Below are 72,089 nucleotides of genomic sequence, written 5' to 3' on the forward strand. Positions count from 1 at the left end.
TTGTTAATCTGTTAAATTGAAAATGTGCTCCCTCGAAAGATGCTAGGGGATGAATAATAATCCTGCAGTTGTTTTATATGTTTCCCTTCTTTTTTCTTCCTTTTGTTGTTATTCTGGGCAGCAGCACAGTTTGGAATAAGGTACACAGAGTCATTGGTCTTTTGGATGGCTCGCTGACACCTCCTGCCCTACAGTGTAGTCTATTTAGCTCCCACCCTGATCAGCATCTTTATAGTTTATCAGCCTTGGGGTTCAATTTTGGCTTGGATGCTTTTACAAATGAACGCAATCACTGGTGAGCTTTCGCATCCTGATTGCATTGAGGAACCAGAGCTGGGAAACTTTAGTGGATTACCATGCCACTTGAGGATGAAGCACAAACACACGAGCTAACCACAAAGGGCTGCCTGGGCTATTGGCACTTGGCGCTTGTACTCTGTCTTATTTCACTAAAATAATATAATTGTCTCACATCTTATTGCTTGTAAAGCCATCTTCTTTCTGGAGGCTATGTAGGTGATCAATGTACTATCTAACAGAATCAATCCTTTCAGGGGATACTGTTTGTTTCTGAAATGATCCTAGGCAGCAGGCCCGGGATATGATTTGGTGGTGCTTGTATTAGTTTAGCGAGTTGGGTCCTCGTGTTCACACTGAATAATATGGCACTTGTCCCATTTTTCATGTTTGGAGAAGCACTATAGTGTTCCAAGGGAATATACATTTATATACCCGCTTATGTACAGCATCACTCTCATTCCACTGGTGCATTATGGATACTATGTGTTTCTGGTTACACTTTTTGCCTTTTTGACATGAAATTCGAGAATAACCATAGGCGGGGTAGTTGGGTTTAAATGTATTTATTTAGTTAAAATGTAGCGATTTTAAGTAACATTTATGAAGGTTTAGTACAGAAAAGTGTACATATTTTACACCATCTAAATGGGATGTTATTGAACTATCAAGCAAATATAGGCAAAACTGCAAAATGCATAATTTATTAAGCATATGAGCTCATATTTAAATGTCAATATTTATCTGTGATCTATGGGGTGGGGGGTGTCTTATCATTATCAAACTAGAATAAATTAATTAATGTCACGTTGCCAATCCCAATCCCACAGTGCCATCCCATAATTCCACATCATCTAAACAATGATATCAAAAGTGAATTAGAGAGACCTCTGGGGTGGAATAGAGCAACTTATATGTGCCAAAAAACTATTAGAGCCCGCGACCATGGGAACAGGCTCTCAGGAGGCTGGGGGAGAATTGAAGGAGGAAGGAGATCAAGCCGAAGGGAGCTGGGTTTGGCAGGTCAGGTTTTTACCAATTTACTCTGGAGAGCTCGGTGGCAAGCGCCCTGGTTAGCCCGTTGCTTCCCCATGTTCTGAGGGGAGAGAGAGCGCTGGTGCCCAGACCAGAGAGACTGACAATGGTCTTGAAGCAGTGTTCCTCTTGTGAAACGCTAAAAGCAAAGCAATGCCAAAAGTATCTCCCAAACGAAAAGAGGATGATTGACTTAGGGGCCATTTTGTTGTAATATGCCGTAACCTATAGTATACCAGCTTGGCAGGCCCTCAGCGATAGTAGTTCCTACCCTAATAAGTGTGGAGAATTTGTAAGGAAGTACCATAGCATATTGAGTTACATCTCTGTACTGAAAAAATTCTACCCTTTATGCTAATCTAGATATTCTCATGTATTCTACCTTTACTTATTTTGTGCTATGGGCTTTATTGAATTAGGAGGAAACAGAAATGCCAAATTGTGCCTTGATATGATCATAAATTGATTTATCTATGCATTTCCATATTTCAGACTTTGCTTCAGTCCGTTGTTCCTCAGTTGTAGAGGTCTAGCCTCGCCCTATAGCTGAGAAGGAGGGGTTCCACCAGAAAGCGAGCCCAAATCAAAAACTTCTCCGTTTAGCTCAAGGGCACATGCTATGTGCTTTATTCGGGGGTCAGAGATGCATGCGGCTTTTTGCAATTAAACTGTCAAATTTATGACATCTGTAAATATCTCTCTCTCTTGCTCCCTCTCAATCCCTCTTTTTTTTTGTCTTTCGCCTGTGCAATCCCGGGCCTGACCACTATTTGGGTAGCACAGGAAGTGAAACTGTAACACAAAGTTCACTTGTAATTGGTTACGGTCACGATAACCAAACAGGAAGGAATCTGCAACTGATTAGAATTCTTCCTCCTGCAATAATAGTCCCAAAATTAATTACGTTAGGGGCTCTATTCCCACTATTGGTTTTCCTGTTTTGAAGCTGTTTTATAGAGGACAAATCCCCAGACAACAAAGCCCAGTTTTCAATTACAAGGGAGTCATACTGGGCCGCGTTGAGCACGCAGACACACATCCATCTCCGTCCAGACAGGGAGAGCCACTGCTCTCAGTCTCAGTCACACAGCAGACACAGACTGCTGAATAATCCTGCCGTGACTCACCAGCTAGCTGCCCTGCCTGCACTCCCCCATTTTTATTTGTCTGTGGCATGCCAGTTAAAGCATTGTAGTCTATGTTTATCTACTGGACAGTGGCCTGCTCTGTGTGTGTGTGTGTGTGTGTGTGTGTGTGTGTGTGTGTGTGTGTGTGTGTGTGTGTGTGTGTGTGTGTGTGTGTGTGTAAGTGTTTAACTATACTTGTTAGGACCAGAAGTCCCCATAATAATAGTAAACAAACAAAAATGTGACCAACTGGGGATATTTTGTTAGTTCCCCAAAAAATCAAATGCTATTTCTAGAGGGTTTAGGGTTAAGGTTAGAATTAATGTTAGGGTTAGAATTAGGTTTAGGGTTAGTTTTAGGGTTAGGAGCTAGCGTTATGTTTAGGATTAGGTTTCGGTGTCAAGGTTAGGGAAAATAGGATATTGAATGGGACTGAATTGTGTCCCCCCACAAGGTTCGACACAAGACTGTGAGTGTGTGTGTGTGTGTGTGTGTGTGTGTGTGTCTGACTGACTTAAGGTAATGTATGCGTAAAGGTGATGAGAGAAAGTTTAATGTTTGCAACTTGACAGAAGTCATTGCTTTAATATGTTAACTGTATAATTGTGGTGGAAGCACAGCTATTGAATAGGGGATAACATTTAATTTAACATTTAATTTGTGAGTGTGTTTAAACATAAATTAGAATGACAGCAGTACAAATGTTGAAATATTGCGTCGTACAGCACATTTCAAATAAAAAAAGCCTTGAAGCTCAAAAACAGAGATTTCACATCATCTTCACAGAGCTGTGCATGTTCATGTTTTGATGTCCTATATTAAAATTTGTATGGTTACTTACATTACACCTACTTCCCTGGTCTTGGAACTAATCCGATTGATATGGAAATGGGAACTAGATTTATGACAGAGTTGAGAGAGAGAATTTCCAGGTTCTTCTGAAAATGTGCTGAAAACCCAATTTTGGGAATCCTTTGGTTTTGATGGTATTGGTTCTGGGATTATACAAACCCCTTTAAATTCAGACACTGAGTCCCTTTTTTCAGTGAACAAAAGGTTCGACATGCTGGACACATTCTCCACAGTCCAGATGCTAATTAAGAACAAATTCAGAAAATATTTAGAAGATGTGAGACAACACAAACAAGAAAGCCTACAAAGAGAAAATAGTATTATTGTTACCATGTGGGGGGGGGGGGGGGGGGGTTGATTTATTGAGTTGGTTTTGATAAGACCACTTCTAGCTCAAATCAAGAATAAGACAAATAGTTCTACTGAAACTGGCCTGCAATATTTGACTTCACACAGAGAGCTATGGTCAGTCTGCACGGAATAGTTTTTATTATCAACTCTCAGTTTATGGTAATGACATCCAAGACATACACTAAATGAGTGATGATAAGTATAAAAAGTTTGCAAAAATCACTTTTATTTTAGATAGTGCAGTCCAAAAACTATTTGGGCAAGTCAAAAAAGCATTAATTGACTTACAGGGTAATACAAAATGAGACATTGTTAATTCACAAAATAATTCCATTTTGACTTTGTGTAAAAAATTAAAATAAATGAACATACTAATAAACAAATTAGTGAACAGTTCAGATGTAAACATTAACTCTGAATTAATACAGAAGTTAAATGATGATAGGGTTAGAGCATTCTTATTGCTATTGTGCTGTTATTTACATTATATTATGGTACATGTGTACTGTAATGAATAACGACATAAAATCTATAGTGTTCGACATAGTAAATGAGGGTTTGTAGTGACATTCAGACAGCATGCCTAACATCAGCATATTGTTATTTCATCATCTAAAACCAAACAAAATACTTTTAAATCAATAAACACAGTAAAAAAAAAAAATCTATATACAACACAGTTTAACTTAATTTGTTTTCCGTATACTAAACAATATATTTTAAGCCAGTTTCAGAATTACATTAGATAGCTTTGCATCATATTCCTCTTTATAACGTTTATTAAAGAGGTATTACTGTGAGTGGCGATCAGAGTTTCCAGAGTAAGATACAACATACAACATCAAAACAGATGAAATGAGCCACACAAGCTTCCTGCTTTTTACAAAGGCAAATCCTTATCTACCACAAATCGTCCATTTTATCTGAGACAGCATTTAAAATCATCACTTACCAATTCCTTACTTTACCTAAACAGCCATTTCAGCATGTGTTGTCTCTCATTGGAGTTGAAAATTGCGGAATGGCCTGGAAATTGGAAACATCTAGAATGCAGTCCTGGAGAAAGGAAATCAAAGTTAAATGAGATCATGCATGCCAAGAAAATGTTTGACCAAAGGGCAAAAAGGAAGGTGGAGATAACAGAGAGGAGAAACAACTTAACGTTGTGTTACTGGAATCTGTTATGAGTGTGTATATGTATGTGTGTGTGTGTAACCTGTAGTAATAATAATAACAATAATAATAATAATTTCTGAAAAACAATTTCAATAATGACACTGCTTTGTCAATAGTTTTTTGCATTAAGCCAGGCCGTGTTTGTGGCATGGTAGTGTGTGTGTCTGAGGACAGGTGGCGAAGGGCATGAAAGAAGTTAAACCGGTAATGAGGTGTCTTTGAAGTGGTGAACCGCAAACAATTAATCACAGGGCTCTGACTGTATTGGCTTCCAATGACGCAGATCTACCAAAAACCAAGTTCACTTGAAAAGGTTGAACCTTACCCACCCAGCCATGGTATGATGATGGACAGGTAGATGCTGTTCCAGTATGACAAACCAAACATCAAATCTAATGCCAAGGGAATCTCCTCTCTGGTTTTCATGGCTATTGTACATTCTAGGCTTTACAGTATGTATGCATACATTTTCAGCAGAGGCCAGAGATTTTGCTGACAGTTCATCTTATATGAATAGTTCAATGGCTTCCTTCTAGCTAGACATGATGAGGTTCCAAAATGACAGACAGGGGTGTCTGGCTTGTGTTGATTCAGCTTAACCCCGCGTTTACCCGAGCAGGTATTCTCGCCAGCGTACGTCTATTTGAAAGTCAAAAGAGAGTGATCAAGAGAATCATGACAGGCCAAAGTTTCCAGGATATAGGTGAGGAGAGAGTACATGTGAAGAAATGCTGCAGCCGGCACACGTCAAGGCAGAAACATTCGCCCCCCGGGTCGAGAGAGAGAAGACAGGCAGCAGGGAAACCAGGTTTCTCACATATACAGACCATGATCCCTTCTCCCCTACTGTACTACATCAGATAGGACTTGAAGAGAGGGAAGAAATGGACCAGCAAAAGGTTATTAGGATACCTATTTCTTAATCTGAAACCAACATATTTTAGACCCTAGATGTCGTTATTTTTATTGTAAATACAGCTGTTTAGGAGAAATTATTCATTTTTTTAAAGATGTTTTCTTTTGTGTTGGAGAACATTGGCCATTTTAGATGATGTCATGGGAGCAGAATAGGTGTGCCATCTTCTCCAATTAATCATTTAGAATGTCTTATCGCCATGAAACACTTCAGAAAGAATACCATTCCAGCAGCGATATTTCCTGCAAGCAAAAACCTGTTCAAAGACATTTTTCTTGGGTCTTTTTTCCTCCTCATCAACTCACTGTCCTGGCATCAATTCAATTTGCAATGACTTTTACAATATCTTTTACTGGCTTTGTTGCAACCAAAATGTCCCGAGGCCAGTTGGGCAAATAATTATGTATAAAAAAATTATAAGCACGTTTAAAGTGAAAGTGTGGTTTAATTAAGTTGTACTGTAGTTATGCGGGCATTAAAATCACAAAAGTTAAATGCAAGAGCTTACTGCGTAGCTACATTTTGACATGGTTGAGTGAAATTGATTTGTTTGTGAAGATTCAGAGGATTTCCTCTCGTTTTTATTGTCTTTAGCTGGATAAAATTAGTATAGTACCAAGTCCCTATCAACGAACAACTCTAACATGGCACCCTAACTAACCCAAGTCCCCTCCCCTCCCTCTACTTCTGTCAACTACAGCCTGTTACAGCAGAGTTAATAATTAGACTGCCAAAAAAATACAGGAAATATAATTGAATGTGTGAAGTGTCATCGGAGTAACCAAAACAACTTATCATTGTAGCCTGTGTTTTACAGTCAATTTGCAGTGAATTGAGAAAAAAGGCCTTTGTCACTTTGACTAAATCACCGTATTCCTGTCCATGTGTAGGGTTGACATCCCATTTCCTGTATGAAGTAATTTCCTTTCCTGGGGAGAGTTTCTGCATGAGCAGGGGCGCTTGTCCAACAAAATGATATAACATCATTTTGACTTAACTTTGAGTTGTCATTATTGCTATAATTTAGGCCGTTTTCACATAGTCCTCTTTAAAAGAACCGATCTCAGTCCTCTTTAGAGTGAACTCCAGGGTAAACCAAAGCAAAGGACTCAGTTCTCTTTGTGTTCACACTGACCTTGCCTTTGAATGAGGACTCAACTCTTTTGCCAGTTCACTTTACCTATTTTGTGGACCGAGTCCTCTTTGCATTCACATTGCTATGTGTAGAAAGGAACCAAGATCTTTTCCCAACATGCACTCTGGGTTTTTACAAAAGTGCAGAACAAGCCATTCAAATCAGAATGTGTTGTCGGACAGCTAGATATGCCTACTTATATTTTGAAGCTAATAAATTGCATTTAGTTGAAGTATGAGACATAATAACTGTAATCAGAAGATACTATTAACATGTACATTTGATTGGTAACAGAATAAATAGCAATAGAATGACTGCAGAATAAATCAAGCTGCAATTGAACATTGTACACCCAAGGTAGGCTACTGTCCCTTTAAGACCTTGAATAGATTTTGAACCATATGTTGTGATTTTCACCAAATGTATTGTCTTCTCACACTATTCAAACCCCACAATCAATAAACAGCTTATGAAGCTCTCTTAGCCTATAGATCACATATTGCAAACAAATAATCTGAACTAAAAACTCCACACATTTTGGAATTTCTGTGCGTCACTGACAATCGCTAATCAATATCCAAAAACAGCACACATTTTTTTCCTGTGAACCTGCACATCATCATCATATCTCTTTTGTGACACCAATGTCAGGGAATAATGATAAGCGCACCTGGGGAGCTTTGCGTTCACATTGTCCTAAAAAAAAATCAGGCAAACCGAACTCAGACCACCTCTTGAGATGGTCTCAGTTCGGTTAGCTTTGGGGGCTCTTTTCAGGGGTCTGAGTTTCTTTTGGAGTGTTCACACTGCACCAAACAAAAATCACAAAAATTGGCTGAAAAGGAACCAAGTGTGACATCACATCCTAGCTTTGAAGAGAAGCACAGCAACTGTATGACAATAGCGTCGACAGTTTCCACCAATATTTCAATAACAGTTTAATGATAGCGTAGTAATAATAATAATAACAATAATAATAATTCATTACATTTATAAAGTGCTTTTCATTATAGAATCATCTCAAAGTGCATAAAATTAGTAAGAGTAGGCTTATTGTTGTCTGTAGTTGTTGGCAGCAGCATTAGTAGCAGTTCTTGTTATGGGAACAGCAGTAATGACAAATGTGTTGCAAGTAGTTTAAACTGAATCTAAACTGCATTATACATTGTTTTGAATATACCTCCCTGATATGCTTATCCCTAATGTACTATGGAGTGAGGGAGTAGAATTGCTTCCCTCTGAAACTCCACCACGCTGTGGAGAAAGGGGTTTAAAATACTGTCAGAGAAATGCAACATTTATGAATCCCCCTTACATCCCAGCTTGATTTATGTGAAATAATAATACACTATTTAATGCTTAAACATGGCTAGGAGCAATCTTTGCCTATCAAGATGGAGTAATGGCGCTGGAAGACAAATCACCTCCTGGACTTGTGATGCTTGTTTAAAGGTGCTCAGCAGATATATTAAACTATATGTAATTGTACACTAACTCTGGGCTGTAGGCACGACGTGGCGAGCACAGGAGGCAGCCAGCCTGATGCAGATGGAGTACGGTAATCAATTTGGCTCAAGCATCAGACGGAGAGAGAGAGAGAAAGAGAGAGAGGGAGAGAGAGAGACAGAGAGAGAGACATAGAGAGAGACAGAGAGAGAGACAGAGAGAGAGAGAGAGCGCTCTCGGATGTCTCACGATGTTGTCTTGTTTGAGATCTAGCCATCCATCCCTCCAATACTTGTTCTGTCTCAGAGATGAGACGATGAATAAAACTTTAGATAATACATAGCGGTGGAGAGATTTTTCAGGATTGGAAATTAAATAGAAGTGGAGAGATTTTTCAGGATTGGAAATGAAATAGAAGTCATTTTAATAGAGAATGTGATATTATGGCAAACTATATTTCCTTAACATTGCTCTTTATTACTACACCTTGGGTTAATTAAAACAACTCTTGAGAAATCAGTTGTACTTGGATAGGTTACAGTAGCCTGCATTTTGCAGAATGGGCTTTTTCTCACAGCGTTAATCAGCCTTTCCCAGGACCGGGTTCAGACAGGGCTGGTCACGCTGTGTTGAATTTATGGCTCTCTGATTGCCTTGTTTAATTAAACTTAACAGCAAACTTACACTCCATTTCAACTCATCCTGATCTGATTAATCATCATCCACCTTTTACCACCAAATCCAGGTAAAGATAAACAAACACCGTAATTACAATGGTAAATTAAGCTTCTATGATGCATTCCCTGTGTGGGCTGTGGGTGGTTCAAAAGGGGTCTTACAAGAACTAAACGACAGGCGTTCCTGGATCTCTCCTTTCCATCTCTTATCAGTTCTTCTCTTAAACCTGCCCTTGCCAAGACAAACAAGGGCCCTGAAATCTGGTGCATCACGTGCAATTACAGCCACAGTGAGCCACAGGTGTTGAATTCTTCTGGCAAGCCATAAAACATTATATGCATGATTTGTGCACTCAGCCAGGTCTGTAATTTCATTCTCTTCTTTCATTTTCTCCTTCCTGACCACACAATCCATTTTGCTGGTTTATGGGGTGGGGAGAGGAGAAACGCACACAGAGGCTTTCATGATGATTACATGCTTCCCTGTGCAATCAGATGGGGGTCCTGGCACCTGGAATGGGATGCCAGCTAAAAAACTATGCCCATGTGCCCACATGTGCCAGTCCTTTCCAAACTATTAAGTTAGATCCACACTAAAACGAGCCTGACGTCACACACAAAGTTTTGCCTGTTGCCACGGACGCCCTCAGGGCAAACTAAATAAACTTTCTCCGCCACTTTAGCGGCGTTCCTAAATGTGCCAGGCTGAGTGATAATCCCTGGGACACAGTGTCGTTCATCACAGATGTGGGCCGCAGGTGGAGTGGGGCTATGGGAGGCATCAGGGGCCAATTTGGGTGTGAGTAATAACATCCCAATATATCATAAATATATTGTACGACATATATTAAGTTATTAAATATATTTTAAACATTTATTAGGGTTGGAATTCAGGTTAATTGCTCAAACTAAAATTGTAATAGTTAATTCCATAACTATCATAACACATATGAGAGAATAATGGAAAAGGAAAAGCAAATGTAGGCTAAAATCAGAATACCGTGTGGAAGGCCTTTGTCAGAGAGCATAAATGTTACATATCCCTAGGATTGTAAACATATCAGGCCTTGTATCATTCTAAGTCCACGAGTGCACAATGTACAAAAATTGCACTAATCCCCATTTTGATTGACGTTTCATATTTCTGACAATATTCAAAATAATTAGAAAAATAAATCTTGAAAGGTAATAGCTTCTCAAATCCATTAAGTAGTTAAAGGTTATGTGAAAAACAGTATTATTGCTCACAGCAAAACTCTTAATTAAATGACACTACATCATTTGTTTGCCAATCCCTTTACTTCATATACACGGCTCAGGTTAAATGAATGCGCAATGAAACATGCATGTCATTTACCGACTTCTCTGAGAAGACAACAAACACATTGTTTTCTGTCTCTATGTATTAGAAAAAAATGCATATTTACAGATTGGATAAGCAGACACCATTCCTAACAAATTGCTTGTTTAATTACTTTTCTTTTCCTTCTCTTTTGGTCCAACTTGCAAAGAGGTATGCTTCCCCCTCCTGGTTGCACAGAAACAAGAAAACCAAAGCCTCTTTGCCTTCCTGAGTTCGAGTATGTAGTAGTTTACTAGGTTCTCTTCCCTCATTGGTTCACATACACATACACACTCTTCCCATACACTGCTGCTACTCTGTTTATTATCTATCCAGATTGCCTAGTCACTTTTCCCCCTACCTACATGTACATATTACCTCAACTACCTCGTACCCCTGCACATTGATTCCATACCGGTACTCCTTGTATATAGCCTAGTTATTGTTCTTTATAGTGTTACTATTTTCTATTTGTATTGGCTAATTTTCTTACTTTTTAACTCTGCATTGTTGGGTAAGGGCTCACAAGTAAGCGTTTCACGGTCTACCCCTGTCGTTTTCTGTGCGTGTGACAAATGAAATGTTATATTGTTAATACTGTATAACAACTGTGTATTCAATTGTATGTAGTGAGGTAAAGCCTATATGGTAAGGAATTCATGTTACCAACCTGTTGCCTAAGGGGCATGGGAAGCAGTCCCAAGGTATTTCACATAAATCCAAAGAGACATGTTCAAATGGTTTAGCTCTTAGCAAGAAATAGAATCAGTTAATAGGCTACCTTACATCAGTTGTCAAATTCAGATAATTGATATGGATTGCCTGGACTTGCTTTGGTCATACTACAGTGAAAAAGCAACATTTCACTGTTCACGGTAATGCTAAGGGACTAAATGAAAATGGACAAAATAAGTATTTTTACTTGAATACTTAGGAAGACAGTTGAGTTTTGAAAGCCATTTTTAACGGTGAATATCGGTCTTAGGTCTTACTCACAATACAATGCATTCCTTTTACCAAAACAGAACATATGAAGTACATTCTGAGCATCTGTAACACCCCCAATATGGTCACACTTTTCTTAGGTCACTCGCAGAGGGATGGTGAAAAAAAGGAAAAATAAAAAATGTGAGACCAGCAAGCCTAGCAGATCAAAGAAAATAACATGAGAGAGGATATGAGTGCTTTGAGAAGTAATATAGTGGAGATACCATCTGTTTCCGTCGCATGCAGGAGGCTTCAGACTAGCCCAGGAAAGAGACAACAGAGAAGGCACTTTAGCCTGGGATAAAAGCAAACATAAATGGGTTATTAAGAAACCCTCAATGTTATAAAGGATTGGGTGATATTATACCGTTCCGCAATCCTTTTCGAGAGGTCCATTCCCCCGTTGTTGGAAAAAGATAGGGGTTTTTATGACAAAATAAATGTAGGGATTATTTTTTATAAAACGAGCACCAGTGTAATTTTCCTTTGGTATTTCCAATTTTGAAGTTGGCACTTTGGGTTGAAGGGTGAGTGTGTGTGTGTGTGTGTGTGTGTGTGTGTGTGTGTGTGTGTGTGTGTGTGTGTGTGTGTGTGTGTGTGTGTGTGTGTGTGTGTGTGTGTGTGTGTGTGTGTCATTTTCTTTTTAATTTCAGGCAAGTGGGTTAGGGGGAGAAACATATAGGTCATCAGTGGAGGGTACTGTGAAAGACAGCTCTCAGACTGTACTGTGTCCATCCCTTCTGCTAAGGTTAAAAATAAATTTCTATACACAATTTTTGAATACTGTAATACCACCCTATCAATGGATATTTAAGTTTGAGTCATCTTTACAAGGCCACATTTGATTGCTCAAACGTTGCATTACAACAGTTGAGTTCAAAACGATCCAACAGCAGAATGACTAAAACAACCATGTTCACTTTGTTCAGTGGTCTTCAAACAACCTGTCTCAGTTGAAAAGGCAATTCAGCTTGATGCTGTTTCTGCACTTTGTCTTTTAAATAAGAACATGCAAGAAGAACATGCATAGGTCCATGCGAGCCTCCAAAGGATTTAATGTCCTTTGTGATCCAAACTGCAAGGGGCTATATTTAATCCAGATTTGACTGGTTCAGAAGTCATTTCATTCCCTTCATCTCTCTTTCTGGCCTTTATTTATCACAGGTTTGTCCTGTGCGCTGGTGCAAAGCCATTACACGACTATGTACATTTTTTAACAATCAATAAATAATTATTTTATTATTTAAAAGGGTCTTATGGGGAGGAAATGGGTTTTATTACATAAATCCATCATTTTTGATGAATGGGTACACTTGTAAAGTTTGATGGGAAAAGAAAGTGGTCAGCCCCATGCAGACTACCATGCATTGCTGAATAGCTTTTTTTTACAGCCAGGCTGTAAATATGACATTTGTGTCTCTTTGGGACTGTTATTTGGAATGCAGCGTAACAGGTAGGGGACTCGTAAATTCAGAGACATTAATTAACCCCTTGCATTTAGTGTTTGGGCTCCTTTTAGGTATAGGAGGTGACCTGTGAGTAGTGGGGGTTAAGGGATGTGGCCGGACTGGCCAGCCAAGCAGCGCCCAAGTTCCCATTCAAAATGAGTTATTAACAGAATTTTTTTTAAATTGTAGCCTGGCTATTTAGTGTCATATAGCCCCGGCCGTGGCGGCTGGAGGCCTCCTAGGGACAAAAGGCAATACCATTACAATCAAATCTAAGATGGAAGAGGGATTGAGCTGTCCACTCTGAATTTTTATATTGTCAAAGAGCTGGGAGGAAATAATGCCATCCTAGAGTGAATTAACCTCCTGTGTGGACGGAAAAGCCATGTCATCTACTGGGAGAGGGAGAGAATTGGACAGCTCGGAGAAGGAGAGAATTGGACAGCTCGGAGAGGGAGAGAATTGGACAGCTCGGAGAGGGAGGAGGGATGGGGGGGAGGGCAGAGGGATACAGTAAGGGCTGGGGGAGGGGATCAGAGGGAAGAGGGGATCATACCGTGAGCTGTTAAGGCCCTATGGAGAGTCAACATCAAACACAGGACAGGATCGGTCCTTCTCGGTCAGACAAGGGATATGTCAAAGTTTTGCCTCTGGTTTTGCTTCGTTGTCATTTAATCAAAAAATCTAAAATAACAGCACAAAGGGTGCATTTAGTGAGCAATAGTGCCATATAAAATCATGCAATTCATGTTCTATCAGGGATTCTTGTCAATAATGTCCAGTGAGTTCATATTTCACCATTTGCTGAATTGCAAAAAAAAAAGTAAACACAAAGTAAAGTAAACACAAAACAAGAAAGGATTATAATGAATAAGCATTTTACCTTCCAGTTCCTTGAAAAGTAGACTGTCTGGAAGGACTGGTTCTGCTGTTTACAAATGATTTGCAGACACACAAGAAGACCGGTGTGTACATTAAGTAATCCTATGTGTTTAAGAAGTGATAGACCATCCAGCGCTGGACAAGGTAGGTAGGGTGTGGATATATCTATAACACCAAACTTCTCAATGCAAACTAAAATGCACGATGTGATGAGAAATTACTTGTTTCTGTTTTGCACCGACTGAGTAGGCTACAATACGAATGTAGCTAGGTGCATTTCATTTTTCAACTGACCTGGTGTTGTTCCCTCCACCAATGGGAAATGAGGTCATAGTTCGAGACGAGTCACACTCAGCGGAAGTTGTTGGCTGCTGCCAGGAGATAGCAGCAGCGGTTCGCAAGTTATCAAATGTGCTACAGGTCTTTTCGCATCAAAATCATTAAAATGTCAATATAATAGCTTAAAAACATGGATCCGTCACTTCTGGAAACGTTATAATAATCCGAATCGATTGAAGAACAACGCAGCATTCACATTTCAAACCCGGAAGTTTTGTTCAGCTAGCATGCTAGCTTGTAGCAGCTAACCAGGTAGCTAGTTAGAATTTTAAGTAAAAATAAAACGTTATAGTTAAGCTTGTAAAGAAGTTAGCTAAATGTAATTTTGAATTGCAGAAAATAGCTCTGTTGCTAATAAAGTCGAAGTTCGAATGTATGTCAAATGTTGGTGTTTTGAAATGTTCAGTGGTCGTTTTAGGATTTTCCCCACGCTTCAACTCACTGCAGTTGTTATTAACTAGATAGGTAGATTGGCTATCTAAGTAGCTAGCAATTAGTAATTGTTGTATTCAATCAAATAGTTAGCTAGTTTAGTAGTGCTGTATATCTCAAGGAGTAAAATCCCGAAACGCCCACGGGATATCGGATAATTGCGCTGTTGTCCTTGTTTGTTACAGGTACAATTCCCTAGCTTACTATCTAGCTATGCCAGTTTTGAATCGGTCAATGTGTGTCGGTGATAGATACCTGATACAGACAATAACGTGTTGGCTACTATGTATACAAGTACACAGACCAATTTTCTTCCTCATCTTCCCACCCTTAGTATATAGCCTGTCACACCCTTTTGCAACAGAAAGCAAAGTATTGAAACTACCTAAGTACTGTATTTGATCCCCAGACACAATGAGTGCCAAATTCGGCCTGATGAACTACAACAACGCCCGGAAGCACCTGTCTATCTCCATCCCGTCTTCCAGCGAGGTCATGATGTCTCCGCACATTAAGTCTGTGGAGGAGCTGAGAGTGCTAGGCATCAACCTGAGCAGCTTCAACACAGCTACCCAGTTCTGCATCTGCACGGCGGGTGTCTTCCTCTTTTACCTCATCTATGGCTACCTACAAGTAAGCAGGGGTGTAGTTAGCCCTTGATCATGACTCAGTTCCATTAGATTACACAAGAATCTTTGGATGAAGGCGTCTTCTGTTGGGGGGGGGGTTTGTTAATGCATCGCTTGCGGTTTTGGAAGCATAGGACCATATCTTACATATCAGCAAGAAATAATACAAAAAAAGATGAAAGGTTAAATTGATACACACCCTTGTTAGGGCTAGTGTTCCTACACAGCCATATCTCCATGTTACAGTGCTTGTTTCCTGAAAGCAGGCAGTAGACAAGAGACCTGTGTGTGAGCGTAACTCGGGAAGTGAAGCAAAAGTGTAGTATGGATCTGTGCAAAACTGCTACAGTAAGTGTTTGTTTGTTATTTGAAGGATTCTTTCTCACTGGTGCAAGATAAGGACCATATGTTTTTGATAGCCGTATTGCATGCAATGATTTTTTACTTTTCTAAATGTTAAAACACAGCGTCGGGATTGTAGTTCACTTGAGGCAATCGTGGGCGAAGCTAATGGCTGAGAACTGTAGGGAGAAGGCAGAATGATGCCGAGAGTTTTCGAGGGCTAGGGTGTATTCACTAGGAACCAAACAGAAGCAAACAGGGAGGGGCCTGCCAGAATTTGTCCAATAGAAACAGTTGTGAAACGTTTTGCAACTGTTTTCAGCTGTTTACTTCAGTGTTCAGATATTAGGGCATGGGGTAGCTGCTCTTAGCAATGCTAGTATTTACGCTAGTGTTGCTGAAATATAAAATGTGATTTATACTTACTGTGTCTGTAGGCTTGGTCCTTATGCAGGGGGAATTTGAGGGAAAAAACAGCTAATGGAAGGTAGAATTTAACAGAACGTGGGTCTATTGTAGACCCATGCAGTTCCTCAGTGATGTTACCCACAACAACAAAAATACTATAGTGTATGCTATGGTAGGAATACTGTATTATTCACTGTAGTGATTTTAGTGAATACTGTGCCGTTTTTAGTGAATACTGTAGTATTTACTGCAGTATACCGTAGTATTTACAGTTTACTATAGTATTTTGTAGTAAAAAGAAAGAGTATATACTATAGTAATTGCGGACTGTAGTATACTGTAGTATTTACAGTAGTGTTTTTGCAAACTAGTATGGTACACTGTACTATTTACTGTAGTGTTTTTGGGGATATTACTGTAGTATTTACCAATATGTTTTTGTTGTATTATCTTTGACATAGAAGTGGGGAGCTTTCTCCTTGAGGAAATCTACTGGAGAAATACCAAAACAGCAAACTTCTGCTCTTTTCTATACCCATAGTTTACACAATATATGGTCTATACTTGGCATTTAGGTTTTTCACTTACCGGTGACACAAATTGGGACATGGGGGAGGGGAATGGGCAGGGTACAGTGGGGCAAAAAAGTATTTAGTCAGCCACCAATTGTACAAGTTCTCCCACTTAAAAAAATGAGAGAGGCCTGTAATTTTCATCATAGGTACACTTCAACTATGACAGACAAAATGAGAAAAAAAATCCAGAAAATCACATTGTAGGATTTTTAATGAATTTATTTGCAAATTATGGTGGAAAATAAGTATTTGGTCACCTACAAACAAGCAAGATTTCTGACTCTCACAGACCTGTAATTCTTCTTTAAGAGGCTCCTCTGTCCACTCGTTACCTGTATTAATGGCACCTGTTTGAACTTGTTATCAGTATAAAAGACACCTGTCCACAACCTCAAACAGTCCCACTCCAAACTCCACTATGGCCAAGACCAAAGAGCTGTCAAAGGACACCAGAAACAAAATTGTAGACCTGCACCAGGCTGGGAAGACTGAATCTGCAATAGGTAAGGAGCTTGGTTTGAAGAAATCAACTGTGGGAGCAGTTATTAGGAAATGGAAGACATACAAGACCACTGATAATCTCCCTCGATCTGGTGCTCCACGCAAGATCTCACCCCGTGGGGTCAAAATTATCACAAGAACGGTGAGCAAAAATCCCAGAACCACACGGGGGGACCTAGTGAATGACCTGCAGGGAACTGGGACCAAAGTAACAAAGCCTACCATCAGTAACACACTACGCCGCCAGGGACTCAAATCCTGCAGTGCCAGGCGTGTCCCCCTGCTTAAGCCAGTACATGTCCAGGCCCGTCTGAAGTTTGCTAGAGAGCATTTGGATGATCCAGAAGAAGATTGGGAGAATGTCATATGGTCAGATGAAACCAAAATATAACTTTTTGGTAACAAAGAATGCTGAGTTGCATCCAAAGAACACCATACCAACTGTGAAGCATGGGGGTGGAAACATCATGCTTTGGGGCTGTTTTTCTGCAAAGGGACCAGAACGACTGATCCGTATAAAGGAAAGAATGACTGGGGCCATATAGAGTGAGATTTTGAGTGACAACCTCCTTCCATCAGCAAGGGCATTGAAGATGAAATGTGGCTAGGTCTTTCAGCATGACAATGATCCCAAACACACTGCCCGGTCAACGAAGGAGTGGCTTCGTAAGAAGCATTTCAAGGTCCTGTAGTGACCTAGCCAGTCTCCAGATCTCAACCCCATAGAAAATCTTTGGAGGGAGTTGAAAGTCCGTGTTACCCAGCAACAGCCCCAAAACATCACTGCTCTAGAGGAGATCTGCTTGGAGGAATGGGCCAAAATACCAGCAACAGTGTGTGAAAACCTTGTGAAGACTTACAGAAAACATTTGACCTCTGTCATTGCCAACAAAGGGTATATAACAAAGTATTGAGATAAACTTTTGTTATTGACTAAATACTTATTTTCCACCATAATTTGCAAATAAATTCATTAAAAATCCTACAATGTAATTTTCTGGATTTTTTTTCTCATTTTGTCTGTCATAGTTGAAGTGTACCTATGATGAACATTACAGGCCTCTCATCTTTTTAAGTGGGAGAACTTGCACAATTGATGGCTGACTAAATATTTTTTTGCCCCACTGTATATGCAAATTAAATACTGTAGTATATACTCTAGTAAAAAAAATATATATTTTTGCGGACTGTAGTGTATTTGCTGACATTTCTGTAGTATTTACTAGCATTTTTTTGTGGACAATACTGTAGTGTTTTTTTCTTTTTCTATACAAACCGGTTTGGTACTAGAATTTTGTAAAGTTCGGTACTTCTGTCTAATGTGTCTCACCTGACTCAGAGGACCAAGTATGTATATCGGTGTGGCCCCGTTATAGTGCAAAGAGCCTGCTCGACATGCGCATTCATTGCTAGAGCTGTCTGGGCTGCATTGTTAGCTCCCCACTCATGCTGCCCAGCAGTTAACACACTTGAATAATGCAACACGGCATGTAGAAATGTTGAAACCGTGCATTACTGTTCGCAAAACAATGTCCATACAGGCTAAAATTATTTTACAATGTAAGGCGATGCTGGTAACTTCCAGCGTTAATTGTAGTCTAACTTTCCTTGCTAGCTTACAGCTAAAGCAACATCAATTCACTACCCTAGTACTTTGTTTGTGATACCATAATGCAAAATATGCTGATTTCAAAGCTGATTGTTTTTTTAATTAATTCACTCTGTTCCCCTCACCACTAAAAACTCATTCACTTCTTTGTCTCCCTCGCATCCCTTCTGGTTTACACTAGATTCCATAGCCACAAAGTCAGATTCTACAGCTACATTTTGCCTCGCAAATTACTACTTTCTTAAAGAGACAACACACACTTTTCTAAAAGAAGAGATTGCTTCTTCTATGAAAATGCTGTACAATATATTCTCCTAGTAGTTGCCAATCAAGTCCTTAATGGATTGTCTGTCATCTGTAGCGCCATGAAATGAGCTAAAACAGGCTCAACTCAATGCATGCACACACTCCTATTGAATACTATGCATTCACCTGTATTGTGAATAGACCTAGTCTACATCTCGATTTACCCTGTTTATCAGTAGAGATTTACCTATTAAATAAATGATTACCCTTATGTTGTTTTGTAGTTAGATTGGTAAAAACACTTTCAAATTGATTGTATGACTGTATAATTGATAAATTAATGCATACCTGGCTGTCTCCAAAAAATGCACATAAAATGTTTTAAATGTAATCATATTAACCTCCAAAGATACCCAACGATTGGACAGTTGAAGCTGAGTTTATCTGTCTGGATGAAGTGCCATTTTGTTACTTTGGCTAATAAGTCTTATTTTTGTTGTTGTGGTATCGTTTTGGAATCGAGTATAGTGATGGTATCGAGTATTGTCATAAGTGTTGCACGGTATACTAGTACCATGGTAATATGGGTACCAAAATGTCATGATACTTATGATACCAACATTTTAGAATAACTTAGTACCATTTCATATGATACTACCAACCTTTTCAGCCCTACCGATCCAAAGAACCTGCTGGCGCCTGTTACAAAATGTTTATAAAGTCAGTTGAGTTGAAGCAACAGCCACTAACTAGTCTCTTATAATAGATCAGGTCCGACAATATCCACTTTACCATCATGGCATATCACTGTGAGGCAGCTGTAAACAGCCAGCTGCATCCTCTACCTGCCCTCACCTGCTTCTCTCCGTCCGCTCTTCACGCGCATCTATTCCGCTTTCAGACCCTGTTGTTAGATTTGTACATATGTTACATTAGAGCAGAGCGCAAAGCTGGCACGGTTGATACATGGTCATAACAGGCGATGAAATGACAAAGATCAGTCTGAGTAGGCTTTGCAAGTTCAATGTCATGCATCCTCTGAGGGTCAGAGAGGGAAAATGGAGCCGTGCTTGGCAACACGGTGTGCTTGCAGCTTTACAGCAAAGAAGACGTCTTGTCTCTAAACGGTTAAAAACATACCCATATTACCGGAGATGCCTATTTTTATTTCTATTGGGATTCGTGCGCATTTTATATAGTTTCACAAACCATTAAACTAATCCGGGGTCGCTAATTATTGGTTTAATAACAAACAACGTTGTTCAGTCATGTTACCTAGCTAGCTAACAACCTGCCTACTTGACAGTAGGTTTAGGCAAATTTGATTGGCCCAGGAAGAAAGGAAAAGGGTCTGCTACTCATGAGAAGGAGAGTGTGTGTCTGGGTTAACTGAAGAGTAAAGAAGGTTCCATGCAATGTTTTATCCTTACTGACACAATGACATGCAGATCATTATGCATGTATATCACAGGAGGATGGTGGCACCTTAATTGGGGAGGACGGGCTCGTGGTAAGGGCTGGAGTGGTATGATGCCATTCCATTTGCACCGTTCCAGCCATTATTATGAGTCGTCCTCCCTTCAGCAGCCTCCACTGATATATATACTCCTTCCTCCCATTTCTCCAGCCAAATCATAGGTAGGCCTTTGCAAATATAAGCAAATCAGCCATTCTATGCAGTATTCTATTATATATTGTGAAGTTAAATTCAATGTGTTGTTTTGAGTTGAAGTGTAAATTTCAGTGACAGGTTTTTGGGGGACGGGGAGAACAGGATGCTAGGCCACAAATGTTTTGCCACGTGGTATCGCGATGGTACTCACTATCGTCATACTTGGCCTGGTATCGTTTGTAAAATGTTGGTATCGTGACCAGCCTAATTGTCATAATAAACCTGGTATAAAGTCAAAATGAAAAACCTGGTATAAAGTCAAAATTCTGGTATCGTGACAAAATGACATTATGCTACAGTTTACTACAGAATTCTATAGTAAGTACTGTAGTATTCTATAGTAAATTGTAGTATTTCAAGTTAAGTTATGTCACAGTGAAATGCCTTTCTCCAAACCCAACGATGCATTAATGAATATGTTTTTTATTTGAGCAGTTTCTCAGCTTACGTCATGTCAAAATATAAGTCCCCCACAAGTTCTTGCTTTTTTTGTGCAGGTATTGCACACATGCAGGGCTTTTATTTTGATATGAGGTAAGCAGAGAGGAAGTGTGTTTACAACAGACCACGTTTGGAAAGTATTTTTAATTTTTATTTAAAAAAAATTTAAAAATCTATTAGATGTTTTTTTCTCAATTTCCCCCTTCAAAAGGACCAACCCTATGGACAGAGTAAGTATTTAGCTTCCGGTGACTATTCCGTTTTACTGTGAGCTAATTCCTAGCTAAAAGCAGCTAGGCATGGGGCTGCTGTAATGGTCGTTCCTGATGTGGGTGTAGTCGGATAGTATTTTTCAGTTTATGGCAAGACTACTGTATATGACAGTTTTACACGTTCTTCACAATCTGGCCTTAATTAATGGCTAAATGTACTCTCAATATCTACCGTGTACAGGCAGAAGAGGATGGGCCACCCCTCTAAGCCAGGTTCTGCTCTAGAATTCTACCTTTTAGGTAGTTTTTCCTGGCCACTGTGCTTTCGCTTCTGTTCTGCTTGCTCTTTGTGGTCTACGCCTGGTTCCTGTAAAGCAATTTGTGACATCACAGATGTAAAAGGGCGTTATAAAAATACATTTGGTTGATTGACTGACAGATTCACCATAAAATTGGTTGTTGACACATGCTAAGCAGGGACATTTTATCAGCAAGCCTCACTGAGGATACTGTGGAAAGCTACAGGAAAAGTAGTGATTTACCTCACCACAGGCTTGAAAGTAGACTTATCAGACTTTATCTGCTGTTTTCAGGAGCTCATATTTTCCGTGGAGGGTTTCAAGCCCTTCGGATGGTACCTCACCCTGGTACAGTTTGGGTTCTACTCCCTGTTTGGACTGGTGGAATTGCAGCTCACACAGGACAAACGGAGAAGGTAAACAAGGGAATGGAGTTGAATTAGGCCTCTGCGCTTCAGCAAACAAAGAAAAGTAGGAGTGGTGTTCACCAACAAAGACGGGGATCCAGTAGGGCTTTCCTTGAGAATAACATCAATAGACTGACTATTTCATGGTTAATGGTGTTCACCAACAAAGACGGGGATCCAGTAGGGCTTTCCTTGAGAATAACATCAATAGACTGACTATTTCATGGTTAATGGTGTTCACCAACAAAGACGGGGATCCAGTAGGGCTTTCCTTGAGAATAACATCAATAGACTGACTATTTCATGGTTAATGGTGTTCACCAACAAAGACGGGGATCCAGTAGGGCTTTCCTTGAGAATAACATCAATAGACTGACTATTTCATGGTTAATGGTGTTCACCAACAAAGACGGGGATCCAGTAGGGCTTTCCTTGAGAATAACATCAATAGACTGACTATTTCATGGTTAATGGCGTTCAGCACTAATAAATAGATTGAGATTGACTAAATCATAGAATGATCAGTCTCTGTCCCGTTAACTATTAATAGTATGTTAATTGCTACAGTATGTGCCTTGTCACTTCAAACAATATAACCAGTGATCTACCTCAAGACCTATTGATATCAACAACACTTTATCTTGGGGTGGATGAATTCCGCCGAATCTGTTGCAAAACCTTTCTTAAAGGGAAGCAAACAGGGAGGGACCTACCTACATTTGTCCAATAGAAACTCTCGTTTTGCTCTGTTTGGTTCGTAAACGGTTTCTGTAATGAATACACCTCTGTATTTAGGGTTTTTTCTGGATCAAAAGGGGCTTAGGTGGTATGTAATTTATTTAGGGACAGTAAAATATTTGATCAAGTAAATAAAAACCAACATCAGCCAGGATTCAAATGACACTAGCACATTGGTGTTTGCGTGTAGGACCTGCCAAGCGCCAGACGAATATGATAGAGAACACATTAACCAGGTAGCCAATTCAAAACATATCTTGTACCCTTTAGTTATGTTTAGCTATCATTAGCATGTATTAATGTTTTCTGCATGTCTCAAAAAACCTGTGAATACGGCCATACAAAGTTCACATTATTAATTTAAACAAATATTTTTGAAAAATGAATGATTCACTTCGCCATTGTATTAGTTGGGATTCGGTTCAATCGGGGTGAATCGAATCATGTGAATCAAAATAATAATTTGTGAATCGTGAACATTCATTTTAGGGGAAAAAATTTGATTTAGCCTTTATTTTGGGATTATGGGGCTTTAAAACTTATTTTGTAAATACTTGATTTGGGCATCCAATGTATAGGACATTTCAATTTAATACATGCTAGTCAGCATGCAAAGTAAATACTTCTAAGATAAGTATGAATAAACTAAAAAAGGTACATTTCCTGAAAATGTGTGGGTTTGCTTCAGCTGAATAAAAAGATTTGTAGCCTACCATAGCCATTGGATCTTTGATATATAGAATGAGCAAATTATTTCAAAAGGCATTGTATTTGGTTGCAATGTTTTACATCAAGGGTGGTCAATCAGATGGTCAATCATCCTCCAGGAGAGCTAATGGATGTGCAGACTTTTATTGCAGTCCCTCTCTAATAAGTCGGCGTTTCAATTCATCCCAAAGGAGTTTGATGGGGTTGAGGTTAGGGTTCTGTGCAGGCCAGTCATGTTCTTCCACCCCGATCTCAACAAACCATTTCTGTATGGACTTCGCTTTGTGCACGGGGGCATTGTCATGCTGAAACAGGAAAGGGCCTTCCCCAAACTGTTGCCACAAAGTTGGAAGCACAGAATCATCTAAAATGTAATTGTATGCTGTAGCATTAAGATTTCCCTTCGCTGGAACTAAGGGGCCTAGCCCTAATCATGAAAAACAAACCCAAGCCATTATTCCTCCTCCACCAAACTTTACAGTTGGCACTATGCATTGGGGCAGGTAGCTTTCTCCTGGCATCCTCCAAACCAAGATTTGGACTGCCAGGTGGTGAAGCATGATTCATGACTCCAGAGAACACGTTTCCGCTGCTCCAGGGTCCAATGGCGGCGAGCTTTGCACCACTCCAGCTGACGCTTGGCATTGCACATAGTGATCTTAGGCTTTGTGTGCTACTGCTCGGCCACGGAAGCCCATTTCATGAAGCTCCCGACGAACAATTCTTGTGCTGATATTGCTTTCAGAGGCAGTTTGGAACTCGGTAGTGAGTGTTGCAACCGAGGACAGATGATTTTTACACACTCGGCAGTCCTGTTCTGTGAGCTTGTGTGGCTAACCACATCGCTGCTGAGCCGTTTCCACTTCACAATAACAGCAGTTGACAGGGGCAGCTCCAGCAGGGCATACATTTGTTGGAAAGGTGGCATCTTACGACGGTGTCAGGTTGATAGTTACTGAGCTCTTCAGTAAGGTCATTCTACTGCCAGTATTTGTCTATGGAGATTGCATTTGCCCGATTTTATATACCTGTCAGCAACGGGTGTGGCTGAAATGGCCAAATCCACTAATTTGAAGGGGTGTCCACATACTTTTGTATATAAGTATACTTATATATATATAAATACTTTTGTATGTATTTAGCCATGGAGCTGAGATACATTTTTACCATTTTAAAGCGAATTTCCTGCAATTCTATGCATTTTGCCACAGCTAATGCTGTGTTATTTTTGCTCAAACATAATAATTAAACGAATACTGCTTTATTAATTGTTTTTCGAAATATTATATTCTCCCTGACTGTCTAGCTTTTATTTTGGTGATTGTTAGTTCTCAACGATGATTTTATAAAAACAAATATTGCACCTTTATCTTTTCTACATACTTTATATCTGGTTTACGTTTACACTGAAAGTGTTTATTTGCTTACACTGTTTGGACTGTTTGGAAAAAAACACCCACCCAAGGATTTCAATGGCAGAAAAATCCCATGTATTGCTAGTTTTTGTATTTTGTTTTTGTTGTTATCCCACAAGGCTTGCTAATTGCTCTTTTTCTTTTTGCAGAATACCAGGGAAGACGTACATGATCATAGCATTTCTAACGGTGGGGACCATGGGCCTATCAAACACCTCACTGGGTTACTTGAATTATCCTACACAGGTCATCTTCAAGTGCTGCAAACTCATTCCTGTCATGATAGGAGGCGTATTCATTCAAGGCAAGTGGCAAAAGGCAGTTGATCTTTGTTTGTATGAGAGCCCATATTCGTGAAGAGTGAGATTAGGAGTGCTGATCTAGGATCAGTTTAGCCTTTTAGATCATAATGATTGTAAATGAAGGGGACCTGATCCTAGATCAGCAGTCCTAGTTTGAGACGCTTAATGAATATGGGCCCTGATCAAGACGTGAAAATGCTGCCTAATAATGTTTGTCCTTTTGCATGCGGGTAATGATGAACTAAACACATTACTTATTCTTTTTTTGTGGGGGGGGGTTAAGCCTAACTGTCAATCATAAGAGAGGCTCTCTAGAAACCTCCTGTGAGTGTCTTACCTCACACCCGTTATGCCCTTACCTCCAAACAATGACCAACTTTTCAACTTTTATTTCGGAGTTTTGTCCATGCTTAGTTTTTTGGATTGTTTGCAAGTGTTGAATTTCAGGGTGAGGAGGCCTAGTTCTCAGTACTCTGTCTTTCATCTCGGAGACATTGTCTTCATAAAGGTTCCACGTCTTAGCGATCAAACACTCGTTTTTTTCCTTCCTCCCCCTCCCTGCATTTGCGATGTTGACCATGGGTCCCCCAAGGGGACTAGTTGGAAACGCTACTGCGTTCACTCAGGATGCCAGCGAGATCTGATGTGAACCCTTCAAAGGGGAACAGAGGGAGGAATGAAAGCAAGCCAGACCAACCTGCTGCGTCACCTTGTCACCCCCGAGGCATCTATCGGCCTGTTTGGGAAGACTCCTCAGTCTCCTCTTGTTTTTTTGTTGCATTTTACGTGTCCAACACCAACCAACCTCAACCCTCTCTTCTCTCCTGTTTGGATTTAATTGAGTTGAAGAGTCCGGTAGAAAGTTGGAGAGAAAAAAAATCTCTTGGTATGGGCCATGTGCACCACCCGACCTGCAGCCAGTGTCACGCAGGCCTCTCAACTCGCTTGGATCTGGAGCAGAGTGGCGAAGCGCCTTTCTCTCCTCTCTTCTACGCCGCTCATAAGTTCCTCTATCTAGCCGGCGTGTTTATGTTTTCCACCTGACCCATAAGGAGGGGGTAAATACCCAAGTGCCGTTTATCACCACATATGCTGTCGTATCCCTGTCTTGTCAGAAAGGGAAATGCCCTCCGAAAAGATAAGTTTGTCTTTTGTTTCGAAGGTTTTCGTGATCAGATGTCAGTCGTGACAGGTGTCGGATCAATCCGAATCACAAGAAGAAAGATCTGGACACTAAGATCCACTGACTGTATTTAACTTTCCATCCAAGTGGAACTTGTCAATCAACTCTTCCTATTCTGGTAAATTGTTAGTCATCTGTTATGGAGGAATTACGTGACTTTGTAGCCTAACTCCTCTGTTTTCTTCAGGGAAACGCTACAATCTGGCTGATGTATCTGCTGCTCTCTGTATGAGCCTGGGACTCATCTGGTTCACCCTAGCTGACAGTAAAGTCGCCCCCAACTTCAATGCAACCGGTAACATGTGAATCTGTTATCTATCTAGGTATTAGTAAAGGAGCCTGTTGTTACAACACTGTTTAACTATGGATCACTACTTCCACCATCCAAATCCTTTCACTGTGATTTTGTATTTGATACACAGAGAACCTGTATCAAATTAATCAGGATACTGACATGTATGAGCCTGGGGCAAATTAAGCCTAGGGGTTGTTACCTAGGCTGGGACTAAAGTATTTTTTTAATGTGGAGTTTGAACTCCTAAAGAACTACATATAATGCTTTATCTAAAAAGTTTGACCTTGTACCACATACAGGGGCGGCAGGGTAGCCTAGTGGTTAGAGCATTGGACTAGTAACCGAAAGGTTGCAAGTTCAAATCTCTGTCGTTCTGCCCCTGAACAGGCAGTTAACCCACTGTTCCTAGGCCGTCATTGAAAATAAGAATTTGTTCTTAACTGACTTAAATAAAGGTAAAATTTAAAAAATACATTATGTATTATAGGTTTTCCCACACTCCAAAAGTACAGATGCTGTTTCAGCAATTCAGAAACATCCATTGCTGTGCTGTTATTGTCATTGTTTAGCAATTTGGCGGTTAACCTGGTTGTGTCTGGTGTTTTAGGGGTCCTCCTCATCTCTCTGGCTCTGTGCGCTGATGCTGCCATTGGGAACGTGCAGGAGAAAGCCATGAAGCTCCATAATGGCTCTAACTCTGAAATGGTACCGAGGACCCGCCTTAAAACCAACTTGTTATATTTATATTGTAAACCCATTTGTGTAGTGTCCTGAATCACCTCAGAAATGTGACTTATGTGTGTCATTTTGATTGTGTTAAAGGTTTTGTATTCCTATTCCATCGGTTTTGGGTACATATTGACAGGCCTGTTGGGTGCAGGTGGATTGGGACCAGCAGTGGCCTTTTGCTCTCAGGTTAGTAGAACCCTCTCTGTTATACACTGAGTGTACAAAGCATTACACTCGGGCGGCAGGGTAGCCTAGTGGTTAGAGTGTTGGACTAGTAACCGGAAGGTTGCAAGTTCAAATCGCCGAGCCGACATGGTACAAATCTGTCGTTCTGCCCCTGAACAGGCAGTTAACCCACTGTTCCTAGGCCGTCATTGAAAATAAGAATTTGTTCTTAACTGACTTGCCTAGTTAAATAAAGGTAAAAATAAAAAATAAAATTAGGAGCACCCTCCTAATATTGAGTTGCGCCCCCTTTGGCCCTCAATTCGTCGGGGCATTGACTCTACAAGGTGTCGAAAGCATTCCACATGGATGCTGGCCCTTGTTGACGCCAATGCTTCCCACAGTTGTGTTAAGTTGGCTGGATGTCCTTTGGGTGGTGGACCATTCTTGATACACAAGGGAAACTGTTGAGCATGAAAAACCCAGCAGCGTTGCAGTTCTTGACACAAACTTGTGCATCTGGCACCTACTACCATACTCTGTTCAAAAGCACTTAAATATTTTGTCTTGTCCATTCACAGTCTGAATGGCACAGATACACAATCCATGTCTCAAAGCTTAAAAATCCTGTCTCCTCCCCTTCATCTTTAACCTGTCTCCTCCCCTTCATCTTTAACCTGTCTCCTCCCCTTCATCTTTAACCTGTCTCCTACCCTTCATCTTTAACCTGTCTCCTCCCCTTCATCTTTAACCTGTCTCCTCCCCTTCATCTTTAACCTGTCTCCTCCCCTTCATCTTTAACCTGTCTCCTCCCCTTCATCTACACTGATTGAAGTGGATTTAACAAGTGACATCATATCTTTCACCTGGATTCACCTGGTCAGTCTATGTCATAGAGAGAGCAGGTTTTCCTAATGTTTGATACTCTGTGTATTTCATTATAATAGATCAGACATGGACCGTTCTGTGGTTAGCATTTTGTTTGATGCTCTGTCGAAAACATATGAAGTGGGGGAAAGATGGTGATATGACAATCTATTGAATCTTTTGTTTTCTTTCAGCATCCTGTGACAACATACGGTTATGCATTCTTCTTCTCTCTCACGGGGTACTTTGGCATTTCATTTGTGCTGGCCTTGATCAAACTCTTTGGAGCCCTGGTAGCAGTCACAGGTGAGAAGACCATTCTGTTCTGGGAAGATGCTTTGCTTGCAGAACCGCACAAAGTAATTTTTCATGTCGAAGTGTTCATTTGAACTGTCCATATAGTTTCTTATGACTAAAAAGTCCGTATTTGACTTTTTAAAAACATTTAATTCAAAAATTTCTCCACCAATGGAAGCTTAAATTTAAAGAAGTTCTAACTAACCATATGACTCTACAGTCTGAGTATAGATAACCTTACTAACACTCTAAAATCTAAAGCACAAACCTTTAACATTTTACAGATGACTGAAATAATGCCAGATCAGAGCGATCATAATCTTATTTAGGATTCTGGAAACCTCCAGGTTCATTTTGAGATTAACTGCAAAACAAATGTCAAAGTCATCTCATCAACAAAGTTAGTTATCCATTAGATGTGACAGACTTAGATTCAAGGTTGTGTGCTGTTATGTTTCTCACTTTTCTGTCTTCTGTTCATTTCAGTAACGACTGGACGTAAGGCGATGACGATTGTACTATCCTTTATGTTTTTCTCCAAGCCTTTTACTTTTCAGTGAGTCGTGTTATCTTCAACCTCTCGTAGCTTACGGTTGCTCAATTTAGCCGTCATACTTTCAAGGCACCGAAAAGATTGTAACATGCCTCTCCGTTCCATTTCCTCTCAGGTACCTATGGGGTGGACTTTTAGTGCTGCTCGGCATCTTCCTGAATGTTTACAGCAAAAACAAAGACAAAATGAAGCTGCCATCTTTGGCGGACCTCAGGAATATGTTTCTGACCGGGAAGAAGGTCAGGCTGCTATCACAGAACGTGTAGTAAAAGGGACCTGTGGTGGGCAGGATAAACAAACATTTCTCTAACGTTCCTATCCAACGTGGACCTAATAACAGTGGGCTCCTAAGACATTCCTTGGCCACATAGCTCCACAGAAACATTCCCAGGAGGAGAAAGTGGACACGGAGCACCTGCGAGACTCTGAAAGGGAAGCTGACTCCCTAGCTAACCCAAATAGCACAGTTCTGCACTGTAAGTGACTCTATGACTTTAGCCTGAGCAAGACGAAGGGGGACGAAACGGTTGAAAGAGAATATATTGACATTTATTGAACTGATCATGTCCGAAATTGAATGCACCAAAAATATATATATCTTAAATGGCATATTTTCACCTGCATGTGCCAGAAGACAAAAACTAATGTTTTACTCAATCACTGTCTGAGAAATGTGTCTTCTCATGGTTTCTTTGTAATTTATATCCGATTGTACAAAAGACCGCTCAACAGCACAGTGACATCTTGAAGTGTGGGGCGGGCTATGCTCGGAAGTATATCAACGTGTCAACGGCCATATTTGCGAACCGTTTGTTTTGTTGAAATTGTAGCTCTTTTTACATTAAACAAACTGGGAAGTTTATCCAAAAGCTTTTTTTCATGTGTTTTTATATGTTACAGTGTAAGTAGCTAGCTTGCCAGAGCCGTCTCTTATCCATTGGCTACAGAGGGGGGAGTTGAACGGCTGCCAAGGAGCTTCTCAGATGTTTACCCATCAGATGGCCCCGGGCTTGTTTGATTAGTAATCCTAGAATAAGATAGCACTAGAAAGAAAACAAACATTGTTTACAGGGCTTGGCTTTAGACCTAATTTGGATGAGCGGAACGTCACGTGTGTGTCAAGGTGACATTAGCTAGATTGGGTCCCTTCTATGAAACTGTGATGCTGCAACCAACACCTGGGTTTTTATTGGGGTGGATAGTGATGACTTCATTTTTATTACTCTTTATTTCTCTGATTTTGGGGGTTGATAATCTCATGCTACCTTTTAGCAAATCATCCGTTGATCATTTAGATCCAGTTGTTTTAGGTGACAAAAAATACATACTGGCTTCTTCGGTAACTGCTGTCCCCGAAGGACAAAAAAAAGAGGGAAATCTGTGTGTAACCTATAGTGTTGGGATACATATCGTTTCCATAGAAGAAGACAACGCGGCTGTGCACAGGTTGTCATCTCCCAGGAGGTCTAGAGACCTGTCGAGCCCCGTTCACTTAAGCTGGTACAGTTATGTCTGTTTCCCACAAAATACCCTTTGATGTGCCACCACTACTGCCTTGTGAACAAACAGCTCCGCTCAGGTAAGAAAAGCAGGAAGATCAAGAGAGTCACTGTGTCCTCCCTAAAAAAAAATAGACCTAGTCCTCAAAGCTAGCAGGCTCACCAAGACCCTAATAACTATCTGGTTTCCCTCATGTGTCTGTTTTAATATTTCAGTATACTGTAACTGGATATGGTATTAAAGGTTGTGCCAATACATATCCGTAGTAGTCAGCTAATTAAAATAGTTTCAGGAGAAACACGAGTCATTTTAGTTTGTAAATCATTTAAAGCAACAACATTGCATATTTACCATCAAAGAGTTGGCCCTATTTTATTTGTAATTCATTCTTTGAAAATCAAGGGGCATGTTTCGTTAGAATCAGTCTTACAGATTCCACCTAACCATCTCTGTATGCTTCAGTGATGTGGCTGGCTTATTGGCTGACATTTTAGAATCTCCATCAGCAGGCTTGGCATAGAGTAGATGAGTGGGGAAAATGTTTTCAAAGTCTTTAGCTTTGTCCTTCATGATCTGCCTTGCTGGCACTCGTCCTCTGTAGCTTGGTGGGAAATTATCATATTTGCCAGCTCTGTAGGGGGCGGGATCGTGCTCTGTTAGTGGTCTAATGGAAGTGGAGATATTACAAGCTGACATTTAGGCAGGAAAGCAACACAGGGCAATTAGTAATTCGGTATTTCATAAAAGCTGGCAGCTTCTCAGCGTTGACAAAGTGACAGACCCTCCTCAAGGGTCTAGTGGCTCCAAGCTACAATGGAACACTCACAGTACTGCTCATTTCGGTTCATCTCAGAGTGGCATGTCTTGCACAAATGTCTGCCACCCTCTATTTCCTGCAAAATACAAATGGATTGAAGAGATATGTTGCAGATTCTTTAGAACATGATGCACATTTTTGATGGTGTTTTTTTTAAAACTGCACCAGAATAATTGTTCTTTAACGTATCCTTGCCAAAATATTTGATACATTTTTGATGTGATAGTCCTGTGACTTCACACAATGTAACAAGCCTGAATATCATTCACTGTAGGTTGAGTGGTTGGTATTATGATGTTACGCCTTAGACCTCTGTTATAAACCGTTGGGTTGCAGTAGCCTATACTTCATTCCATGTTGCTGAGGGAGGGGGCAGTAGTAGTTCTTCCATCTCTCTGAAAGGTCATTATGGGATAGCAAACCCCAGTTGACCCACGGCAAACTACACCATTTGTCTTTATAGCACCATGAGAACTGTAACAAAGGAGGCTAAACCCCCAGTTTGAAATGCAACGTTTTATTCATCTATCAAACGTTGCATATTTCGACTTTGGTGTCCCTGTGCACTTCGTGTGAACAGATCCTATTTATCATAAGATCATATGGAGAGAGATTGTAAGCTCACAAAAGTAGTATTGTGTAATATACACCAATACCACCTTTAATCCAAATATAGGACCACCACTGGTAAGAAACAACCTCCCAGAGGTTTTCAAACCAACACATTCCTCTGAGTAACCACTCAATTAATGGACACATAGCACTAGGAGTACAGGGCTCTCTGTCTTTGTTATTGCCTCTCTTTTTTCCTCCTTTCTCTCTCATACACTCACCTCCTCTCTTATCGTCGCCGGTTTACCTGGGTTCAGTGACCTCTGCGCCGTTCTGCTGGCCCCTTCTAATAAATAATGGGAGGTGTCTGAAGCTCATCACAACAGCAAATAGGGTGGTATGTAATATATTGTCCTCTTCAAATTGCCACAGCGGGGTGGTCTGGCAGCCTATTCATTACGGCTCTTGGTTCAGGCCAGGGGGGGCAGCCATTTTTGTCCTTGGGCCTGGGTGGGTGAGAGAGGCTGAATGGAGTGTGGGTGTACTGGAATGCTGGCCTACCCAACCTGGTTTCAGAGCATTTTGTATAATTCTGTACGCAAATCCGAGACACTCCATTTAGTGTGCTATGTCATGTTTTGTAAGGAATGTATTAATTGGTTGTCCATCACTGATTTCGTACAATATGTAACAAATTTGCAGAATGTACTATATGTTACGAATTTGCCAAATTTATATGATAGATTAGTCGGTGGATGGCTTGGTTATGATCTCTGGAGACTGTAGAGGAAAATGTTAAGTTATTAAATGGAATGATAAGGAAGCATATAGTAAATGAGACTTAGTACTTCATTTAGGTTGCCATTTGTACTGTGTAGGGAAAGAAAAGTCAACGCAGATTCTTTCAACAGAAGTGTCCTATCATGTTGAGGTGTGGTAAAACCTGGATCATGTTCATTAGGGTACACCGTAGAAAAAGGTTTTGCAGTAGAAAACAGACAAGCATTTCTTATAGGGCAAGTTAATGTTTGGTACTGAACACATTCCCGACTTTTGGACTTCCTCCAACATAGACCCAGTACTCTTCCCCACAGCAGCACCTCCCATCCAAACTGATTACCACCTTCCTGCCTACACATGGAACACTCCTAATATGAAGGCCATCTGTTTAGCAGGGACATATTTTCGCAGCCCCGAGGCAGATGTTTAGCAGGGACATATTCTCGCAGCCCCGAGGCAGATGTTTAGTGTCCTTGCTGTAATTCCTGTAAGGATACAAAATGTATCAGTGATTGCAGTCATAACTAGCAAGGTGGCTGGTAAAGTGAGCTGGAGAAATGGGATGATCCAATTGTGCCGTCGTCGGTGCCTTGACAATAAAAAATAATGTCCCTGGCTTGGATGGCAGCCCTACTGTATGTTGTTAGGATTTGACTGTGCTGTCTGTGATTATAAAGTAGTTTTAAAGTAGTGGTGAAAGCCTTGGCAAGGAAAGTAGGAATTCCTTTAAACAGCTGTCCCCTATTTACCCCACTGTTTCTATAAATGGTGTCTAGTCTAGTGAATCTAGAATGGTAAGCATGCATGAGCTTGTGTGTTATATATTTGAAAGCATTTATTATCATATACGTGGTGGGCTTAGAACAGATAAATGTATGTGGACTGCAACAAATGTGTGTGTTGGACTGTAACGGGGGGATCCCGGTTGCCATGACTACCCCATGTATATTATTCAGATCATGATGTGTCAAAGTTATGTAAACTGCCCATCCTCGCATGAAAGTATGTATGAGTGTGTATTGGTGTGTGTATGCTTGCACGCATGTATGTGTGTGTGTGTTACAATAATGCATGTGATGAATCTTCCTTCCAGATTTGCCCTGTCAGCAGCCAGCAACAACAAGGGAGAAATGAGGTCCACGCACTTCATTCCAGTTAGGGACTTAACAGCTTGAGCGGGCCCAAATATTCTGCAGTCACTCATGAAGAGAAATTCTTAATAATAAATATCAAGCTAATAATGAATGGGCTGGTGGCTGCAGTTGTCTTGGGGGCATAATATCTCATTTCCTCCCAATGTTTCATATCCTTACTCCTGCATGTCGCAACAGTCCATCATTACACCCCGATGCAGGTTTCTATCACCTTTTATTTATTTTTCAAATCAATATATAAATCAGTGCCAAGCCCTGTTACAGATGAGTTCCAATAAATTACAAAAAGGCGGACAAATACAGAATGTTAACCACCGCTCCTCTCTCTCTTTTGCATAATGCTGCACTGTCAGGCAATAGGCAACCCCCTGGGTACCAGTACAGTTCTCAGTGTGTTTGGAAAATCTCTCGCCAAGCCACATATTTAATTATATACTACTTAAATAAATCACACTGACTCTTTTAGCAGCCAGAGAGACAAAATGTGTTTTTGTTGAATACCTACCTATATACCGTAAATCGGCCTACAATAGGAACCTATAGACAGACCTGTGCTTTGGCTGATATATAGGGACTAGGTTCTTCAGGAGCAGGTTTCTGTCTGGTCTGCATATGGTGGACTTTTCATTGCTGGAGCTCAGTGGAATGGAAGAATAGGAGGTCAAAGGAGGGAAATGGAGCATGGAGGTTTAACGACGTTGTAAAAACAGTGCTGACATGTTGGGGGGGGGGGGGCAGCCGGCCCCAGAACAGACCTCTCGTATGAGGGGAGCGCTGTGTTGGCCTGGTACCTGGGCACCTCCATCAGCAGGGAATATGCTGCCATCAGGGCCTATCACGTCAGAGGCCCACCTTGGCCCTGACACTCCATGACATGCATATGTGGCGAGGCAACGCGAAGGAACGCGCGGGTACACAACAGCCGGCTTGAGGGAAATTCCCACTGACAATGGTCAGGAGCAGGAACCCCTCAACCGCAAGGTAGAGGGATAAGAGAAAGGGAAGGGAAATCAAAATGTAGAAACATCTCTGGTGGTGGTGGAGAGGATGGGGGAGGAGAGGATGAGCGTGTGGCTGTCACGCGAAGGAGGAGTACTGATGGTAAACAACAGGAAAATGAGTACACAGCTGGTGTCTGCAGTGCACACTCCTTCCTGGGTGGAGAGATTTGCCTTGACACTGAATCGAAACAGGCAAGAAACCAAGCAAGGTCTTTAATTAATCTCTATGGAAGGCAGCTATAGTTCCAACTGTAACACAATGATGTTGATTTAGAGACTAAACAACTAAATTATACTCTGAAATCTATTTCCTCTTGCTCTATAACCCATTTTTCACATATTTTCCGAGTTTATGCTTTAAAAGAATATGATTGTACAATGGGTCACTACACTACATGATCAAAAGTATGTGGACATGTGCTCGTCGAACATCTCATTCCAAAATCATGGGCATTAATATGGAGTTTGTCCCCCCTTTGCTGCTACAATAGGCACTTGTGGGAGGCTTTCCACTAGATGTTGGAACATTGCTGCGGGGACTTGTTTCTGTTCAGCCACAAGAGCAGTGAGGTCGGTCACTGATGTTGGGCGATTAGGCCTGATGTTGGGCGTTCCAATTCATCCCAAAGGTGTTCAATGGGGTTGATGTCAGGGCTCTGTGCAGACCAGTCAAGTTCTTCCACACCAATCTCGACAAACCATTTCTGTATGCCACAAAGTTGGAAGCACAGAATCGTCTAGAATGTCATCGTATGCTGTAGCGTTAAGATTTCCCTTCACTGGAACTACGGGGCCTAGCCCGAACCATGAAAAACAGCCCCAGACCATTATTCCTCCTCCACCACTTTACAGTTGGCACTATGCATTCAGGCAGGTAGTTTTCTCATGGCATTAACCAAACCCAGATTCAGACGTCAGACTGCCAGATGGTGAAGCGTGATTCATCACTCCAGAGAACGCGTTTCCACTGCTCCAGAGTCCAATGGCAGCGAACTTTACACCACTCCAGCGACGCTTGGCATTGCGCATGGTTAGCTTAGGCTTGTGTGTGGATGCTCGGCCATGGAAACCCATTTCATGAAGCTCCCGACAAACAGTTCTTGTGCTGACGTTGCTTCGAGAGGCAGTTTGGAAATCGGTAGTAAGTGTTGCAACCGAGGACAGATGATTTTTAAGTGCTATGTGCATCAGCACTCGGCGGTCGCGTTCTGTGAGCTTGTATGGCCTCCCACTTCGTGCCCAGTTGACCGGAGCAGCTCTAGCAGGGTGAACTGTGATGAACTGACTTGTTGGAAAGGTGGTATCTTATGACGGTGCCACATTGAAAGTCACTGAGCTCTTCAGTAAGACCATTCTCCTGCCAATGTTTGTCTATGGAGATTGCATGCCGGTGTGCTTGATATTTTTTTTTTTACACCTGTCAGCAACGGATGTGGCTAAAATAGCCAAATCCACTAATTTGAAGCGGTGTCCACATACTTTTGTATATATAGTGTATATTGATGATGACAAAAGTAATGTGTGTTTAAGCATTACGACAAGATACTACTCACCATGACTGTTTATGAGCAATCACAATTTTTTTTATGCAACCGAAAAGGGAAGTAATTTAAAAACACAAATAGCTGAGCAGAAGGCTGTTGTTCTAATAAAAAATAATCCAGTTGTCGGCAGGGGCGAACGCAAAGCAATTTAACGCTTCAGTGGTGGTTGCCTATTAATTTGTGTAGAAGGAGAGGGGGATGCTGGGAGCACAGATTTGAGGGACAACATGGCTGTAGTGCCTGTGTTATGTATCGCTTCGGAAGCAAGCAAGCAGCACAGACACAGTCGCTTTTTTTATTTTTTATTATGGGGCCCCGTTTCCCACCACAATGTCAGCGGTTGCATGCCAGAGAGGAGGTATATTATGGTGAATTAATTAAGCAGTTCAGAGATAGGAGCCCATATGTGCGTATGTCCTTGGGGTGTAACATCAATAATGGTAGCCCCAAGGCAGGTTTATTAGAAGACGTACTTCTTCTCCTATGCATTCATTTGAAAATCAGTGTTTTCAGTAATTAGGTACAAAATACGTGACCCTCCTCCCTCCCATACAGAGCTACATATCTGTCAACGCAGGAAGGCGTGGCCCCATCACTGGTTTCTCTGGATCCCATCCAACACCACTAAATCCAGTGGTATTTGGAAGCGGACCAACGGCAATCCCAGGTGCCGCCCGTGATGATGATGCACGCATGGCTGGGTTGCCTGTAGCTACGGGAGGCGGCGGGACCACTGCTCCAGGTCGTTTAGGGACAGGGCTCATAAGGAATCTTTCTGGTGGGGGTCTGTGACAGTAGCTGTGTTGGTACCGTAAGCCAGTTCCCCTAAGAGGACATGGTCTGGAAGATGGCCGTCCAACGCTCCACCCACACCATTAAGCCTAACGCCCACGCACCACCTCAATCTGCCATGAAGCTCGTCACTGTCAAGGATCCCTTTTGCACTTTGAGTAGTACAGGGTTGTAACGGGGGATGTTATGTATTATATTCATTTTATGGTTCCCTTTGTTTTGCAGTCGGCTATTTACCTCGTATTTGCATCAAAATTATACGGTGAAATGATATGATAATGACCTAATAATCTCCCTCTGCTTTCTTGGTGATTCATTTGAAGCAGTAGCTACAGCAGTTGTGGTGCACTGAATTGCCAGGGAGTAGCCGTTGTAACCGCAAAATAGATGAGTAAATATTAGGTGAATACCATGGGAAATAGGAGTAAAATAAAGTGTAACCTATTTTACAGTGAAATATCATAATCACATGTTGTCACTTTCCCTGTGCATTGTTAGTGGATTTGGTTGAACTTGGTTTTGACATTGGCATCCTGAAATGGACCATTGAAGCCAGCCTGGTTATACAGCACCAGCACCTGTGACCCAAGAGAAAGAGCCAATGCACTGTACAGAGACGGTTCTGCCCCTCTGTTAACTAACTATCCATCCAGCCTGTCTCATAGCATTAGTGGGGTTTGTGTGATGAATTGTTTTCATTATCACAATGGCCATCATTACTTTCTACACATTATCATCAGGGGGACATTTCAGACAGTGCATTTCAGATGGTGAACTGATTTCATTGTTTCGGGGGGTGGGGGTGGGGGGACTGCCCTATAGACATAATGTCTGTGTTTCCCTGCTATTAATTACTGGATCCCCAGCTAGTTAGCTGTAGCACTTCTCCGTGATGACAGAGGAATGGTAAAGGGATGGAGCAAGGCTCGCCTCTGTAGCTGCAGGCCCGTGCACTAGCCAGACACTGAATTTTGACTATTTTTTATGAAATCCTTTTATGGGTAGATAAATCTGATTTTATGCAAGAAAATTCTCCTGGGTTTCAATTAACTGGAGGTCACGTTACTGATCTATCCCAACAAGAAAAAAAGATAGGGAAAGAAGGAGAGAAAGAAAGAGAAGGTCTTTTAATTAATACAGTCTAATTAAACATTTGTGAAATGCATTAACACTGCTGTATTTTTTTGATGATTGCACTTGTCTAATTGTAAGGGAACCCTTCTCTAAAAACGTGTTTTGTGGCTATTGGTTAAATCATGAGGGTTTAACAATGCAATAGAGAACAGAGCGTGTTTTAACAGTGCAGTAGAGAACAGAGTGTGTTTTAACAGTGCAGTAGAGAACAGAGCGTGGTTTAACAGTGCAATAGAGAACAGAGCGTATTTTAACAGTGCAGTAGAGAACAGAGCGTGTTTTAACAGTGTAATAGAGAACAGAGCGTGTTTTAACAGTGCAGTAGAGAACAGAGCGTGTTTTAACAGTGCAGTAGAGAACAGAGCGTATTTTTACAGTGCAATAGAGAACAGAGCGTGGTTTAACAGTGCAGTAGAGAACAGAGCGTGTTTTAACAGTGTAATAGAGAACAGAGTGTGGTTTAACAGTGCAGTAGAGAACAGAGTGTATTTTAACAGTGCAATAGAGAACAGAGCGTGTTTTAACAGTGCAGTAGAGAACAGGGCATATTTTAACAGTGCAATAGAGAACAGAGCGTGTTTTATCAGTGCAATAGAGAACAGAGCGTGTTTTAACAGTGCAGTAGAGAACAGGGCGTATTTTAACAGTGCAATAGAGGACAGAGCGTGTTTTATCAGTGCAATAGAGAATAGAGCGTGGTTTAACAATGCAATAGAGAACAGAGCGTGGTTTAACAGTGCAATAGAGAACAGAGCGTGGTTTAACAGTGCAATAGAGAACAGAGCGTATTTTAGCAGTGCAGTAGAGAACAGAGCGTGGTTTAACAGTGCAATAGAGAACAGAGCGTGGTTTAACAGTGCAGTAGAGAACAGAGCGTGGTTTAACAGTGTAATAGAGAACAGAGCGTGGTTTAACAGTGCAATAGAGAACAGAGCGTGTTTTAACAGTGCAGTAGAGAACAGAGCGTGGTTTAACAGTGCAATAGAGAACAGAGCGTGGTTTAACAGTGCAGTAGAGAACAGAGCGTGGTTTAACAGTGCAGTAGAGAACAGAGCGTGGTTTAACAGTGCAGTAGAGAACAGAGCGTGGTTTAACAGTGCAATAGAGAACAGAGCGGGGTTTAACAGTGCAATAGAGAACAGAGCGTGGTTTAACAGTGCAATAGAGAACAGAGCGTGGTTTAACAGTGCAATAGAGAACAGAGCGTGGTTTAACAGTGCAATAGAGAACAGAGCGTGGTTTAACAGTGCAATAGAGAACAGAGCGTGGTTTAACAGTGCAGTAGAGAACAGAGCGTGTTTTAACAGTGCAATAGAGAATAGAGCGTGGTTTAACAGTGCAATAGAGAACAGAGCGTGGTTTAACAGTGCAATAGAGAACAGAGCGTGGTTTAACAGTGCAGTAGAGAACAGAGCGTGTTTTAACAGTGCAATAGAGAACAGAGCGTGTTTTAACAGTGCAATAGAGAACAGAGCGTATTTTAACAGTGCAATAGAGAACAGAGCGTGTTTTAACAATGCAATAGAGAACAGAGCGTGGTTTAACAGTGCAATAGAGAACAGAGCGTGGTTTAACAGTGCAATAGAGAACAGAGCGTGGTTTAACAGTGCAGTAGAGAACAGAGCGTATTTTAACAGTGCAATAGAGAACAGAGCGTGTTTTAACAATGCAATAGAGAACAGAGCGTGGTTTAACAGTGCAATAGAGAACAGAGCGTGGTTTAACAGTGCAATAGAGAACAGAGCGTGGTTTAACAGTGCAATAGAGAACAGAGCGTGGTTTAACAGTGCAATAGAGAACAGAGCGTGGTTTAACAATGCAATAGAGAACAGAGCGTGGTTTAACAGTGCAATAGAGAACAGAGCATGGTTTAACAGTGCAATAGAGAACAGAGCGTGTTTTAACAATGCAATAGAGAACAGAGCGTGGTTTAACAGTGCAATAGAGAACAGAGCGTGGTTTAACAGTGCAATAGAGAACAGAGCGTGGTTTAACAGTGCAGTAGAGAACAGAGCGTATTTTAACAGTGCAATAGAGAACAGAGCGTGTTTTAACAATGCAATAGAGAACAGAGCGTGGTTTAACAGTGCAATAGAGAACAGAGCGTGGTTTAACAGTGCAATAGAGAACAGAGCGTGGTTTAACAGTGCAATAGAGAACAGAGCGTGGTTTAACAGTGCAATAGAGAACAGAGCGTGGTTTAACAGTGCAGTAGAGAACAGAGCGTGGTTTAGCAGTGCAGTAGAGAACAGAGCGTGGTTTAACAGTGCAGTAGAGAACAGAGCGTGTTTTAACAGTGCAATAGAGAACAGAGCGTGTTTTAACAATGCAATAGAGAACAGAGCGTGGTTTAACAGTGCAATAGAGAACAGAGCGGGGTTTAACAGTGCAATAGAGAACAGAGCGTGTTTTAACAATGCAATAGAGAACAGAGCGTGGTTTAACAGTGCAGTAGAGAACAGAGCGTGGTTTAACAGAGCAATAGAGAACAGAGCGTGGTTTAACAGTGCAATAGAGAACAGAGCGTGGTTTAACAGTGCAATAGAGAACAGAGCGTGGTTTAACAGTGCAATAGAGAACAGAGCGTGGTTTAACAGTGCAATAGAGAACAGAGCGTGGTTGAACAGTGCAGTAGAGAACAGAGCGTGGTTTAACAGTGCAGTAGAGAACAGAGCGTGGTTTAACAGTGCAGTAGAGAACAGAGCGTGTTTTAACAGTGCAATAGAGAACAGAGCGTGTTTTAACAGTGCAATAGAGAACAGAGCGTATTTTAACAGTGCAATAGAGAACAGAGCGTGTTTTAACAATGCAATAGAGAACAGAGCATGGTTTAACAGTGCAATAGAGAACAGAGCGTGTTTTAACAATGCAATAGAGAACAGAGCGTGGTTTAACAGTGCAGTAGAGAACAGAGCGAGGTTTAACAGTGCAATAGAGAACAGAGCGTGGTTTAACAGTGCAATAGAGAACAGAGCGTGGTTTAACAGTGCAGTAGAGAACAGAGCGTGGTTTAACAGTGTAATAGAGAACAGAGCGTGGTTTAACAGTGCAATAGAGAACAGAGCGTGGTTTAACAGTGCAATAGAGAACAGAGCGTGGTTTAACAGTGCAGTAGAGAACAAAGCGTGGTTTAACAGTGCAGTAGAGAAGAGAGCGTGGTTTAACAGTGCAATAGAGAACAGAGCGTGGTTTAACAGTGCAATAGAGAACAGAGCGTGGTTTAACAGTGCAGTAGAGAACAAAGCGTGGTTTAACAGTGCAGTAGAGAAGAGAGCGTGGTTTAACAGTGCAATAGAGAACAGAGCGTGGTTTAACAGTGCAGTAGAGAACAAAGCGTGGTTTAACAGTGCAGTAGAGAAGAGAGCATGGTTTAACAGTGCAGTAGAGAACAGAGCGTGGTTTAACAGTGCAGTAGAGAACAGAGCGTGGTTTAACAGTGCACTTTGCCATAATATAGTTGATGTTTCAAAGGAAATGTGTACTGGGATGTAATGTTTGAAAAACTGCTCTGTCAAGGTGTTCGTGATGGTAATTCTTTAAAACAGTTAAATACTGTTAAGACCAGAGGCCAGAATCCTAAGAGAAACTTGAACGCAACTCAAACTTCAATCCCATCAGAAACCCATCTAGACAACAGCTTTCTGGCCTACTGTATGGGTAGATGAAGATTTGACTTTGAATAATAACACTTTTTAATCATGTGCCACAAGGCATGACAGTTGGTAGACCTTGAGTTATGTCACATAAAGAGTGTCAAGTACTGGAGGGGGGAATTCAAAACAGATTAAGGACTGTTTGGTCAAAATACACAGCATGATATGTGGTTCCCCCCACCATATTTGGTGCATATATTTCCCAGACAGACTCATTGTTATACTACCCACAGGGCAACTCTAATGTGAAGTTGATCTTAGGTTGAAGTCGCTCATACATACTTCCCCATTGTGACATTTATCTTATTCAATTCCCCAAATGCAGTGCAGTAGCTCTACTGCATCACCCTTCAATGCTAGATGAATACAATCATTCAGTGCAATTGAACACAGACTATATGGTCACTGTGCTAGAACACTCTGGATGAGCAGGTATTCTTGGTATAGTCTTATGTGAACCAAGACACTGAGCTAACATAGCCCTAGAGGTAGGCACAACTGCAGCAGCACACACATACACACACCAACACGCACACACACGCACTTATACACACACACACACACACACACACACACAGTGATGATTAATTGGGCAGGTGGAGTGGTGTGAGCAATGTTGATTTCCTTTCATTACCCTCTCCCCGCCCCTCAGTTAGAGAGATAGTTCACTGATGGGGGAGGGAGGCATAAGAGGAGGAAGTGGGGATGCGGGAGGGAGGGGGTTGCAGGAGAGGTGGAGGGATGAGAGGAGGGAGGGGGGATACAGGAGGGATGGAGGGATTAGAGGAGGGAGGAGGGATGCAGGAGAGGTGGAGGGATGAGAGGGGGGAGGGATGAGAGGAGGGAGGGGGATGCAGGAGGGATGAGAGGGGGGAGGGGGATGCAGGAGGGATGAGAGGAGGGATGAGAGGAGGGAGGGGGGTGCAGGAGGGATGGAGGGATGAGAGGAGGGAGGGGGATGTAGGAGGGATGGAGGGATGAGAGGAGGGTGGGGGATGTAGGAGGGATGGAGGGATGAGAGGAGGGAGGGGGGATGTAGGAGGGATGGAGGGATGAGAGGAGGGAGGGGGGATGCAGGAGGGGTGGAGGGATGAGAGGAGGGAGGGGGGATGCAGGAGGGGTGGAGGGATGAGAGGAGGGAGGGGGGATGCAGGAGGGACGACCTTCGCTGCACCTCACTTTCCGAGTGTGACAATGTGACCTCCTGCTTATCGAGGCAGCGATCAGTCGCTAATCTTTCACACCGCTTCCTAATCTCTCTATCTCCTCCCCCCATCCCTCCCCTCTCGCTCTCTCTCTCACTCTGCGTGGTGCCCTTCCCAAACACTTCCCTCCCTCTCTCTATCCCTCCCCCCTGTCCCCCCTCCTCCTTTTAAGGTTGTCATCTTTGGCTCCAAGGTGCTCTAAGTAGTGACGCGAGGCGAAGGCTAGCCGGGGCGAGCGAGCTCCACACACACACTAATTAGATCAGCCTTCTCTCTCTCTTCAATGGCATAATCATGTGCATCTGGGCCTCGCAATTACTTAATATGATATATTAACATATTCCTGGCAGGAGCGACAGGAGGAGGGCGCTGGTAGGAGACAAATTATCCAAATTAATTTCTAATTTAAAATCCTAGGCCTTTTATTATAAGCTGTGGGCGCCGCTCGCTAGCAGAGGAGAAGGAGGGGAGAAAGAAAGAGGCGGCGGAGAAAGAAGTCAAGGATATTCAGGGAGCTTCTAATGATTCAGGCTGGTTCCTGCCCACTAACCAAATGAATAAACAATGGGATAAAGACCCAGGAAGGAATTAACTGTACATGGCTGCATGGATGAACATAGTGGGGCTTCATTGGGGCATGTGGATGAAATGTCACACTCCCAAGTCCAAGGCAGGGGGCTTTCTTCCTCATTTGCCCTAATTAGGTTTGTAAAAGTGTACAAGCAGGGTTTGGTTGAGAGGGAGATGGCCAAGAGCCATGACTATAGGTCAATCTGAGGGATGTCACTTATTGGCCTATTCCCTAAGGAGCCAATCGGTCTGTAGAGGGCATCCACCAAGAGTTGGCATCATGGAATGTAGGGCAATTATGGGCTTGTTGGAGTAGACAGTACTTCCATACTCAGACTGTAATATCTTTAATATGTGACTGCAGAGGTCTTACTACTGCGCAATTACTCTGTAACAAGTATTGTAATTATGCGTTGGTCAAAACGTAACCTTTGTTCAATATTAAGATAATATAAGATAAACATGTTGTGACATGAAACCCAACAGCATTTATTTGACCGATTTACAAACATGTAGATCATGAAATGAATTGGGAATCCTAAGTAGAGAGTGGCATTAATGATTGATTTTTCGATTCATCAAAATATGCAATTGGAAGTAGGCTCCTGCTGATTCTGAGGGTCCACCATGAAGGGTTACTAAGGGAACGAAGCTACTCTCAATGTAAACGTTCCCTCTCCTAAACAGGATTTTTGCCACCCATTTTATCTGCTTTAATCTTAACCACTGAGAGATAATTCCATATTTACCTGGTTATCTTTGTGATTGATGAGAAATGTACAGATATTTATGAGAACATTGAGTGTACGTTCAGATGTGGTATCACTCATAACACTTAAGTTTTGTTGCCTTGCCTGGCTCTTCCATCATTCAAAACTGTGCATAAGTTTACCTCATACACAAACACCTTACCCAACCCCAATCCATACAGTCTGAGCTTTTAATAACCTATTTAACAACACAGCGGTGTCACCATGGCCCACGGCTCAGCTTAGGCTTAGCATGATTCAATAATAGCATCTCCTAGCATGGATAAACACACATCCAAACGAACAGCCTCTTCCCACAACTCGCTGTACTAGGCTATACTTTATATATGGATGCACAGACTCCATTTTGGTTCGCTTATTGGTTGTTTTTTATGGCTTCTGCAGTGGCATGGATACTCATTGCCGGCCTACAGTATGCAGGCTGTGGGAGAGAGGCAGCTAGGCTAGGCTGTGGTAATTAACAATAGAGGATGTGGCGTGCTCATTAGCGTGCCTATATACCCGGAGGTGCTGAGCACGGACACCTAATGAGATCCATATTGTAACGAAGGGGACTGTGACCGCCCGGGGTTCTCTTCTCACTGCACAAATTGGGGTGTGCATCGAATGGTAAGGGGCGCTTGGAGAAATGTTAACCGCGCTGTGAACTAGAAGTAGAAGGATAGTTGTGTGTGTGTGTGTGTGTGTGTGTGTGTGTGTGTGTGTGTGTGTGTGTGCCACGAGGAGTATACAATTATTTAGTTAATACACCCCTAAAAGTTCAACTAAGCTAACACATGGAATTGTTTTAAGATGGTCAAACCATGGATCATTTTCCTATTTGATTTTGTGTTGAAGGAACCCTGTAGGTATAAAAAAAACAATGTTGATAAAATATTGAGTTTGACCTTTACTGCCCATAGAAATGCATAGAAAAACTCATTCATGAATGGCAAAACAAACACTAAAAATGTAAATTATAAGGAATAAGGTTTTGACGTGTCTGTCCTATATCTAGGAGATATAAGAAAGGTCAGGCAAATTTTGGGGGGGAAACAGATTTAACCCCCCTTTTTTTGGCACAAAAGTAGTTCCATACTTCCATTCATTTTCCAAGCCGATAACGGGTTACCTTCAGACGAGTCCCAAGACACTTGTGAGGGTCGTAGAGCAAAACGGAGACCGCCATCATGTTCTTAAGAGTCTGTCCTATTAGTTTGTAGCCCAAACCATTTGGACGCTACACACAGACGTTGGCACATCGGCGGTACCGACTTCAGACGAGTCCTGTGGGGTTTCTAGAGCTAAACGGAGAACAACATCGTGTTTGTGAGGGTCTCATCTTTCCATAGAGTGGTCATATTAGTTTGTAGCCATTCGGACGCTACCAACATTTTCGTGAGAAGACCGATTTTCGTAATGTCTTCTGGCGTGCGGGTCAATCGGTTTTTAAAAAGTATATGATTTATATTATATCATGTTAACATACTGTGTGCAATGTGTATGATCTGTAGTGACGTCTGTGGTTTCACTGGCCTCTATATAAACAACCTCGCCCATTTGGGGAGACACCCCTTGGAGAGATTTGTTTTTCAGATTTTTACTCGTATTTTTCTCCATAATTATATGACAAGGTGAACAATAAACAGTGTACTACACTTAACTATGAATGTCCAAGGCAATTTAGTGAAGCCACAAAGCAGGGAGCAATAGCCTGCCAAAAACAGTGGGAATTCAAGCCAAGTGGGTTACCTGGAGTCTCTCTCAGTCTGTTTCTCTCTGAGGCCACAGAGAATCTGGATGTGGTGACAATTTCTAATGGGGTGATCATTTCTATGGTGGGCAAAAAAAGAGTGAGATTTGGTGTGTGTTTGTGTGTGTGTTTGTGTTCGAGAGAGAGAGACAGAGGAGTGCTAGGGGGCAGGCACAGAGGCACAGAGACAAAGCATATTGGCACTAAAAGGACAGACCATCAAATCAAATCCAATTTTATTGGTCACATACACATATTTAGCAGATGTTATTGCGGGTGTAGCGAAATGCTTGTAAAATAGCCCTGACGCTGAGGTGCACCATATTAAAATAGCAGATGAATCACTTCCACGTCCACTAACACACACACTTGATGCTACTAGCCACAATGGACTGATGCTAGCAGCTTCATTTACTCAGTTACTCAGTGTACCATGAATGTTCTGCTGGAGATAACATGAAGAAAGAAAAGTATATGAGATGAAGATGAAAAGGTACAGATATGGGAATAGAGAGGAAGAGACAGACCAGAGAGAAATGGAGAGGGTTGGCAAGAGAGAGAGCGAGAGAGAGAGAGAGAGTGAGAGACAGAGACAGGGAGAGAGAGAGACAGAGACAGAGAGAGAGAGAGAGAGAGAGAGAGAGAGAGAGAGACAGGGAGAGACAGAGACAGAGAGAGAGAGAGAGAGCGAGAGCGAGAGAGAGAGAGAGAGCGAGAGACAGAGACAGGGAGAGAGAGAGACAGAAACAGAGACACAGAGAGAGAAAGAGACAGAGACAGGGAGAGACAGAGACAGAGAGAGAGAGAGAGACAGAGACAGAGACAGAGACAGAGACAGAGAGAGAGAGAGAGAGAGAGAGAGAGAGAGAGAGAGACAGAGACAGAGAGAGAGAGAGAGAGAGAGAGAGTGGGATATAGTAGGGATGCTCAGCCAGTGACATGGGTAATATCATATTCATCACAGGCCTGGCTCATATCTCATGATGGCCGGGAGAGTTTCCCCCGCGGGCTTTGGGAGAGGACAGGGTGAGTGGGAGACGACAGGGTGGGGGAGAAAGGAGGGGAGAATAAGGGGCAGCCAGACCAGACCTGTCACGCAGAGCCACACAGGTATATTGTGAGAATGATTTAATGCGATAATAACCTCCACTTCGCCGGATAGATGATGTTTCATTGTGGCGCCTGACGGTTAATGAATGAAACATTAGTAAACACTACTAAAACGTTATTAGAGACTGAGAGAGGGAGAATGTAGTCTGCGGGAAGCGAACCAACAGGAGGGGCGAGGGTGGTAAAAGATGAGTATGCAAATGTACTCCCCCCCCTTGAAACACCCCAATTATTTTTCCTGCTCAGCAGTTGTGAATAAAAGATGAAAAAAGTGGAGGACCTGAGGAGGTGGTAGAGGGTGGCTGTGTGGTGTTCCACCAGATCTAATGATATGTGTACAGCAAGGGCCCACATATTTACACATTACATACAAAGTGGCTTCATATGAGGCGGGAGTCGAGGAGATATCCCTTCTGGAAATCCTAGGTGAACAGTGGCAAGTACTCACTAAACAAATATGCACTGTCACAGCCAAAATCAAGTAGCTTAAACTGGTCTGATGTATCAGATGCTGTCATACTTTGAAGTGTTGGGTACTATAGGAAAACAATATACAGAAATACAGCGGAAGTCATTAAAATAGTCATAGTTTTATTTATATATAGACTGATGTTCCAAATGCTATTGTTTTATATTGAAGTTGTCAACTCTATTGGGATGCTGACCACATGGGCCAAGCCACTGTATTTTTATCACAGTATTCATCATCATTATGGTGATGCCACTGACCTTGTGCTGGGCCCTCATCCAGTCAAAGGACCATGAAAAAGAGCATCACCTCACACATTTTATTGCCAGGCTGAGAACCCACAATCTCTAAGCACCTGTATTCGGCAGACTCTGTCACTAAACATGATAACTTTTCAACGGTCGGCTGGATAATGTAAAAGTGCACGCAAGGTCAGGCCTGAATTCAAAACGTCTCTCTTGTTTTCTCTCTATTTCTCACTGATTCATTCTCTCTCTCTCTCTCTCTCTCTCTCTCTCTCTCTCTCTCTCTCTCTCTCTCTCTCTCTCTCTCTCTCTCTATTTCTCACTCTGATTCATTCTCTCTCTCTCTCTCTCGCTCTCTCTCTCGCTCTATTTCTCACTCTGATTCATTCTCTCTCTCTCTCTCTCTCTCTATTTCTCACTCTGATTCATTCTCTCTCTCTCTCTCTCTCTATTTCTCACTCTGATTCATTCTCTCTCTCTCTCTCTCTCTCTCTATTTCTCACTCTGATTCATTCTCTCTCTCTCAAATTCAAATTCAAATTCAAGCTGCTTTATTGGCATGAAAAACATTGTGTCAATATTGCCAAAGCAACAATGTATACAATATACATTGTAACAAAATTATAAATGATAGCAAATAATAATATAAAATGGTAGTAAATAATAATACAAAATTAAATACAAAAATAAATACAATAAAATGGTGACAGTCAATAGTAGAAATGTAATAAATATAAAATAAAATTATGGAAAATGAAACTATAACTAACTTATAACTAAATAACGGTCATCTTCTTCTTTATATCAGTACTACAACTACAATCATCATTACTACGACTACTACTACCATCACTAAACTGTTATCACTACCATTACCACCCATATTTGGGATGATAAACATTAATAATTATAGTAATAATGGCAATAATAATAATAAGTAAGTTACTGTTTACTATGCAGATGTTATTATTCAGTGTCCCTCAGGCTATGGCAGGAAAATACATATTTGGCTGCAAGAGGAGCCATTGCTCCTTCGCCCATGAGTATTCTTAGTTTTTCCTCTGGGTTCAATTTGTAAAAATTTGGAATATATGTAGTCATTTCTGTGAATAATGAATCTCTTTGTGAGGAATATTTATCACAGTAAAGGACAAAGTGCATCTCTGTCTCTACCTCCCCTGTCATGCAGTGACCACATACACGCTCCTCTTTGGGTAGCCATGTCTTTTTATGTCTGCCGGTTTCTATTGCCAATCGGTGGTCACTCAGCCTGTACTTGGTAAGGATCTGTCTCTGCTTCGTATCTCTGACAGAGTAGAGATAATCAGCCAATTCATATTCTCTGTTTAGGGTCAGATAGCAATTTAGTCGGCTTTGGGATTTTGTTTCGTTTTTCCAGTATTGTAAATATGATTCCTTTGATTGGTTCATGATTTTGCTTATTGGAATTCTTTCTTTTGAAGCAGTGCTGGTGTCAGCTTGGTTGGTGAGGTCCAACACCAGCTGACTGAGAGGGCTCGTTTCTGGGCTCAGCTCTTGGGCTTGAAGTGCTTTAAATTGCAGACTCGAATTTGGACTTGAATTTAGATGTAGCCAAAATTTTAATGATCTTTTCTGTATTTTCATTATTACTGGAAAACGGCCCAATTCTGCCCTACATGCATTAGTTGGTGTATTTCTCTGGACTTGTAGAATTTTCCGACAGAATTCTGCATGTAGGGCTTCAATTGGATGTTTGTCCCACATTTTAAAATCCAGTTTATTACTCTCTCTCTCTCTCTCACTCTGATTCATTCTCTCTCTCTCTCTCTCTGTCTCTGTCTCTCTCTCTCCCTGTCTCTGTCTCTCTCTCTCCCTGTCTCTGTCTCTCTCTCTCTCTCTCTCTCTCTCTCTCTCTCTCTCTCTCTATTTCTCATTCTGATTCATTCTCTCTCTCTCTCTCTCTCTATTTCTCACTCTGATTCATTCTCTCTCTCTCTCTCTCTCTCTCTCTCTATTTCTCACTCTGATTCATTCTCTCTCTCTCTCTCTCTCTATTTCTCACTCTGATTCATTCTCTCTCTCTCTCTCTCTCTCTCTCTCTCTCTCTGACACACACACACACACACATCCTGGCAAGCAACAAGGTCAACAAAGGCAAGGTTTACTGTCAGCAAGGGTAACACTAAATGAATGCACAGCAACAATGCCGCTAAATAGCACCACAGCAGTCAGAGGGGACGGTGCTGGAGGAAGTGCTAACTCGCCTATTTCTAACTGAGGAGGTGTTATTAGCAAAGATATAGGGACAGGCAAGGACGTCCAAACAGGCCAGACCTATCTTTGAACCAGGCAGGGACATTAGAAACAGCAAGGACAACGCAGAGGTAATTTGCATTCGAGCACTTCCCAAAGAACTAACTATTTAGCAGGAAAGTTGTTGTTTCGTTCTCAGACATAGAGGTGAAGTTGTTGTTTCGTTCTCAGACATAGAGGTAAAGTTGTTGATTGCACATGTGTAACACAATAAGAGAGATACTATTCCTTTAAAAAATGATTAGTTCAATTCAATAGTTACCAGCGGTATAATGTTTTGTACACACTTAACATTACAGTGTGACACCTGATTATAGCGCCAGCCACTTAGGAGTCAAATTAAGTTCATGGGGAAATTAGCATGTTAGCCACGCAGGACTGCATTCCTTCATTTATATGACTCTTTTTATGGCCCAGTCAAATCCGACTAGCTAATCAAGCCATATTACAATAGTTCTCAATGGCTTGTATTTGATTGGCTTCAATTTACATAATGGCGCAACGCGGAAATGTGTCCCCCTCTACCCGTTTCCATTCCTTTTCTCAGGAGATTAGATTAGTTTATGGATTTGAAACATGTGCATGCGGTTGATTTTATTTATTTATTTATTGGTCTAATGCACTCGGCAACAAGCGAGTCGGTCTATGCCAATTATGAGCTGAAAATGCACCTGTCCAGGACAATACATAGTGGCAGAATCCAATTTGTGTTGGGGAATGAGGAAACGATTTATCTCTCTCCGCGACGTCTCTGAACGCTACACACACCAATAAAAAAAAATAGTGGTCTGTGGCAGCCCCTGTGGATCCCCATATCATATATCCATTCCACAACGGATGATTTCTTAAAGAAAAAGACTTAAAGGATTGCAGATAGATAATTGTGTACCTTCAGAAAAGGATTGCAGATAGATAATTGTGTACCTTTAGAAAAGGATTGCAGATAGATAATTGTGTACCTTTAGTCTTCATGCATATTTATTTTCAGCCAAATGTAAAAAAAAAAATAATAATAATAACGTAATAATAAAGTCTGTTTTTATTATTATTATTTGAGATTCTAATTAGCTACGGATTAGTCGTTTCACTGTGTTGCCGTGGCAATATAAAAAGCTGGTGCTGTGGTCTTTTTCTCTGCTGTGAGGAGAGATACGGTAGCTGGGATCAAAAGGACATTATGTCCTTAATGGCAAGTTCCCTCTATTTGGTATTTGGTCTGTATCAATGTGCTGAGAGTCTGTCATTTGGTGGCAGAATGAGCCGGGCTAAAGAGATAATATTTCAATAACATACTGGCCTGATCATAAAGTAACTCAATGGAAATGTGTAACAGCCTGAGGCGCCTCAGCAGGACAGTCAGCAGTCAAATGATTTCACATTCCCTTTTCTCCTTGCCTGCATGCACACGCTGCCGTTTCCCAAAGAGCACCAATGACAGACGCACACACACACACACATATTTAAACAATACACTCTCACACACTGACCTATATGGAAATGAATACAAACTGTACAGTTACATAGTTTTTTTAATGTAGTATCTAGGAGAGGAAGATTACTTTTCACGGTTAGAACAGTAAGACATCTGAAAATAAGACAAAATGTGTAATTGTCTGGAACCCCCAGGTGACAGTGAATAAGATGTATTGACAGTACTGAGGGCCAATGCATTCAGGTCAGTTCAGGACACCTCAGTTAAAGATAATATAGTGCTCTCTAAGGGATGTCAATCCACCAACACCACATACATTACCTTACCCTCTCAATTCAGTTCAGTAGACTTTATTGACATGGCAAGTTCAATGACTTACATTGTCAAAGTAGACATATAACAACAAATGGTGGGAGCAACAGCAATAAGGCATCAATAGTAATAGTAGTAGTAGTGATTACCTTACCCTCTCCCCTTCCATCCCCATCAAGGGGAAACCCTTTGTTCGGATACAATATATAATCAAGTTGCCTCTCCTGATAAGCAAAACAGGTCAGCAATATCTGAAGCACAGAGACCGGGATCAATGGAACGAACAAGCTAATGAGGCTGGAGATCCAGTCAGTGGAGGGTGTTTGAAGCATCCATCCTTCCAGACGTCACACCCACCACTCTAGCAGGCATAGCTACACCTCTCATGTAGCTAGCTCCTCTCCTTTGGTTTTCCCCTCCTTTTTATGAACCAGCCTGAAAGTCAAGGCGTTGGGGATATTAAAACGGGGGGAAGTAGAAGATCAAAATTGCACTCTGGTGCTAGTATCGGAGCTGTGGGCGCCAAGCCTCTGATGCCACGTGAAGGAGCCACGCCGTGCGGGTATCTGTGAGCCTTGTCCAGGTGTAGCTAGCTAGCTCCCCCTGTTTTTTAATGATGCCATTTGCCTAATGTCTACCTGTGGTTGTCAATCAGACATTATCCCAACTTCTTTCCTCTCCCCCAAACTAGACCAAAGCCCTTGCCTGAAACATCGCTGTGCCTCCTGTTTACCGCTTTCCTCCCCATTAATTGGGCTAGAGACATCACTTTAAAATGAGACCAGGAACAGGAAGAAACAACAACAAAAACATGAGTGGAGATGATGGGCATGTCTTTTCATCCTTTAACCCCTATTGCCTTTCTGCTGATCTGGACGCTTCCAGAGGGGTACAAATTGGGATGTCAAGAAAGAGGTGGTGAAGGGGAACTCCTTTAACCCTCTTGTACTTCTCTCTCTCTCTCTGTCTCGCTCTCTACCCCTTTCTCTCTACCTCTCTACCCCTCTCTCTCTACCTCTCTACCCCTCTCTCTACCTCTCTAACTCTCTCTACCTCTCTACCCCTCTCTCTACCTCTCTACCTCTCTACCCCTCTCTCTACCTCTCTACCTCTCTCTCTACCTCTCTACCCCTCTCTCTACCTCTCTACCTCTCTCTCTACCTCTCTACCTCTCTCTCTCTCTCTACCTCTCTCTCTGTCTCTCACTCGCTCTCTCTCTACCTCTCTATCTCTCTCGCTCTATACCTCTCTCTCTACCTCTCTCCCTCTGTCTCTCTGTCTCTCACTCACTCTCTCTCTACCTCTCTATCTCCCTCTCTTTATACCTCTCTCTCTCTACCTCTCTTCCTCTCTCTCTCGCTCTCTCTCTACCTCTCGCTCTGTCTCTCTCTTTGTCTCTCTACCTCTCTCTCTCTCTATATATATATCTCTCTTTCTTTCTTTCTCTATCTCTCTCTCTACCTCTCGCTCTGTCTCTCTCTTTGTCTCTCTACCTCTCTCTCTCTATATATATATATCTCTCTTTCTCTATCTCTCTCTCTCTCTCTCTCTCTCTCTCTCTATCTACCTCTCAATTTCTCTCTCTACCTCTCGCTCCCTCTACCTCTCTCGCTGTCTCAAATGTGGCTAACCAGACATGTCCTTTGTAACTTTTTTAACCTGACACAATTCTGAAACACTGCACAGACTATACTTCTTTTTTTTTTTTAAAGGAGACAATAATTACACATTGTGTCTTGCACCATGTCTGTCTGAGTTTAAGAGTGCAGGCAGGTGCAAGGCACTCAGACAGGCACATGTCCAAATATTGTCATGTTAGCAGTTTTCTTTGTCTTTTGTTTGTCTGGACCATGTCATTGTTTATGTCAATCCAACATTTTAGCTGAGAAGCTTTTGTACCATTAACTGCCTCGCGCTGTAACAACACAGTCGGCCTGTACATTAAGACATATGGAACCAGCCTGGGTAATTATGACTACATAGATGTCTAGTGGTCATTTGATTGACAGGGGTGGAGTGGTTTCCTTCAACTGTTCCATGCTTTGGCATTAATCCTCTTTCCATGATGAAGAGCCCAAGTGTTATAGAGAGAGGAATGCCAGGTGGGCCTGCTCACCTCAAACCAGGTGTGTGTGTGTGTGTGCGTGCGTGCGTGCGTGTGTGTGTGGCTAAGGAAAACAATTCATCATGCTCTGCATTACCAGCATGCCTGAGTTGTTATGAGAGGAGGACATCATGCACCAGACCCTGATCTCTGGGGAGTCTAAGTCAGACCCTCTTCCATACCCAATACCCCCCCCCCACACACACACACACACACACACACACACACACACACACACACACACACACACACACACACACACACACACACACACACACACACACACACACACACACACACACACACACACACACACACACACACACACACACACACACACACACACACACACACACACACACACACACACACACACACACACACACACACACACACCCTCGTCTCCACCACTTGTATCCCAGCAGAGGCTTTATGACAGGCTGCGGCGACATGGAGCCCACCGGATGAATTGTTTCATGGCTCCGGGCAGTCGAGGGGAAAGAGGAGCCGTAAATAGGATTGAAGTTTAAATGGAGTAATACGGCTCTGGAAAAGAGGGCCCCGAGTGGTGAAAACCCAGAGGTAAGAGGGAGGTGAGAAGTTCGCCCGGAGATCAACCACATTCAGCAATTTGGCCTAACAGGAGAGAAGAAATGGGGCCTTGAAATAAAGTTGAAAGTCAATGTGCGTGTTTTTTCAGACAACGGAGAAGACTGCTCCAAACTCAATGGTCACATATTTTGGACACAGAAACGGATTGCACGAAAGTCAATCGGCACGTTTTTGGACAAATAAATAGAAAATATGTTTAAATCCTGTGTAAAAGTGTCTATTGGAGGGTGATCATTACATTGAAGAGTCTAATGAATAGATAGGCCCATATATACTGTATATATTAGAGGATACAGGGACTAAGTGAGAGAATCTCTCTCTGGACCCACATTAAGAACAGTAACTGTCAGTTACATCTCATTACACCACCTTATAGCATATAACACATGACATATGCACAGGGAAGATTAGTAACCACCAATAAGATGTCAATTTTCAGCACTTTTATACAAGGATTACAAGCATATCATAATGTATCATATTAAAACCCTCTCCCATAGCTCCACTTTGTTATGGTTGCAAGTTAAATGATTATGTGCTTTAATCCACATCCTTGGTTCTCAATATCCCAGTGTGTAGAATTGTTTCCGTCGTGGGAGGAACAAACCACAGATTACCCATTTCATAAATTGCGAGACAGATCTATTCCTCCCACATTGTTCCTCACGTAAATCCACAACGAATCACAAGAAGATAATTTGATGTATCCGAAAATAATGACCAGAAAATAACATTGTCCTGGTCTGATTTTCTTCACACAATCAAGCCTCTTCAGTGAACTGTGCAGGTGCAAACATTATACTGTATATATATATTCATATCAACACTCTGGTCCTTCTTTCTGAGCTCGTATAAACAAATGTGCTCTGTGAGTTTCACTCGGCGAACATAAGTACCATTAGGGTAGTCCCCAAACAACGCTAGCCTCGGATCAACTTCACAGTAAATTAGCCACAATTAGCTCAGCGGCAGACGTCAACGTGACCGTCCTGATGCCATTAAAGACCCAACCAATCATAACTTACAGTCTACTGGATAATTTCTCAAATCAATGATCTTGGTAAGTAATTGTAAAAAGGCCCCGGTTGCCAGATCAGCTGGATGTGGCCAATTAAAGGGAAGTGGGGGGACAGCCTTGATTAGCGCTTTGCTCGGGGGCAATGGTGTTTTATTATGCAGCGCTAGCTGCCGCTACTCCACGGCACTCAGGTTAAACGTTTTTAATTCACGGACCTCCCCCTGTTAGCTGAGGGGCGAGGCTGTGGGGGAGGGCAGGGATTTAGTTTGTACACAAGTGATGACGACACGCCGTCAACAACAGCGCCTTTTGGTAGAGAGGAGGGCTCAGTGTGGAATTACAAACAAGGATGCTCACTCAGAAGAGTCTCTTCCACTAAAGCCATTTTCAATTCTGGCAAATACATTTTCAATATCGTACCATCAAACTCTGTATACTTATTTGTATTTCTTGTCCTGTAGGTATGGCCCAGGACTAAGTTGTGTGTTCTACAACTGTATCTGGATATCAAACAGGTTTGTCTATTTTCTCATTTCAGCTGCTGCCCACTGGACATTGAAATGAGAGGGGACCCAATATCAGTGTTGTTTCACTGAGTATCGACTACACATTGCCACTAGGGGAGAGCAAAGAGCTCTGGTATATTAGAGGGGATAATGTAAAGGCGTATACCTTGACAACAGTCACAACAGCACGGAGAGGACTGCACACAATGCAGAACCTGGCAATCTGAATGTGTGAGTTACCACGCATCCAGACAGTCCGCTGTCACGCAGTGGCATTGGGATTCAAATGTTCACTGGGGCGCAGATGCTCACCGTCTCCCTCGCAGGTTGCCACCTAGCCCCAATGCCAGGTAGCGCCCCATGCGCTCCCTCACACCCCAGCCTCATCAGCCAGTCCGCACCTCCATGAAATTAAGCATAAAACATTCATGGAGGGAGATTAGCTCTTAAAACCCAGCTAATGTAGCATGAAATGCAGAGGCCATGCTCTAGCGATCAGAGAACTCTGAGAACTGACCTATTTTACACGGTGCTCAATCTCTTTCCTCTAGGTTTCTATTGCTCCCCCCCATCACCACCACCTCCCAACATCTGGCTAGAGAGAACATTATTTGATAATTGGTTTGGGCTTTTATTATTCTAACAGTGGAAGCCGTATAGAGGCAGAGAGAGTGAGGAAGACTCTGGTACTAGAGCAATCAGCGGGTCCCAGATGGATAGGAGTGTGGGGACAGGAGAGACAGTGAGAGAGAGAGCGAATTAGAGAGAGAGAGAGCGAGAGCGAGAGAAGAGCGAGCGAGAGAGAAGAGAGAAGAGAGAGAGAGAGAGCGAGAGAAGAGGAGAGAAGAGCGAGCGAGAGAGAAGAGAGGAGAGGAGAGAAGAGAGAATGAGAGAGAGGAGAGAAGAGAGCGAGAAAGAGGAGAGAAGAGAGAGGAGAGAAGAGAGAGAGAGCGAGAGAGGAGAGAAGAGAACGAGAGAGAGGAGAGAAGAGAGAAGAGAACGAGAGAGAGACAGAGAGAAACATAGCAAACTAGAATGCTATTTGGCCCCAACAGAGAGTACACAGTGGCACAATACCTGACCACTGTGACTGACCCAAAATTAAGGAAATCTTTGACTATCTACAGACTCAGTAAGCATAGCCTTGCTATTGAGAAAGGATGCTGAAGGCAGACCTGGCTCTCAAGAGAAGACAGGCTATGTGCAGACTGCCCACAAAATGAGGTGGAACCTGAGTTGCACTTCCTAACCTCCTGCCAAATGTATGACCACATTAAAGACACATATTTACCTCAGATTACACAGACCCACAAATAATTTGAAAACAAATCCAATTTTGATAAACTCCCGTATCTATTGGGTAAAATAATCACAGCAGCAAGATTTGTGACCTGTCGCCACAAGAAAAGGGCAACCAGTGAAGAACAAACACCATTGTAAATACAACTTATATTTATGTTTATTTATTTTCCCTTTTGTACTTGAACTATTTGCACATCATTACAACACTGTATAATATGACATTTGAAATGTCTTTATTCTTTTGGAACTTTTGTGAGTGCAATATTTACAGTACATTTGTTATTGTTTATTTCACTTTTGTTTAATATCTATTTCACTTGCTTTGGCAATGTAAACATACGTTTCCCATGCCAATTGAAAATTGAATTGAGAGAGAGAGAGAGAGAGGAGAGAGATAAAGACAGAGCGAGAAATACAGCGAGAAGAGAGAAAGACCACGAGAAAGACAGAGAGACAGAAAGACAGAGACAGACAGATAAAGACAGAGAGAGAGAAAGACAGAGAGGGATAAGAGAGAGAGAAAGACAGAGAGAGAAAGACATAGAGAGAAAGAGAAATACAGAGAGGGAGAAGAGAGAGAAAGCCTGAGAGAGGGAGGAGAGAGAGATAAGAGAGAATGACAGAGAGGTAGAAGAGAGAGAGATATAGACAGAGAGAGAGAAAGACAGAAAGAGAGAAAGACAGAGAGAGAGAGAAAGAGAACGATAGAGAGAAAGACAGAGAGGGAGAAGAGAGAGAAAGACAGGAAGAGAAAGAGAGGGAGAAGAGAGAGAGAAAGACAGAGAGAAAGACAGAGGGAGAATAGAGAGAGAGAAAGAGAAAGACAGAGAGAGAAGAGAGAGAGAAATAGAGAGAAAGACAGAGAGATAAATAAATACAGAGAGAGAAAGAGAAAGAGAAAGAAAGACAGAGAGAAAGATAGAGAGAAATACAGAGAGGGAGAAGAGAGAGATACAGACAGGAAGAGAAAGACAGAGAGGGAGAAGAGAGAGAGAAAGACAGGAAGAGAAAGACAGAGGGAGAAGAGAGAGAGAGACAGGAAGAGACAGACAGAGAGGGAGAAGAGAGAGAGAGAGAGAGAGAGAGAGAAAGAGAAAGACAGAGAAAGACAGAGGGAGAAGAGAGAGAGAGAGAGAAAGAGAAAGACAGAGAGGGAGAAGAGAGAGAGAGACAGGAAGAGACAGACAGAGAGGGAGAAGAGAGAGAGAAAGACAGAGATAAAGACAAAGAGAAAGACAGAGAGGGAGAAGAGAGAGAGAGAGACAGAAAGAGAAAGACAGAGAGGGAGAAAGACACAGAGAGAAAGACAGAGAGGGAGGAGAGAGAGAGAAGAGAGAAAGACAGAGAGAGTGAGACAGAGAGAGAAAGAGACAGCTAGAGGATCATAACCAGACCGCCTTATAACTTTTGATACGTTTTTGATAAGGCATTGCTTTTGATAAGGAAAACCAATCTTATTGTTTTATAGTTACAATACAAATACTCTGTCTTCATGGTTTTCATCCTTAATTCCATATCGGTTGTGACACTAAATGCCATAAAAGGATAGAATTGGAGTCAAAATGGTCGAGGAGCATTGATTTTTATATTTTCATTTGTCTATATGTTTAACATTGTTGCTTATTGGAGCTGCTGGAGCCGTGTAAAAGTGATCTGAAAGAGAGAAAGCAGGGATCCGGGCTGGCATCGGATGTTTCTGTTTACCCCCCACCCCCACCCCCATGCACAACCCCCACTTACACACACACACACACACACACACACACACACACACACACACACACACACACACACACACACACACACACACACACACACACACACACACACACACACACACACACACACACACTCACCAGACAACACAGGGCTCTGTCTCCGATCACAGTGGAGCACTGGGTCCCCGGCGTGGTGAGAGCAGACGATTTGAGGCATATGTCAAGTTCTTGTGGATTCAAAACAAAACTCTGTCAGGACGGCGAGCCTGGCAGTGTGCACACAGTACAGCAGGACCCTCAAGTCCAAGACCAAACCCATCCCTTCCAATCGCTCCCCACAGACTTGTGTTCCCTTGTGAAAGGGCTGCAGTGGATTTGCCTGGGAGCCATAGAGAGCTAGAGAGGGCCATGGCATCCAAGAGACTGAGTCCATTCACATTACCCGCTGTGGGAGATGGCGGCAACAGGAGGGAGGGAGCCCTTTTCTTCTCTCTGGAGTTAAGCTGGAGAGATGCACGTAGTGCACAGACTGCGAGGGAGAGAGGGAGAGAGAGAGAGAGAGAGAGAGAGAGAGAGAGAGAGAGGCCTGGAGGACTAGGCATATGGCCACAGTGGAGGGCGGATCGCACACATACACACACGCTTGTATTGTATTTTCATATACACTCTATGCACGCACAAACACAAAAATATTCACCCAAGCTCATGACCTGAACATTATCATGCAATGTCCTTCTGCCAAATTAGGAATATTAATGCTGATTTCTACATGAAATTATAGTAGAATCACAGTGCGACAGTTTATGTCGTGTTTATTTGTGTCTAATCTCATTTCATATTTTGATGTGAGTTTCTCTTCTCTAAAAAATACATAAATAGATTATTTTCATTTTGTCGATAAACACAGTGATGTAGTCACAGGTCCCCAGAGACTCAAATCCAGCCAGTGTTATTACCGATCGGTGCGTTGAAGTGTGAACGAAAAGGAAACAACTATGTCAAGACAAAATCATGTAAATAAGGAGTAACTATAAAAGAAGGATTAAGCAATGTACTAATGAGATGCCGAGGGTGTGGTTGAATTCAGGTGACGGCCTGTTTAATTGATCCTCCGATAAAAGGGTTGCATTAAATAATGTGTAATTGCAACACCATAATAGTCTTGAATGTCTACGTCAATTACAAACAAAAGTGGTGTAAAGGATTTTGTCGTTGGAAGAACGGTGGCATGTCTGACAAGTTCCCCCGTTATTCAGCGTCAGATACATTTCCAGCCTGTCTTTGTGAAAAACCAAATAGTCAAATAAGGCTTTTTGTCAGTTTGCTCCAGGGCAGTGTTACACTCTGGGGTTTACCATGTAACGTAGCTTGCTAACCTCAATAATCATAATCCAATATTGCAAATATGAGGTTCTGTGTACTAAGCCAGGGATATTAGCCTACATTATTTCCCATATGTATAAATAAATGTCTCTGTGTTTGTCTGTTATCTGGCATGCAATGCTATGGACAGAGGACCTCTGATGTATCAAAAACAAAGAACAGAAATAAGAATGTGGTCTTCCTCAAAATACTAATCATATGTAACCCTAAGAATAGGGGTTCAGCATCGTACACAATATTGTTCTATTACAACCATCCGATGGTGCAGGAGTTCACTAGAGGAAATAAACTTCATTTGCACAACAAGTTTGCAGTCTGTTGTTTTCCCCAAACCATTGATAGATGGTTATTGGATGAACTCCTATGGGGGAGCGTCTAATGTTCAAAAACACAGACCACTATAATTCATGAGTCTAGTCAAGGACAAAGATGAATCTCATCATCTCTCACAGCATGCACCATCAATTCAAAATGGCCTCTTTAAATTCAATCCAAGGGAATGACAAGATCCAACCTTTGTTCAATTATCTGCAAAGTCCAACACTGTCCAATGTCAGTGCACAACTGTATTGCAGGCGCACACAAACACAACCCCCCTTTTAGGTCTTGACTTTCTAAACAGGCCAGGCTAATGACATCCCTCCCCAGTATCCAGTGTGTAAACATGCCCTGATGGATGGAGGCTGCGATGAAGACCAGGAGAAACACAGTGGTTGTGCTGTTGAGGCGCTGGCTATACAATGGAGAGGACTTGGGTCTGCTAATGGCTCCGTGGGAAGTAATGATGATAAACACTTTATTTTGCCCTACCAATGAGTGCACATTACTTAATGATGTTCGATGGCGGTTGTGAGTGGTAAAGACAACAAATGTATTATACCAATGCATCTTAAATGGGCATCCCTAAGGAAACCCATCTGAATTGTAAATTTTGTGGCCGACCTCATTTTTCATATGCAAAAACCATGCGGCGAGGCGAATTCCAAACCACTGTGTACTTAATGTGCAATGTTTTACATTTTTACATCTTTATGCTCTCCACTTTGTGTTTATTTGTATCAAACGTGCAGCACTGACTATTGTCAGGTACCGACGAAGACCAGATTGACATAGTCTTCCTTCTCATCACCAATTCAGGTTTCCATATCAAACAGGAGTCTTGTCAACACACCAGCTTTCCATTTTGATTAGATTTTAAAGAAAGAGTCCCATTGAATGTTCTCTGCCGTTCTGATATGATATACTCTTTGGATTTGAGAGTAAACTCTACCATTCAGATGGAGCCACAATGGCTCTTTCTCTGTGCAGGGCCAGTAATTAGAATGAACCATAGATCTCCCTCAGTCCTTATGAAGGAATGGCTGGCAGCAGGTCCTCAGTCTGTTATTTTGGACCACGTCCGCCCGCCTTTGAGAAGCACAAATTGCAGTTGACGGTAGCTCAGTGACTAAAGGGTCCTGGGACTGCCAAAGGATCTTGGGATGGAGAGCTGCTGGCAGCTGGATGGGGTATTGAGGCAGGTAGTTTGAGGAAGGGTGGGAGGCAGGGTCGACCGAAAAACAAGCGCATTCAAACTGGAACATGATCTGATAACCCTGGAAATGACTGAGGCTCAATGACATCGCTGCCAATGGGCTTTCAGCACCTGACATTTAAGTGGAAGGTTGGTGGGCTCCCCAGGGACTGAGGGGGAACGGGGCAGGAGGCAGGACACATAAATTCCTGTGGACGAGGGGGGGGACAGCATCATTAGCCCTATGAGGCCCAATACGATTGGGCTCAGTCACAGCCCAAGACAGAGCACCTTCGTTCTATGTTCATTACTTACAGAAGATTTTGAGATGTGTACTCGCCCCAGATGGTCAAACGTTAAGCAATCAAAGACCTCTTTCAGAGCGCCGGCTTTCTGCTAGACTAGACTACAGCTTTTCCTTACGCGTATCTCCCAAAATAAAGTTTTAAAAATCCAAAGCTGCCTCAGTTAACTTTTATCTCTCCCATTGCAACAAAAATCTGCACAATGTCATCTATCTTCATCCAGGCAACTTTATCCACCTGGAAGAAGGTTAAATAGCTCACTATGTCTCCCCACTCTAACAGGAGGTTGAGTGAAAGATTTGCAGGATTTCTATTTCTCTGGCTAACAACTGGAACCAGGAGGGTGTCTCAGTGCTTCTCTGAAGGCGCCCGATGGGGTGTTTTAAGGACGTTAGACACACGCTGGGTTGTCACTGTTGAGCGATCAAGGAGCAGAAAATAGTGGAGAGAGAATGGGAAACGGACTATTTAAGGCACAACACAACACACACACACACACACACACACACACACACACACACGCACGCACACACACACACACACACACACACACACACACACACTGCTAGATCCATAGTAAAGGTAAGCTCTGCCTGTAGAATGGCAAGAAATGTGTGTTGTTTTAGGTTGACAGTGAATGAGGATGCTAGCGTGCTGTGGTTGTTGTTTTCTAGGACTGGGGACATGTGAAGCAATGTGAATTACCTGATTGGAACCCTCATTAGTTGTGATTTGATATATCTAAGACTATTTGACAATACATACAGTGGATACTGTACGTGCAGTACATAAAACAGAGTGAGGTCCACAAACAATAGGAGAGAAAGCTGTTGCGCAACCTGACTTATAAATAGATTTTCAGGTTGAACAAAAACACATACCATTTCATAATGTTTGGTTCAGTAACCTTTGATTTGTCCCTGATGTTGAAGGTGCGTCACAATGATACTCAGGGGACCGCTATTAGCATGTCACCAGGGAGGACTGGCCTGTCTCTACACAGCCATGTGCTGTCCCTTAGCCATTCAAACAAAGACTAATGCGTTCTCCCCGGCTCACCTTGGCTGTGACTAACACAGGCCTATGCTTGGTAACAGCTTTGCATCCACCACTGTCGGAAAGGTCTCCACACCTTGAGGAAAAAACTGCTGAGCGCAAGCACATTATCCCCCCCTCTCCCTCACACTTCCAAGGGGATCATTGCCCCGTGCTTGCAGACAGACCCAGCCGTCAGCCTCTCTGCTTAGCAGGAACATTGGCCTCTCCGTGGATGCTTCATGATGACCGTCCAGCAGCTTTGACAGCTTGTCAGCATTCTTGGCTGTCCTGTCCCTGAGACTAACAGGCCAAGCCGGAGCTCTCATCGCAGTCCTGATGACAAAGGGTGCGTGTCTCTTAAAGGATTCATCATGTCTCCCCTCAGACACACACCATGTGCGTGTCTCTTCCATTGGCATTTGCAGGCACAGTGGCTGATTGGAGGGCAGACCCAGGTGGCGTGATGCGGACAGAGGTAGCATGCCACTGTTTGATAAGACACATATTGGATCAGCAGCCCAGAAGACACCGCAGGTATAGTAAACTACAATCTGTACAATGTCAATGAAGGATTTAAAAACCCTGCAAAAGCTGCTAAACTGTAAATAAAGTCAAAATATAGGGGCTTTTATTTCATTTATTTCAGCCCTGACCAGATCATCTCAATATGATGTCATGGCGTCCCTCTGTCTCTGCCTCCTCTTATTGCATGACATCAGACCTCTGTTCGTTGCCTCCGACCCTCTTTCCCAGCCCTATGGCCTCAGTGTCTCAGCCCTCCCTCCCTTCCTTCCAGCCAAATTCAGTCCCTTCCCGCCAGACAGCGATGAGCCATCTGTCTCCTCTTCCATTTCCATGGCTCTCATTTGTCCGCCCAGTAGGACTATGTAGATTCACGATAACCGGTGAGCTCCTCTTCTAAGACTCATGTGGAGTGCCTAATTAATCTGCTGGCTTCTGGCATCGCCTTGCGTGTCCCTGAGCATCTGACATACGCCGCCACTCTTTCCTATACAGCAACGGATGCCGTAAAAAGCTCTGTTACTTGAACTGAAGTTAGGCAGGCAGGCCGTGAGGTGGAGGCCGTGAGGTGGCAGGCCGTGAGGTGGCAGGTCGTGAGGAGGCAGGCCGTGAGGTGGCAGGCCGTGAGAGGGCAGGCCTTGAGTTGGCAGGCCGTGAGGTGGCAGGCCGTGAGGTGGCAGGCCGTGAGTTGGCAGGCCGTGAGTTGGCAGGCCGTGAGGTGGCAGGCCGTGAGATGGCAGGCCGTGAGTTGGCAGGCCGTGAGGTGGCAGGCCGTGAGTTGGCAGGCCGTGAGTTGGCAGGCCGTGAGATGGCAGGCCGTGAGTTGGCAGGCCGTGAGGTGGCAGGCCGTGAGTTGGCAGGCCGTGAGGTGGCAGGCCGTGAGTTGGCAGGCCGTGAGTTGGCAGGCCGTGAGTTGGCAGGCCGTGAGGTGGCAGGCCGTGAGGTGGCAGGCCGTGAGTTGGCAGGCCGTGAGGTGGCAGGCCGTGAGGTGGCAGGCCGTGTGGTGGCAGGCCGTGAGTTGGCAGGCCGTGAGGTGGCAGGCCGTGAGGTGGCAGGCCGTGAGGTGGCATGTCGTGAGGTGGCAGGCCGTGACGTGGCCTGGCCCTCTAGCAATGTACAGTACAGTAGATATTAGTGCACTATCCAAATATGTACAGTACAGTGTGTTTGTTCTGTTCCTTTGATTTGACCCTGTTTTCCTTGTTCTGTGTACTGAGAGGCACTGTTTCTCAATATAGGAATGTTTGACTTGATTTGACTTGCTACTGTAGCAAGTTTGGGGTCTACCACAGGTGAAAAAACTTCAACAAACTAAAATGTGTCAGATCTAGAATCTATATCTGTTTTCAAAACATGGCACCTGCACTTATAGATGTAGATATATATGAAGTGTTCTGCATTCTGGCACACAGGTAGGTGAGCCCAGGAGAGAGAGGTGAAAGACCTGAGGTTGGGGGGCAAGGGAGAGGTGTGGGATAAAGTTGAGTGTAATCAGGATTGAGTGCCTTTCCCAGAGACCCCCACTGGCCCTGCTTCCTCCCCTTCCGTAACTGGAGAGGCATGCCACGGCGGGATGTGGGGGGGCTGGGATCTGTGGAACTGACGGGCCGAGGACAGGCGAGGACAGGCGAGGAAGGAAAGGAAACCCCCAAACAATTAGGTCAGTGGGAGACCCGGCTGGGGGTGGAGGTATAAGGATGGGTGTTTGGGGGCTAGGGTTCACACATTGCCTCTCGGACGGTGCGTGTGTGAGAGCGAGGGGCTGGGCAGGGAGTCCATCGAGCGAGGTGGATTAATTGCTGTGATGTGTTTGGAATGCGGGGGCAGGCATGGATGGGGAGAAAGGGGGTAATGATGCATTGTACAGGTCAAGGATGAAATCATGAGGCTCTCCCTTATGAGGTCACAATACAGCATTTTTTGTTGTTGTTTTTTTGTCTTTTTTGGAGGGGGGGGGGGGGGGGGGTTACAGGTACAATATTCATAGCAATTCATAAATTCAGTTGATATCATATTCTCCATTCAATATTTTCAATATATATTATATACAGTATATCCTGTTGTACCTGTGGGCTGCCACTAAAATGAAAAATGTAAGTAAGAAATACATACAGAAGAACGATCATATTGATCACATTACAGGGTTGAATAACAATACAATTGGTATGTAAAGATAAAGAAACAAAAACTGCGGTTTCCATATGTTTGATGTGTTTGATACCGTTCCATTAATTCCAGTCCAGCCATTACACTGAGCCTGTTCTTCTATAGCTCCTCCCACCAGCTTCCTCTGGTTTCCATATTTTTATGCCTTGCCTCTTTATTGCAACCTAAAAATGCATTTTTTTCCGTATCAGTACAACTTTTTCTCCCCAGGAAGCCAGCAGCACCAACGTGTTGTAGGAAAAACCGTTCAATTCACAACCGAAGTCAGCCTGCAAGCGCCCGACCCGCCACGAGGTGTCGCTAAGCCCCCCCCGAGATCGAACCTCAGGCTGTAGGGACGCCGGAACACTGCAACACAGTTCCTTAGACCACTGCGACCCCCAGGAGGCCCTCATTACAATTCTTTATTCTAGATTGAGCTGATCTCATCTTATCCTTCAGCACATTGTGCCTCCCTGTGTAATAGGAGCATCTAAGTGGCGCTCAATGTATTTGTCATACATGGGTATGCCTTTGAGGCTCAACAGGCATTCAGTCACATGTGAGGCCTGACTATGGAGGAGCAGAAAAACACTTCTTCCACCGTTCTCCCAGAATGTTTGGCTTCGACAGTACAGGGCCCTGGGTAAAATACAACACTAGTGAGGTAAATTAAAGAGATGAATGTGTAGGGGCTCTGCTACAGGAGCAACTTGTCTGGCTGGCTAGCGTTCACGTGGGGTAAGGTATGCTTGTTCATGTAACAAGGTCGTCCAATTACTCCCCTCTACCTCCCTATCTGAGAGAAGGACACAGCCAGGGGCCCCTGGGCAGGTGATTATCAGGGCCCAGATTCCTCCAGATTTCAAACATTTATGAGAGATGACTGTGGCTATTGTTATAAGTGACTCCTTCATCTAGGGGACAAGCTAAGTGTCTGTTTGCCTTTTTGAATTTGTTTGGCTAGTGACTGAATTATGTCATCTGCATTGCTGGAGGCAAGGAGAGGCGCTATTAGTCCAAGTCAAACTCGGCAGACCAAGAAACAATGAGTTGTTTGTTTTTGGGAGCCATTTTCCATCCATTGTTGACCGGTTAAGAAGATTCACCTGCTCAAGGCTTTTTTTCTAGACTTTGCTGTGCTTCTCTAAACTCTTCTCTCTGCTTCTTTTTCTTTGTGCAGAAAAGTTAGGTGCTTTTGATGTGGAGAGATAAAAGATTCCCAACGGCAGGCTTTAAAGAGACTTGGTGGATATTACCTGAGGAAAAAGAGGCTTGGTTCTCACACCCCAGCACAGCTTTAGCAGATACTCTGATAAGGACACCCGTACACCCTGACGGTGAGGTGGGGTTGATTTGAAGAAGCCAACGCTTTCATGCTTGAACACACACACACACGCACACACACACACGCACACACACACACACACGCACACACACACACGCACACACACACACGCACACACACACACACACACACACACACACACACACACACACACACACACACACACACACACACACACACACACACACACACACACACACACACACACCACACACACACACACACTCACTCACTCATATGCAGGTGGCTCACCAGGCAGCCAGCGAGAGTCAAAAACATCACTTAAATGAGGGAGAATGACCCCTGGCGTTGATATGACTGTGAGATTTGACAGCCGCCTCGCGTGCAGGCCACTCTGACTAATTGGGCTAATTTGGCAGCGAGGGAAGTAAGGAGTCTCAAAGGACCAAGTGGCTACTCGTTTCATCTCTCCTCTTCATCTTAACCGTCTCTCTCTCCATCCCCCTCTCTTTCCCTCTCCCTAACAACACCCATCTTTCAATTAAGGCAAGAGATGAGCGGTCTGAAGTTACCTGAAAGTTACCTGAAAGTTACCTGAAATTCCAGCTCCGTCCTTAATGATCCTTATCTATTTGAAAGATAGAGTAGTTTCAAATTTATTGGACTGTCAATAGTAAGGATACTTTGCTCCCGGTACCAGGTCTTTGTGTCTTATTTACATTTACAGTTTCTGGAAAACAAAGCCACCGTATATCCTGCGAGCTTAGAGTTGAGTGAAAGATTAGCATGCCCAACCAACCAGCTTCCTCCAAGTTTGCCCCCACTAGGAAAGCAACACAACTCAGAGAATATGCCAAGGGAAAGATAATCTGCTTTGAGAATGGTCCGAGGCAACTGCAAAGTCGACTCTCCTCGAATACCAATAAAATATATGAGCAATACATTACGGCCGTGTTGCGTTGCACTCTGAATCTAATGCATTACTGTTCCTCTGATGGGTTTTGATAGGATGGATTTATTATTGTTCCCGTCTAGATTAATGATAGTCTATGTGACATGCATACTACTGCACAGAGCTCTCCCTCTCTGTCTCTCCAGCCTTTGGCACTCGCTACTTCGCTGGTCATCTGCACTTGTGGGATAAAGCAAAAGGGATGGGTTTGAGACACAACATATGTTATTCGCTTTTCCAATAGCGCCATGCCTCCCAGGGAAATTGTGCTATCGCATTATGACATAGAAAATGAAAGAGGCTCCATTGTGCCCCCAAGATGGACTACAGCCGGCCAGAAATAATATTGAGAATGCAGACATCTCGGACTGGTGACAGCTAGACTGGGTCTGGGGACATCACAAACAATATATCTGAGTTTAACTTAGAAGACGAGAATGGAAGAAAATGCTCTAAGATATGGTCTTATAAAAACAAACAAAAAAACTATGTAGCCCCTTTGTTGGTCTCCGCTGTTATGCATCTGTCATTTAGAATTTTTAAATGAATAAAAAATGACACATCAATATGAGGATTGAAGTAAACAATTTTGGATGATGTAAGGTTTGGAGATAGGACTGGGAAATGCCTAGAGCAACTTGCCAGAGCTCCAGTCGCAGTTTCTGGCAGATTGTCACTGTTCACTAATTTTAGGGGTCGCCATCCGAAGGAAGGAAGATTAGCCCACTTAACAAACAGGCGTGGCATTGTAGAACAAGCAAAAGGAAAAACAATGGCTATATTTTTTAACATTTTTTATATACACTGGACCTAGTAAATATTGTCAAATGCTATTTTGTCTTCTGTCCTAGACTGACCTCAAATACTCAAATACGATGCAATCTCAACCACACTGCACACTGCCCTAACCCATCTGGACAAGAGGAATACCTATGTGAGAATGCTGTTCATCGACTACAGCTCGGCATTCAACACCATAGTACCCTCCAAGCTCGTCATCAAGCTCGAGACCCTGGGTCTCGACCCCGCCCTGTGCAACTGTGTACTGGACTTCCTGACGGGCCGCCCCCAGGTGGTGAGGGTAGGCAACAACATCTCCACCCCGCTGATCCTCAACACTGGGGCCCCACAAGGGTGCGTTCTGAGCCCTCTCCTGTACTCCCTGTTCACCCACGACTGTGTGGCCACGCACGCCTCCAACTCAATCATCAAGTTTGCGGACGACACAACAGTGGTAGGCTTGATTACCAACAACGACGAGACGGCCTACAGGGAGGAGGTGAGGGCCCTCGGAGTGTGGTGTCAGGAAAATAACCTCACACTCAACGTCAACAAAACTAAGGAGATCATTGTGGACTTCAGGAAACAGCAGAGGGAACACCCCCCTATCCACATCGATGGAACAGTAGTGGAGAGGGTAGTAAGTTTTAAGTTCCTCGGCATACACATCACAGACAAACTGAATTGGTCCACTCACACAGACAGCATCGTGAAGAAGGCGCAGCAGCGCCTCTTCAACCTCAGGAGGCTGAAGAAATTTGGCTTGTCACCAAAAGCACTCACAAACTTCTACAGATGCACAATCGAGAGCATCCTGGCGGGCTGTATCACCGCCTGGTACGGCAACTGCTCCGCCCACAACCGTAAGGCTCTCCAGAGGGTAGTGAGGTCTGCACAACGCATCACCGGGGGCAAATTACCTGCCCTCCAGGACACCTACACCACCCGATGTTACAGGAAGGCCATAAAGATCATTAAGGACAACAACCACCCGAGCCACTGCCTGTTCACCCCGCTATCATCCAGAAGGCGAGGTCAGTACAGGTGCATCAAAGCTGGGACCGGGAGACTGAAAAACAGCTTCTATCTCAAGGCCATCAGACTGTTAAACAGCCACCACTAACTAACATTGAGTAGCTGCTGCCAACACACTGACTCAACTCCAGCCACTTTAATAATGGGAATTGATGGGAAATGATGTAAAATATATCACTAGCCACTTTAAACAATGCTACCTAATATAATGTTTACATACCCTACATTATTCATCTCATATGTATACGTATATACTGTACTCTATATCATCTACTGCATCCTTATGCAATACATGTAGCACTAGCCACTTTAACTATGCCACTTTGTTTACATACTCATCTCATATGTATATACTGTACTCGATACCATCTACTGTATCTTGCCTATGCTGCTCTGTACCATCACTCATTCATATATCCTTATGTACATATTTTTTATCCCCTTACACTGTGTATAAGACAGTAGTTTTGGAATTGTTAGTTAGATTACTTGTTGGTTATTACTGCATTGTTGGAACTAGAAGCACAAGCATTTCGCTACCCTCCCATTAACATCTGCTAACCATGTGCATGTGACAAATAAATTTGATTTGATTTAAATAAATGTCCATCGCTTGGAAGTCATAAAATGGCTAAAACTGTATAATCCTGGCATGTAACAAACGTGTGAAAAAGTAATGTACTGTACCTAGGGGTGTACCTACTGGTGTACCTAGTGGTGTACCTAGTGGTGTACCTACTTGTGTACCTAGTGGTGTACCTAGTGGTGTACCTACTGGTGTACCTAGTGGTGTACCTAGTGGTGTACCTAGTGGTGTACCTACTTGTGTACCTAGTGGTGTACCAAGTGGTGTACATACTTGTGTACCTACTGGAGTACCTAGTGGTGTACCTAGTGGTGTACAAAGTGGTTTACCTAGTGGTGTACCTAGTGCTGTACCTACCGGTGTACCTAGTGGTTTACCTAGTGGTGTACAAAGTGGTTTACCTAGTGCTGTACCTACCGGTGTACCTAGTGGTGTACCTACCGGTGTACCTAGTGGTTTACCTAGTGGTGTACCTAGTGGTGTACCTACTTGGCGTACCTAGTGGTGTACCTAGTGGTTTACCTAGCAGTGTACCTACTGGTGTACCTAGTGGTTTACCTAGTGTTGTACCTACTGGTGTACCTAGTGGTTTACCTACTGGTGTACCTAGTGGTTTACATAGTGGTGTACCTACCGGTGTACCTAGTGGTTTACCTAGTGGTGTACCTACCGGTGTAACTAGTGGTTTACCTACTTGTGTACATACTGGTGTACCTAGTGGTGTACCTACCGGTTTACCTAGTGGTGTACCTACTGGTGTACCTACTGATGTACTTACTGGTGTACCTAGTGGTGTACCAAGTGGTGTACCTACTGGTGTACCTACTGATGTACTTACTGGTGTACCTAGTGGTGTACCAAGTGGTGCACATACTGGTGTACCTACTGGTGTACTGACTGGTGTACCTAGTGGTGTACCTACTGGTGTACTTAGTGGTGTACTGACTGGTGTACCTAGTGGTGTACCTACTGGTGTACTTGGTGGTGTACCTACTGGTGCACCTAGCAGTGTACCCACTGGTGTACTGACTGGTGTACCTAGTGGTCTAAAATATTTCCTAATGTGTTTTCCAATCTCATAAAACCTTTAGAAAAAGGCTTAGTACTGTTATCGTTGCAAGGTGATGTTTGGAAAGGTACTGAAAACAGGGGTGTCAAT

At 42.7% G+C, this 72,089-nt stretch overlaps 1 protein-coding gene and 1 long non-coding RNA gene across 4 annotated transcripts; one reads left to right on the plus strand and one right to left on the minus strand.

Annotated features, from left to right (window-relative positions):
- Nucleotides 1-3,868: 3,868 nt before the first annotated feature.
- LOC110489759 lies at nucleotides 3,869-13,956 on the minus strand. Its single transcript, XR_002468618.2, has 2 exons — nucleotides 13,673-13,956; nucleotides 3,869-4,718 (listed from the first exon to the last, which is right to left on the minus strand). It is a non-coding gene; the product is annotated as an uncharacterized LOC110489759 (long non-coding RNA).
- Nucleotides 13,733-29,904, plus strand: slc35b3 (solute carrier family 35 member B3). Of its 3 annotated transcripts, none has more exons than XM_021562649.2 (10): nucleotides 13,733-13,815; nucleotides 14,852-15,075; nucleotides 21,671-21,792; nucleotides 24,794-24,948; nucleotides 26,317-26,424; nucleotides 27,032-27,129; nucleotides 27,247-27,339; nucleotides 28,380-28,491; nucleotides 28,969-29,038; nucleotides 29,151-29,904. In XM_021562649.2, the coding sequence occupies exons 1-10, from the start codon at nucleotides 13,776-13,778 to the stop codon at nucleotides 29,299-29,301; spliced, it is 1,173 nt and encodes a 390-aa protein (XP_021418324.2). In that variant the 5' UTR covers nucleotides 13,733-13,775; the 3' UTR covers nucleotides 29,302-29,904. The 3 variants fall into 3 exon arrangements, with proteins under 3 accessions (XP_021418324.2, XP_021418325.1, XP_021418326.1); XM_021562650.2 differs by lacking the exon at nucleotides 13,733-13,815 and adding an exon at nucleotides 13,990-14,262; XM_021562651.2 differs by lacking the exon at nucleotides 13,733-13,815 and adding an exon at nucleotides 14,387-14,627.
- Nucleotides 29,905-72,089: the final 42,185 nt, after the last annotated feature.

Source organism: Oncorhynchus mykiss, chromosome 15, assembly GCF_013265735.2.
Source record: "Oncorhynchus mykiss isolate Arlee chromosome 15, USDA_OmykA_1.1, whole genome shotgun sequence".
NCBI classification, from domain to species: domain Eukaryota; kingdom Metazoa; phylum Chordata; class Actinopteri; order Salmoniformes; family Salmonidae; genus Oncorhynchus; species Oncorhynchus mykiss.

Bases quoted from the DNA above. Each gene is read 5' to 3' on its own strand.
- slc35b3 (XM_021562649.2), top strand. From the start codon at position 13,776: ATGTGTTTAAGAAGTGATAGACCATCCAGCGCTGGACAAG. The intron at 28,492-28,968 runs GTGAGAAGACCA...TGTTCATTTCAG, and splicing joins AGCCCTGGTAGCAGTCACAG to TAACGACTGGACGTAAGGCG. The intron at 29,039-29,150 runs GTGAGTCGTGTT...ATTTCCTCTCAG, and splicing joins TCCAAGCCTTTTACTTTTCA to GTACCTATGGGGTGGACTTT.